The sequence below is a fragment of the Cupressus sempervirens genome, chromosome 3 (assembly GCF_028749045.1).
Source record: "Cupressus sempervirens isolate cs-2001-9-10 chromosome 3, ASM2874904v1, whole genome shotgun sequence".
NCBI lineage: Eukaryota > Viridiplantae > Streptophyta > Pinopsida > Cupressales > Cupressaceae > Cupressus > Cupressus sempervirens.
This window is the reverse complement of record NC_143120.1, coordinates 690,809,130-690,881,218: the sequence shown is the minus strand read 5'-3', so window position 1 is coordinate 690,881,218 and position 72,089 is coordinate 690,809,130.

The window sequence follows — 72,089 nt, the reverse complement described above, 5'->3', positions numbered from 1 at the left end:
CTTGGGTTAGTAGAGAATCTAGCAACTATTCCCACAACTAATGTAATATTAGGTCTTCTATGTACTACATATTGTAATTTTCCAATCACCAATCTATATAATGTTTGATTGACCTCAATCGATTCATCATTCTTTGATAGCTTGAGTGCTATTACCATAGGTGTACTTACTGGTTCTGAGTCCTTAAGTCCAAATGTCTTCAAAATTTCCTTGACATATTTTGACTGAGTAGTGTATACACCATTCTTCATTTGATATACTTGTAGTCCCACAAAGAATTTGATCTCTCCAAACATTGACATCTCAAACTCTTGCTTCATTTGATTTGCAAAATCTTTAAACAAAGCATCTTGTCCTCCAAATATAATGTCATCAACAAAATTTTTAGGTAACATTATACCTTTTTCTTCATATTTCTTCATGTACAAATTGCAATTATCATCTGTTCTTTCAAATCCAATCTTACAAAAATAAGTATGAAGTCTCTCATACCATGCTCTTGGTGCTTGTTTGAATCCATACAAGGCTTTGTGGAGTTTGCATACCATATTTTTTTATTCTTTTTGTCCACAAATCCTTTTGGTTTTTCTATGTAGACCTCTTCTTCTAATATTTCATTTAGAAATGCAAACTTGACATCTATCTAGGAAATTTTGAATCCTTTGTAAGTAGCATAAGCAAGCAAAATTCTTACTCCTTCCATTCTTGCAACAGGGGCAAATGTTTCACCATAGTCAATTCCTTCTTCTTGTGAGTACCCATTACAAACTAGTCTTATTTTATTTCTTATTACTTCACCATTATCATCTAGCTTATTCTTGAATACCCATTTTGTGCCAATCACATTCTTGTCCTCTGGTCTAGTAACTAGGCTCCAAGTATTGTTCTTTTCTATCTACTAAATTTCTTCTTTCATAGCCTTATACCAATCATCATCTTCCAATGCATATTTTACTATCTTAGGTTCCTTCATGCTCAATAAAAATGATTCATCTCTTAATATATTTCTTGTCATTTTTCTTGCATCTTTGTCTCCAATGATTTGATCTATAGGATGGTGTCTTTTGACATATTTGGAAAGTCTAGGCTCAGTTCTTGTGGCTGCATTCTGTCTCTTAGCTTTGGTATCACTATGCGCATCTCCATCAAGTATTTTAGCATCTCTTCCATGTATGCTAATTTTAGAGTTAGATTGTGCATTCTCCTCATTCTACAACTTGGCATTCACAGGATGTGACTCAACATTTGTAGAAACTTCTTGTTGATTTGTTGCATGATTTGTGACATATTCTTCAGTAGGCATTCCTTCATAGTAGTATGCAAATGTCTTGTAATCTTCTGGTTCTTTGGTAGAATCAGCTTCATGTGCTTCTATAACTCATCAAAATTCACATTTGCACTTTCCACAATTTTTTTAGTGTTAGTAATTAAACACATGTAAGATTTACTTCTTGTGGAGTAACTAAGGAATATACCTTCTTCACTTTTTGCATCAAACTTTCCACTCCTAACATCTTTGAGAATATAGCATTTGCTTCCAAATACCTTAAACTATTTCACATTAGGTGGATGACCATACCATAGTTCAAAAGGTGTTGAGTGAGTACCTTTCTTTACTTGCACACGGTTCAAAGTGTATACTGTAGTACTTACAGCTTCTCTACAATATTTTAGGGCAACATTTTTCTCCATCATTACTATTTTGACATAGTCCATTACAGATCTATTTCTTCTTTTAGCAATTTCATTTTGTGGGGGAGTCCTTGGTGCTGATTACTATCTTTTAATTCCTCTATCATTGTAGAACACTTCAAATTCATGTGAGGTGAATTCGCCTCCTTTTTTCTGATCTCAAGCATTTCAAGCTCTTACCTATTTCTTTCTCAACTCTTGCCAAGTACCATTTAAACATTTGAAAAGCATCTAATCTTTATCTTAGAAACATGATATTCATCATTCTAGAGTAATCATCAACAAGAAACATTATATACCTGTCTCCTTTGTAGCTTTGCACTTTAATCGGTCCACACAAGTCAGTATGAACAATTTCAAGTATTCCTTTAGAGGTATAAGCTTTACTTTTAAAGCTTGACTTTGTAATCTTGCCTAGTTGACATTGTTTGCACATTATGTTTTCTGGTTTTTTCAACTTAGGCAAGCCTCTAACTCTTTTCATGTTACTTATATTAATTAGATTATCAAAGTTAACATGACATAATCTCTTATGCCAAAGCCATACATCATCAAATTTTGCAATTAGAAAAGTAACATCCTCTATATCCAAATAAAATAGATTACTCCTAGTTTGATCACCTTTTTCCAATTAGATTTCCATTTGTACCATATATCTTAGTTGATTTATTTTCAAATTCAACTTTGCATCCCAACTTGTTACACTTAATAAGTTATAATCCAATCCTTCAACATAATAAGCATTGTTACATGAAATCTTGTCTGTAAACTTACTAGACCCTTTTCCTTTTATTGAACATGGTGCATCATTACCAAATCTTACAATATTACCATCATAACTAGTTAAGGTAATGAACTTACTTTTGTCTCCAGTCATCTGATGTGAGCATCCACTATCAATGATCCATTTCTCATTCTTGTTCACACAAGTCATAAGTGCAGTAGCCTCATCCTCATCTAGTTCATCCTTCATTGCAACATATATCACTTCATCATCATTTTCATCAAAGTTGTTTTCATCAGCAATATAACATGACTTCTTGCCTTTATCTATGTGGTCTCTTCCATCATCTTCTCTTCTATTTCTATATTTGTACCCTTCTCTGGAGTTCTTCTTCTATGTACATCTTGTTGTAATATGACCAACTTCATTGCAATTAAAACAAATGATAGGTAGCTTGCCTTTGAATTTAATTTTTCCTTTATGGAATCTTCTTGCCAAAAATGCTTCTAATTGTTCAATGTCTTCCTCATATGTACTACTATCACTAGATGCATACTTTATCTTTCTTTTCTTCTTATGGGATTTAATTCCTCAAAATCCTTTAGTAACAATTTGGCTTTGAAATTTGATTCAATACTCTCTGGTCTGTAGTTGTCAAAATTAGATAGTTCAAATGTAGTGAGTCTACCTACTATACCTTCAAGGGTTTAATCATTTCTTGGCATACATCTTAACTCTCGAATTGTAGACACTCTAATTGCATATATAGGCAACAATGTTCTCAAGACTTTACTCATCACAGTTTCATCATCTATTTTACTAATTGCACCTTTTATAGCAGTAACAACTTCTTTTATTCTAGCAATATATTGAGGAATGTTTTCACCTTCTTCCATTATCATGTCATCAAACTTACCTTTGAGGTTCTTTGACTTGGCACTTTGAACATTTTTGTCTCCTCTATAGATGGTGTTAGGGAATCCCATATCTTCTTCACACTGTTGAGGTCTTTGATATGATCAAACTTAGCATACCTCAGGGTAGAGGCAATCTCCAACATTGCTTGATTGTGCTCTTTCTTTTTCTTTAAATCTTCAATAGTTAGGGCTCCTACTAGATCAACATGTTCTGCTATAATGCAAGTTTTTACATAGTATCCAAGTCCTCCAAGGTCAAGCTTCATTATACTTTTCCATGTAGGAAAGTTATCTCTATTCAACTTGGGTAACTCTCTCTTTGACATCTTAATCTTTATGCTTCTAATACCTTGAAACTAAACCTCTTAAGCAATTGCGCTCTGATACCAATTGTTAGAATTCTTTAGAATAACTGAGAGTGGGGGGGGGGGAATGAATTAGTTATTCAAGGTCTAGATGTCCAAATAAAAATTTTATAATTTAGTGAACCCATAAAAATTTCTTAACTATGCATGTAGTCCTTGTGTATAAACCAAAACTGATATGTTACCATTAAACTATCATGCAATAATGTAAAGTATAAAACATTTATCAATACAAATGACACAATGATTTAACATGGAAACCCAATTTGGGAAAAACCACTAGTAACATGCTACTCCTTTCTCACTCTTTTGAAGTGATGCCCTACTAAAGGCCAACCCTATTAAAAGTTACAACACACACTATTAAATGTGACTCGGTTAAGGGATTTCAATCACCCTGTTAAAAGTGAGCCTTGTTAGAGGACTTTAGGTTGTTCACTTAGAATGCCACCCTGTTAAAGTATTTTCCAATGACTTTTAAGTCAACCTTTCTCCAAAGGATTTACCCTAATTTGATACAATTGTTAGAGAATAACAATAGAGTTTGATCTGATACAACTTACAACCTTACTTGCAGATCAAAGATCACTATTTAGTCCTAAAATTTTCTTGGCTTCCAATCTTTTTAGTTCTGACAGCTTGTTCACCCTTCAAGAATTTATCTTCATTAAGCCTTCTTGCTTAGTTCACCATTGCAGACTTCTTCACTTAGGTCACTTGATGAAGCAAATCCTTCTTCCTTCTCCTTGTCAGATTTTTCACATCGAAAAACTTTCTGACCTTTCTCTCAAAACTTTGCTTCATGACCAGACATCCCTAGATATAGGGAATTACACTCTTTTTCCTTCTTTTTGTCCATCTCAACAATTAAGGCTTTCAATGGATTAGGTAGGATACAATGTATCTACCCTATTTCTTGTCTCTTCTAGAAACTTCTCCTAGAATCCATTTGAATACACCTAAAAAATGGTTTACATAAGATTTAGTGCCTCTAGCTCATCAATCTTATCTTCCTCCTAATTCATAAGTTCCAAGAAAACAATCTTGTCAGCTTTTATTTGGCGAATCTCTAATCTTCTTCATAATGTAGTAGCTTGACATTATCAATTTATTGATGCTCTACACATACTATATTACTCAGCATCTACTATAAAATCACTCGACATCAACTAGATTTTATTGGTGCTCAATACATACTGAAAATCACTTGGCATATACTAACTTGCTTAGTACCTATTAGTTTGCTCGACATCCACTAGAAAATGCTTTCATTCAACTCCAACTGACTTTTTGCTCGGCTTGCACTATCTTTACTTGGCACTTTCTATCAACTTGGTCAAGTTTAGTAAATGAACTTTGTTTAAAATTTTTCATTTCAACTTTCTAAGTGTAGCCAAACATTTTGTAACCCCAAGTAGATCATCAATACATTATTTTATCACTGTCTCAACTAATTCTTGCACTTCAATACATAATCATAACTCAACCTTTCATCTAGGTACTTTTGTTATATCTTGTTGATCAAATCCTATTCATCAATCAACTAAGTGATAGTGCTTGAAACATATAAGTAATTGTCTTACCAACATATAGCAAGTTTGACATCAATGACAAAACAATGATTGAAAACACTACTTACAACAATGTTCTAACTAAAATGATCTTTTCAATCATATATCAACAATCAGATGGCCCAATCCAATTCTCATTTTATAGACCTAGAGGGTTTTTATGAAATAATCAGAGAGAGAATGAAAGCTAGATCCTAGAAGCGCATTGTTTATTTTCCTAAATATATGGTTAGAAACATGTTTTCATTACAAGAACATGAAGTTATAAAGGAAAAGTGGAAAGTGTATAACAAAGTTCTTGATTTCATAAATGCTTTTGAGCTAGATTATGATCCTCTTGCTAAAAAAAAAATATTGGGGTGCAAAGATAAATATGCTTATGGATAATTTTGTTGGTTTTATGCAAACCTTAAATGAAAATAAAGAAATCCTAACCCAAACTTATCTAGACCAGGAAATTGAGGCAGAGATTAGATTGGCTAATAGATTAATTATAAACCTAGGCCAATATAGATTACAAAGAAAAGATGGTATGTGGTAGCAGAGAGTATACAACTTGTATCTCTTTATAAGATACAACTTTCTAAGAGCCCATCTTCTGCACCCACTCCCAAGAGACAGAAACTAGAACATGGTTCCTCTTCCAGGGTTGAAGAGTATTCCCCCACACAAAATCCCCTTCACATAGACGATGAAATATCTTTAAGGGAAAAATTGAAAAAAATGGGAGGAGAGAATGACATTATAATAACCACAAAGATGTAGAGGAAAGAGCCCCAAAGGAACTTCATGTGCCTACATTAGCCCTCACTATGGGATATTTTAGAGGAAAAGAGATTGACCCTATAGTGGAGGAGGCATCTAAGAAGTTCTTTGATGATAAAAGTTTAGTTTTGATTAAGTAAAAATAGGTTTTAAAGGACTCAAAACCTTTACATCAATAGATTTCTAGAGATAAGCATAAGAGAAGAACAATAGAGAAACATATCCAAAAACAACATGAAATAGACCTCACAAAAAAAATAAGAGGTCACACAAGAGAAAGTTGGAAAAGATAGCACAAGAATAATAAAGGAACCATAGCCATCTAGCTAAGAAGTTTTTATCAGGTCAACAGCCTGATCCACTAGAGTTTGCATGGTTTCAACAACAACCTTCACCTCGTCTTTCTTACTAGTTTCCTCAATCTTCTTCGAGTGATCCCGTGTATGTTTACTTGGTCCTTGAGTATCAACCCCTGGAGGGGAATCCTAGCCCTTATCAGACTCATTCTTCTTCAAGAAATTACTCACATTGTCCACCAATTGTTTGACCTATTTATCTATATTACCCATCCTAGTTTCAAGTTTGGACACATTCCCCTGAATGTTGCTGATATCCTTATCCATGACCCTTTGTTTTGCTTCCATCATTGGAATCTTATGCATGAGATTTTTCACTTCTTTAGCATTCCCTATGACCTCTTAGAGCTTATCAATGTGATGTCCTAAAGTTCACTCCCCTCTAGATGTTTTGCTAAGTTGTTCCATTTCCTTATTCAGTAGCATCATTTTATGCTTGAGGATACCAATCTCCTTCTAAATAGAACCTAGGTCCCTGTTCACCATCATCTCCATAGTCAAATTCCCTACTCTTCTTAGTATCATACTTATATTTCTATCGCCATAGGGAATTTCTTTTCCTCTCCAACCATTGAGCCAGAGGCTCATCATCAGAAGGAGGAGAGACCCACTCACCTTGATAACCTTTACCCTTTCCTTTGCTTCCACTCCTCTTTTTTTAATGATCTCTGACAATTTCCTCCACAAATTCACTTTCCTAGTCCTGGTTAGAATCTTCCTCCTCAACATTCTTTTTCTTCTTTTTTGAGCTGCCACTCGAGCCTTTTTTCAAGCTAACCAGACCCCCTTTAGCTTCATCTTGTGTCTTAGAGTCACATTCCTTATCTTGAATACTCCCTTCCGTATCCTGATCAACCCCTTTCAAGGTTCTAGGTTTCAAAACTTTTTTGGATTTCAGCAAGTTCATAATCAAAACCATGAGACCATCATGGTAGACATGCTTGCCAGTCGGGTCTTTTTGGATGGCTTGGGTAGATATGGTAAGAGATTGCAAAAGATAGAATGGAAAATTTACCCTAACATCATGTTGGAAATGGTTTGCCAACATAAAGTGGTATCCATACAATTTTTTAAATCTTCCATCCAGAGTCAAGTATTCCATAATCACAAACAGCACAAAATGCCAAGGACAAGAAATAGAGGTCGGGTTATAATATGAGTTACCTATTTTTATCAGATGATTTCTCTCCTATTCTATCTCCACAAAGTCATCAATTTCCTTATCCAAGAGCTTCCTCTCCCTATAAAATTTTATCTCATCCATATCTAGCCCTGTAGCCTTTGTGATGACCTCTTCCATAATCTCCATCCATTGGTTCTCAACCAGCAATGAGCAATCCTTCCAAGATTTAACAAACTGGTGTGTAATTGCAAGGTTATTCCTCTGAGTCACTCCATATAACCAATGAAATTTCCACGCTTAAGAATGTCCCACACCTCTGGCTTATTCTTCCACTCTATGTAGCTAGGTGGCTCCACCCATTTCCTCTTTCCCCCCATAATCTCTATGTTTAATTCATTGGAATGCTTGCTCTAAAAATCGTAGATCACTCTATGAACACCACTACCAAAATGAGGAGAGCAAGAAACAACCCAAAATCTGTGAAAATTACCCACATTCCTAAAAATTATAACCCACCTCACTCCAAAGGAGTTAATCTCATAATTCATTGATAGGATCATAATTAAAGGATTCTTACTAAGATCTTCATTTATCATGCATGATTATGGCCATCTCAAGGTAAAGTATCATATGACTCCCATATGATATTATGGTCATTACAACATGCCACATTTGAAGCCCAATTGGCCAAACCATTGGCTTCCCTATAGTTATGGGATATTATGCAATTTTGGAATGAATTAATAATGTTAAAAGCCTTAGAAATAATATTGTTGATAGTCCATGAAGGTGAATTGATTTTATTTAATCAATTAATGATGTTGAGGGAATCACCTTCAATCCATATATTCTTCAAATTCAAACCTTTGGCATAAATAAAACCATGAAGAGTAGTAGAGGCTTCAACAATGTGATTAGTTTGACTCCCTAATGGTATAGCCATATCACCAACAAAAGTCACTATTAGAATTTCTAATCACAACTCCACATCCTATAGTGCTCGAGTTTCCTTTTGAGGCCCCATTAAAGTTAATCTTAAATCAATTTAGTAGAGGACAATCCCATCTTGCATTATCTCTTGGGTCAAGATCCTTTGTATTTGTATTCAAACTCCTTATATTCCAATTATTAAGCACCCCAACTTCCCACTCATTACAAGGTTGCTGTCCAGTACCACAAATTTTAATGTTCTCAATCAAAAGGACCTTGACTTTATGAAAATCATGAGCAAGATTGGATTCCACCCCTCTAAAGATCCTCTCATTACACTCCTTCCATATGCCCTAGCATAGATAAGGAAGGATAAAATCCCACAATTTGATAATCAAAGAATTCTTGGAAGGAGCCTTCCAACTAGAAAAGAATAGCTGGATGGTAGCATGGGAAACCCAATCCACATTCATTAAACTCCAAATCCACATTCATTAAACTCCATATAACCAACGAAATTGCCACACTTAAGAATGTCCCACACCTCTGGCTTATTCTTCCACTTTGTGTAGCTAGGTGGCTCCACCCATTTCCTCTTTTCCCCCCATAATCTCTGTGTTTAATTCATTGGAATGCTTTCTCTAAAAACCCTAGATCACTATATGAACACCACTACCAAAATGAGGAGAGGAAGAAACAACCCAAAATCTGTGCGAATTTCCCACATTCCTAAAAATTATAACCCACCTCACTCCAAAGGAGTTATTCTCATAATTCATTGATAGGATCATAATTAAAAGATTTGTACTCAAATCTTTGTTTATCATTCATGATTGTGTCCATCTCAAGGTAAAGTATCATATGACTCCCATATGATATTATGATCATTACAACATGCCACATTCGAAGCCCAATTGACCAAACCATTGGCTTTCCTATAGTTATGTGATATTATGAAATTTTGGAATGAATTAATAATGTTAAAAGCCTTAGAAATAATATTTCTGATATTCCATGAAGGTGGATTGATTTTATTTAATCAATTAATGATGTTGAGGGAATAACCTTCAATCCATATATTCTTCAAATTCAAACCTTTGGCATAAATAAGACTGTGAAGAGTAGCAGAGGCTTCAACAACGTGATTAGTTTGACTCCCTAATGGTATAGCCATACCACCAACAAAGTCACCATTAGAATTTCTAATCATAACTCCACATCATGCAGTGCTTGAGTTTCCTTTCGAGGCCCCATTAAAGTTAATCTTAAACCAATTCACTAGAGGACAATCCCATCTTGCATTATCTCTTGGGTTAGGATCCTTTGTATTTGTATTCAAACTCCTTATATTCCAATTATTAAGCACCCCAACTTCCCACTCATTACAAGGTTGCTATCCAGTACCACAAATTTTAATGTTTTCAATCGAAAGGACCTTGACTTTATGGAAATCCTAAGAAAGATTAGATTGCACCCCTCTAAAGATCCTCTCATTACACTCCTTCCATATGCCCCAGCACAGATAAGGAAGGATAAAATCCCACAATTTGATAATCAAAGAATTCTTGGAAGGAGCATTCCAACTAGAAAAGAATAGCTAGATGGTAGCATGGGAAACCCAATCCACATTCATTAAACTCCAAATTTTATCCCAAACCTTCTTTGTAAAGGAAAAATGAAGCATAATATGACCCATTGATTCCCCATCATTCTTTCAAAGAACACATCAATTAACAATGATGAAACCTCTCTTCTTAAGATTGTCAAGAGTTGATATTTTATTTTTCAAAAGAATCCAAAAGAAGATATTAACTTTGGGAGTCATACCTTTCACCCAAGCCGTAGCCCAACAAGGTTCATCATGATCCTCAAAGGAATTAGCGAAGGCTGAAGCAATAGAGTACATACCACTGGGATCAGCTTTCCATATTAGAGCATCCTCTTCTTTTCAAGCATTTAAAAAGCTCCACCAAAGTTAGATCCACCTTGAGAAGATTCACCCACAAATCATCCTTCCAATAATCACTGACCAAAGTACCAAACTGATCCTTGCACTACTCCATAAACCCATTCCACCTTGGGTCATCACAAAAGGGGTAATCTAGGATCCATATATTTTCCCAAAAAATTACTTTCCTTCCATTTCCCACCTTCCATTTTACCCCTCTCATTAAGATATGTTTACATTTTTTAGCATTCTTCCATATCAGAGAACCCCCTTTATCAACAACAAAACAAAGGAAGTGTTGAAAATCAAAAAGATCCCTATTATATTTATCAGCCTAGATATTCCTCCATTCCCCCTCTTCCTTGTGCCATCTCCAAAGTAGTTTAGCTAGTAAGAGTTCATTCATAGTAGAAATCCTTCGTAGACCAAGCCCACCCTTCCCTCTGGGAATACATATATTCTCCCAAGCAATAAGAGGAAGTCTCTTTTTGGTCTCCATACCAGTCCACAAGAAAGTCGTCTATATTTTCACAATAGCAAGTGCAAACTTTCTCAAAATTTTAAAAACACTCAAAGCATAAAGCGGGACACTTTGAAGGATAGATTTCAAAACAATAACCTTCCTAGCTTGACTGAGGAGAGATCCCTTCCAACCAGCAAGTTTCAAGTGTATTTTATCAATCAAAGAATTCCAAAAGCTGTCAAGAGGGGTTAATCCCAATAGTAACCCCAAGTAGGTTCCTGTCAAGGAGCCACTCTCACAACCAATAATCCTTTTAATCTTTAATTGACTTGCCTCACTAACATTGATAAAGTAAATCACACTTTTAGTCCAATTAATGGTTTGACTAGTGGCTTCATCATAATTAGTCAATGCCTTCTTCCTAGCATTTCTCACCGAAGCCTCCCCCATGACAACAGAGTCATCCAAAAATTGTTGGTGTGAACACACAAGAGCAGAGGAAGAGGGGTTGAGGCCCACAAAATCTTCTTTCACCACCATATTATTCACAAATCTTCCTAGACATTCAACCAAGATAACAAAAAGAATAGGAGAAATCGGGTCTCCCTGTCTTAGGCCCCTTGAAGCCTTAAAGAAGGAGGAGGGGGGACCATTAACAAGCATCGAGAAAGAAGTTAAAGAAATTAACATAAAGATAAGATCCCTGAATCTTTTATTAAAGCCAAATGCTTCCAACCCCTTGAGAAGGAAGTTCCAATCCACTCTGTCATAGGCTTTAGAAAGATCAAGCTTGAGAAGAAAACCTTCCTTCTTAGACACCTCAAGAGAATGAATATTTTCATTAATAGATATGATGGAGTCCAAGATCTATTTTCTCAGAAAAACACCAATTTTCTTTTCAGAAATGATAGCCAGAAGAAGGGAAAGAATTCTAAGAGTAAGAACTTTAGATATGATCTTATAAAAAGAATTACACAAACTGAAAGGCCTAAACTAATCATGCTCTTAGCACCTGAATTCCTAGGAATAAGGGCAATAAAGGCCCCATTTAATTCTCTGAGAAGGTTTCTAGAGCCAAACATCGGCCCCAATGATATGCCAATATTTATGAAAGAACAGAAGAGGAAACCCATCAGGACCACGGGCTTTATCACCCTCAAAAGAGAAAAAAGCCTTAGAAATATCATCCAAAGAAGGAATGGAGGTAAGGGGTAAATTTTGGGCCTCAAAGATGCAAGAAGGAATGCTCTCTAGGAACAATTGCTGCTTTTTTAAATTCAAATCTAGGTCACATTGCAGCAAGCTTTCAAAGAACTCCACAGCTTCCCTTTTGATAATCTCTTCATTATCAGTCACACCTTCATCCATTTTGAGTATGGAAATTTGGTTAGCAATCCTATGCTTCAAGGTAGTCAGATGAAAGAACTTGGTGTTCCTGGCTCCTTCCTTTAGAAAGACCTTTCAGGAGCTTTGTCTCCAAAACATTTCCTCTTTATTAATAAGATCGCGAAGTTCAACCAGTTTGTTACTCTCCTTTTCCCTAGAGACCATCTCATAACCATTAGCTTGAATCCTATCTTGAATGTCTTTAAGCTCCTCCACAATATTTTTTTTTGTTCTAAAAAATGTTGCCAAAGGTATTTTTATTCCAAATCTTAATATTCTTCTTGACATTTTTGAGTTTAGCAGCCACTCTAAACATAGTTGTCCCCTCAACATTGATGTTCCACCACTCCTTAATGAGGCTCTCCAAATTTGGATGGAGAGTCCACATTTTTTCAAATTTGAAAGGAAAGTTCTTATGAAAGTTAACTTTTTCAGTAGCAAAGAAGATAGGGTAGTGGTTAGAACCCACCCGAACTTGAGCATTGAGTGAACATTTATAATTCAAAATCCACTCATTACTGATAAGAGCACGGTCCAACCTAAGTTGAATTAGATCCTTACCAGCTCTTCTATGCATCCATGTGTACTCAATCCCATGTAAATCAAGATCATGGAGAAGATGAAGATCAATAAAGTTCATAAGATCTAATTAGCTATCCAGATTGGACTGATTGCCTCCTCATTTTTTAGATTCCTCTAAAGGGGTATTGAAGTCACTTAACACCAACCAATTATCCTCAGCAAAAAGCTTTCTCTAATTAGAAATTTCTTCTCACAAATCCTTCCTCCCCTATTTGGAGTTGGAGGCATAAACATTAGTAAGGACCCAACTGAAATTATCGTTTGAATTAACAAAATAAACATTCATCATATTTCTACTTTGATAAATGAGTTCCCCCTCAATCCATTTATTAATCCAAAAAATTTCCAAACCACTTGAAACTCCTTTAGAATCACTTCCAATAATCTTTCCTCCCTTAAAAATAGAAAGCCATTGCACCTTATCCTTGAGCATCTTAGTTTCTTGAATAACAAAAATGTCAGGCCTATTATCCCTAATCATATTTTTCAAAATGTCATGTTTATGAGGGTTGTTTAACCATCAAATATTCCATGAAATGATCTTCATAATTTAACAAAAAAATTTGATTCAAGGATGGTTCTCTGACTACCATTAGTAATGCTCTTGTTAGCCTTAGTTGTTCTTTTGTGCTAATTGGAGGATCTTCCAGTAGAAGATGGAGAAGACCCAACATCACCATTCTTGAGAGTGGCTCCACCATTCTTAAATGAAGGACCATGTTTACCATTAATAGGTTTTGAGTCCCCATTTTTGGGATCAAATTTGGATCCTTTCTTCTTGTTTTTCATTGGAGCATAGTCCTCATCTTTTTTATTACTTTTCTTCTTGCCTCTAGAATATTTCCCAACTACTATCCAGTTGGCCTCAAAACTATCCTCTTCCCAAATTGCTTCCTCAACATGAAAAATAATAAGAATGTCCTTGACATCTCCACTAACAAAGATACCATGCTTCATCCTAGGATCCTGAGCTTTTAGAGCTATCTCCTTTTGAGATCCATCTTCAATAGAAACCCTATCCTCCTTAGAAAAATTCCCCATATCTTCTTGATTCCTTTGCAGGCTGTCATTCTTAGGAATATCCAATGGTACTTGGGTAGAGGTAATCCTACCAGTCACCTTCATCAAAGGGGAGACTATTTCAAGATCTTGCGGGGGAGAAAATATCATAGAGGGTACCCATGAACCCTCCACAACAACACTACTCACCACATCAGAGCAGCTAGAATGATCCTTTAGGGGAGCAAAAAAGTCTACATCCACCCCCACACCCTTTCAGAGATCTTTCTTCACTATATCAAGATCTTGGTGGGGAGCAACAATCTCAGAAGGAGCACTAGAACCCACCACAAGAATGTTGCTTATCACATCACTATCAGAACACTTAGATTGATCCTTTGGAGGAGAAAACACCTCTACAACTACCTCCACACCTTTATGAAGATCTTTCTTCACCCAATTTTTCTTACTCTTCTTAGCCTTTCCTTTCAGAGAAGGACACTCTTAACCCAATGACCCACTTTCTTGCAATGGAAGCATGCAAAAGGGATAGATTCATACTCAATCATTTGGTCCCAAACACCAAGTTTAGATTTTAGAGAGATAGATTTAGGAAGATCCACACCACGGGATACCCCAACACAAAATCTGGCATAGTTTAGTCTTCTCCTAGAAATAGTCATAGGATCTAAAGAGAGGAGTTCCCCAAAAGTATTGGCAATACCCTTGAACACATCTTCCACCTAGAACTGAAGAGGGAGACCATGCAGTTTCACCCAAATAGGGGCTTGAATAGTAGAATCATCGAAATAGTAAATATTGGGGGCTCATTTCTATAAAAATAGGGTATTCTTCCCCATAACTCAAGGGTTGTTGCAAAGGATATCTCACTTATCCTCCTCACATGAAAAAAAAAAAGGAGAGACAACCTTTAGCCATTGTAGAGATGTCCACTTGGCCCTTCAAACACCATTTTTTCTAAACAAAAGCTCACACATCTTCAATATTGGGTCTCACTCTAATGAAGCACTCAACCAAAGTAAAGTCCATACAAGAGATATTTCTATCAATGATCTAATTAGGGATTTTGATTGAGAACTTACCTTTGTCCTTCAAAGAGATGCCTTTAACTAGTGGGAAAGTAGACTTTCCAGTAGGTCAAACCCCAAACAAATTGAACCATTTTTTATTCTACTTGGGTTCCCCTTGAGTTTGCTAAGAACCTGCCATCATCAACATCCCTAGATTCAACATCCCTAGATTTGATAGGGGAATCCCCAGACTACTCACAAGGTATAGAGGAATTCAAATTTTGATTCCTGCCCAAACTCTCCCCACTCCCGCTTGCCATTCTCCTAAGTTGATAAAAGTTTAGTTAAATCAAGAGATTTCAGTCAATTTTTGTGGAGAAGAAATATTAACAATTTTGAGGCAAAATGCAAAATGATTAAAAAAGAGAAGCCTGATAGGTAGCACTCTAAAATTGAAGAATAGGTCAATGTCAACCTTATAGATGAATTTTCACATATAACCCTTGAAGGGGGTAGGTAGCTACTAAAGGATTTGGGAGTTTTGATATTACTGAGTGGGACATTGCTAATGCAATCATCTTTGACTCGGCGAGGAAGGCAAAAGACACCTAGTTTAAAATTGAGGAAGAAGTCTTACAAGCCCATAAGGGGTTAAAATATAGTGATGAACATAAGCCTTGGTAATATGGTCAATTCAAAAAAGAGATAAAGCTAGAATTTAAGAGGTTTTAGATTCTGAGCATACAAGAAACTTTATGGTCTATAAGGTAGAAGAGGTGGATAGTGATAGATTTTCTAGGATGACCAAAGAAATAGGAAAGTTTGGAGCTGTGATTGTAGCTAAAGATAAAAATAAATTCCTAGAATTAACTGCTAAATTTGAAAAGGTGCTAAAGGCATATGAAGAAAGAGGGAATAAAATACACCACCTTGAAGGAATGATTTCTCAAATGGAGAGACAATTGGGGATAATAAAAGTAGGAGAAGAATCAAGTAACCTAGAATTACTTATCCTTGTCCTCCAGTGGCACCTTTCAACACAAACCCAATTGTAGAACTACCAGCCACCCCACAGGAACCCCAATTGTACATAGTTGAATAGTTTGAGGAAGAAAAGAACAAATTATGGGAAATGCATATGAAATTGGATGTTTAGTATGAAAACAAAGTAAGAGATACAATTATGTATATAGTGGACAGAGTAGGCTTGCCTACATTTAATGAGAAATTGTCAAAACTAATGGATATATGAAATTAGTTGAAAACTAATGAAGCCACTTCAAAGCCAATGATGAATAAATAGAATAGTAGGGATAGTGATGTTACCATTTTATGCTATTCAATCATTAGTCTCTCTTGTGAACATGTAGAAAAAATATTTGACATGAGTAATGACCTTTCTGATTTTGATGATAAGAGAATTGTGCTATAGAGAAGAACCATCAATTATTTTTCAAAATATCCAGATAAGATTTTTGGGCTTTTCCCTCGTGCACTTAAGACTGTAGATAAATTGAAGGATAAAGAAGAATGGGCTAAGGAGTGAATTGAATTAATCTACATTAGATTGAATAAAGTCATAAATGAAAAAGATCATATATGGTTCACCAAGACAACTGAGGAAGTTGTGTAGGTTTAGATATTCTTGATTCTTTCAAAAAGGATTTTAATGAAATTGAGAAATTAGGAGAGGATATCCTAAAGAAACAACAAGAGATATTAAACTTCAACTAGCCAAATGATTCTCAACAAGTTGATGTCAGATCTTGCTCAAGAAAATCAATTGATATCTAAAGAAACTGATGAAGATGGTGTCAACCTAGATGAATTATAGGTAATTGATGCACTGACTCAAATAGAAGAAAGAAAAGAAGAGCAATTAACTACAATAATAGATATGGAGGTTCAAAATCGTGACTTAACAAGAGATCAACCAATGTAACTCTTGATTTTCTAGCTCAATCTGATGATCTAGAGGGATAGCAATGAGTCATAATCAATTTTTAGATATCAGAATATGATTCATCACATTCATATCAAGTGGTTCCATAATTAGAGGAACAATAGATGCATCTACACCAATAATCACATGAAGCCTCTCAATAACAAGAATCTACAACAGAAATGGATCCACAACAAGAAGATTCATGATATAGACATTATGTTACAATAAATCAAGGGAGCACAAATCTTTGTCTCATTATGCCAATGACCTTTTTTTTGTAAAATATTTTTGTCTTAAGGAAAACTTTCATTCTTATCTAGGCTTGAAACTTGTTGCATCTCATACTATATAAATGAGATCCCAAGGCCAGAGAAAGGGTCTGAAACTGATATAATTTTTTGTTTTATGCTAGTCTTGCATTCATTCTAGTGAGTCTTAGTGTTAAGTTTATGATGTTTCTTTCTTTGCAAATATGATAATACATTGGAATTGAAGGATCATGTTGCCTTATCTTGAGTTATTATGAGTTTACATTAGTGTTGTATAATTTTCAAGAAGAATTAATACAAAGGGAATGTTACATCATATCTATTTTCTTTGAATTCTATCTCCATTGTTATGTGCTGGTTATCTTGAGGTTGTGTGAGCAAGGTTTATGCAATTTAATGCAACTAGGATAGGTTGTATATTAGTTTTTTGTTTCTTTTAATTCAATGAATTAAGTAAATGCTTCAATAAAGTGATAGGATTTCCAGTCATATAAGAAGGATATTGATAAGAATGGGGTTTAGCGTTAATTGTTGATATAATTGATTGTAGGACAATTAATTAGGTCAAAATTGCTGCATAGACACTGAATACCAATGGATAAGGAACTGATCATTTATTCAATTGCACATTAAAGAAATTATAGACTTGCATGAAGCAAAATTTAAAAATCAAATCAGTTTTTACTTTCGTGTATGAAGAGTTAAATTGCTGGTCAATACTTATTTGCAATAATCCCTTCTATGCCACTCTTAACTGCTACTGTCAACGATTATTTGTAAAATTTAGAAGAATTTTAACCTTTTTTTTCTATAAGGGATAGAAGTTAAACATATAGATGATATTAATAAGCATATGTTGAAGTCAAGAACCATAAACCAATCAAGAATCCATATATCCATAACATGCACCCACCTTGGTTTTGCAGAACCTAAAGAGTAGAGAATCACTGTGATTCTATTGAAGTTGGATCTAGGTCTAAAGATTTCATAGTTGAATATAGGAGGTAGCTAAACCTTAGGCTAATTTTAATCCTCATAACCCTAGTATTAGGTACTTGTTTTCTTGGTAATTTTGAAACTCCAACAATACATATAATACATCTAGCTCTAGTGGTAATATCAAGGTGGGAACACAAAGGAGATCAATCCAATTAGAGGGATATAGAAAGTTGTGTTTTAATGGGATTTTTGGCTATCCAAATGCTATTGTGCAAGAATTGAGAAATAAATTGACTAGATTTTTTGGGAACAATCTTGTTACTTGTGAAGATCATTTGAGATGTTTCTTAAATTTGCTAAATGATTATGAAGTTGAGCATTAGGATGCAGTTATGAAATTATTTGTGTAGTCACTAACTAAAGATGTAAGGGAATGGTTCAAAAGATTGCCTAAGGGATCCATATCCTCATGGAGAGATCTAGAGCATTTTTTCAAGGAGTAGTATGGTGATAAACAAAATTTTAGTTATATTTTGAATGGGTTCAATAATATAAAGAAACTCCAGAATGAATATGTCCCTAAATTCAATGCTATATTTTAGAATGGGATGTATAAATTATTTTAAATTATGAGACTTGATGATAAGGTGTGTCTTACCACTTCTTTTAATTATTTTGATGGCAATATGGGACACTTGTTAAGAGACAAAGATATAAGACCTCTTAGAGATGTTTTAAGAATTGTAATAAATATTGAGAATAATATGAGAATCTCTAGTAAGTTTAGAAATAGGAGAGATAATCCTAGATTATTTGGGAGTAATGTAAATAAGAAAGAAGAGATCATAAACCTCTAGGAAATAAGAAGGAAGAGGTAGATAAGTTAGATCAAGTTCTTAGTGCCATCAAGGATCTCAAAATCTCCATAAATAGAAATGACAAAGGTCCTCCCACAGATAGATCTCAATTCCAAGGGAATTACAATATAAAAAGTAGGCTTCAAAACTAACCCTACAATACCTAATGGAATGATGGTAAACCTATTCTTCCTCCTCCCAAAAATACAAATGAGAAAGTCACCCTTGATCCTTTGCAAAGAGCCTCTATCAACATGATAGATAATTCCCAATGGTGTATGATATCTCAGTCACCCCATTTATCAAAGCATTGTGTTGTTGCAATAATATTTTCTAATTCTCAGAGTGAAAATGATGAACAACCTGATCAAGAAGATAATACTAATGACATAGGTTGTAACATGGTTGAATCCTTTTATGATGATGTATATGATTGTGATGATGTTGATAATGATGTATATGTTAAGAGGAAGATTCATGATGTTGTACATTAGTAGGTTTTCTCAGATGAAGATGAAGTGAATGATGTAACTTGTAAAAATGAAATCTTCAAAAGATGAAGTAGTTTTGACAAGACATACTAAGGAGGAAATTGATGAGATCACTACTAACATGGTTGCACAAGTGAAAATAAGGGTTATGTTATCTATGAATGATGGGGGAAAAAGCCAATATTTTTGTCAAGAAAAAAATCCTAAAGAGAATAAGAAAAGTAAACCTAAAGAGGGTTATGATATCAAGATAAAAAATGTGAGTAAGAAATGGGAACACTTACAAAATTTCCAATGCCCAAAACAAGGATAGACAAAAGGGAGAAGACAAATAATCTAATGCACTTGTTGAAAATAAGGAGTAGAAAAATCATGGCACTGCTATTATTTCAGAGAAACAAAAGGAGATAAATGGTATGTAAATAGAAATTCCTCACATCCCTCCTATTGTTATATTGTCTATGCTATCACAAATTACAATAAAGATTCCACTCTCAGAATTGTTAGGAATCCCAGAGCATAAAGATAAGGCCTTAACATGGGTTGGGAGTGTTAGGGAAAATATTGAATTGAATTGTATTTCAAATGAATCTTCTAAGGAAAAGAAGGAACCAATAGAGATGGAGGGTGTTGTATCTCAAATTCCACCTATGTACTTGGATGATTCAATAAATTAGTGCTTGGGAAATATTGGTCCATTTTTCTTGAGCATTATTGTAAATGAAAGATATTGAAGAACTGTATAATAGAATCTGGTGCATCAAATTCAATAATACCTTTTGAGGTTATGGACAAGTTACAAGTTAGGATTTAGGTAGACACCACTCAAGGTAGATTTTGTGCTATGGATTAAAGAGAAGTTACTATCATAGGGACAATAAGTGCAATTCCTTACAGACTATCAGCCTACCCTAATAAAGAATTGACAATGCATATTTTAGTTATGGACATTCCACCCCCAATATGGTATTTCATTGTCTAGAAAATAGAGTGCAACAATGAGTGGAAGTTTTCAATGTGATCTATCTCATGCATCATTTCAAATTGATAACAAGTTAGCTAAAATTAGCATAGAGCCAAAGAGTATTTATACAATTGAAAAAAATGTTGATGATGAGATGACATGTTTTGTGGACACTAATATTAAATCATCCAAGGTTGAGATATTAGTTTTGGAGAAAGAGTCTACTAAATCAATAATTGCAGTAGAAGTTGACTAGAAATGAGACAAAGGGGATTTTGTTAGAGTAAACAATTAATTATTAATTATTTATTCTATTACTTAAGTTTACTTAGGTTAATGCATTTAGTTAATTGTTGTAGTTGATGAGTTGTTGACAACATGGGAGTTTGTTCCTATCTAAGTCATACTTATCTCCTCACCTTGATCGAGGATATTCCACCTTTTGTGGATGTATGCTTAGTTGTCAACCTTATCTTCTACCACCTTCTAGCTTGTTCTACAAGCTTCCTTGAGGCCTTTATATTCGGTCTCTCTCTCTCTCATTGTAAATAAATTCGATTTCATTCAATTCATTCACATAGCATTTTCCTATTGTGAAATATTTTCTCTTCCATTGTTTGCTCCAAGCCTTTCCTCCTTTAATTTCTCTTCAGCAAGCTATTTGCATGTACGTAATCTTCATGCACTACAGAGTTGGATTTCATCAACTACTACATGGTATCAAAGCCTCCCTTCTACTTCTTGTTCGAAGGTTTTTTGAAGCTGTGATTCAGAGACAAACCCTAGTTTGGTTGTGCATTTTATTTCAATTCGAGGGTACAACAATTTTTCAGAGCACTTTTAGACCAAACAGACACTATCATTGGATCCAGAAGGCCTTTTACAGTTAGGATTCATATAAAATTTGTCAATTTTGGTGATAGGCACTTTAGGAGGCAAAATTTGTTTGGTTGCAGGTCTGTCGTACAAATTGTATGGATGTACGATTTAAAAAAATAAAAAATATTTGGGCAACGACCACCGTTGTGCCACTGTAGCCCCACCAGTGTGTAGCCTACATGCCACTCACAATGGCAGTGCCACCATGGTGACACCATAGCTTGATCACCACTAGTGGGCCTCCTTCTGGCCACCGTGGTCTGGCAGCTTTGCCTATTCCCGTTGCCTCTACTAGTTCCTACTTCCTTCACTCCACTTCACTGACCAGTGTGTCGCCTCTACATAGTCACCAGCCTGCATGGCATTTATAACTAACTTGGTCATTTTTTTAGCTGACATGTGGCTAAGGGTGCCATGTTGGCACTTGCCACATGGCCTCTGCCATGTCAACCCTCTACCACGTGGCATCCATGTGGCACTGCTACGTAGCATGCCATGTGGCTCTTTTTTGCTGTGATGGCTAGGAAGCTGTCAATTTTAACATATAATTTTGATGATGTTAACATGATGTCACCCTACATTAGTACCTCTGGCAAGCTCTCTAGGGTCATTTTGACCTACTTGCAGTTTTTTGGCCATATCTTGAGCATACAGAAGTATTTTTCTGATCCAAAAGAAGTGTTGGAAAGCTGGTTTTGAGACAGAGACATTGGTGTAGATATTTTTAGGTTTTGATGTATCTTTTTTGTGTTGGTAATGATTGAAAAGATATTTGAATAAAGAATGGAACTGGTAAAGAATGCTTTCAATAATTGTTTTGTCATTGATGTCAAACTTGCTAAAAGGATGACAATTACTTAAGTGATTCAAATACTATCAATTGGCTGATTGACAAGGAGGAGGCAATCAATAAGATGTAACTAGAAGCAACTAGAGAAAGGTTGAAGTTATGATGTTATAATGACTATAAGGATCAGTTAAGCCATTGATGAAATAGTGTATTGATGACATACTCTTAGACATAGAGGATGGACACACTAAGACACATCAAAGATGTAAAATTTAAACTAAGTCATTTGAAAAGCCTAACTAAGTTCATTTGAGAGAGTCGAGCAAGCTAGTTAGTGCCAAGCAAATTCTTAGTTGAAGCTGAGCAAGTTCAGCTTCAGCGTGTGTCGAGCAATCCTTCAGGTGCCAAGTAACTCAAGAAAGTCTTCGAGTGCCAAGAAAAGCAGAAATCCTACAGATGTTGAGCACTAGTAAAACAATAATAGAGGTTGAGTAACACAGAAGGTGTAGAGCATTAGAAAAAGTAGTAGAAGCTAAGTAATCCAATTAGTGTCGAGCATCAGTAATCCAATGATGTTGAGCTACTGCATTATCTATTAAGTCAAATGATTCACCAGATTAGTAATGATAAGTTTGTTACATTGAATTTTGTGAATTAGCTAGATGATAAGAATGATGAGTAGATATTATAGAATTTCATGTAAACCATGCAAACCAATTCAAGATGAATACTGATGGACTTATCATGAAGTTTCTAGAAGAAATAATCTGGAGGGAAAACAATATCATTTTCTTAGATCAATTCAAATTGATGAGGAAGAAGATTTGAGTGGGAAATAAAGAACAAAAATTCTTTATAAGGAGTTATAGGTCAGAGATCAGAGAGAGTGTGATGGTCATAAGTGTGATCATGTGAAGAAGCCAAGAGAAGGCTAAGTGTGAAGTGTTAAGAAGAAGACATAGTGAGGAGTAAGGACAAAGCATCAAGACTCTAAGTTGATCAAGTGACCATAGAGTGCATTGGCATAACGAGTGGAAGAACTCAAGGAGACAGATCTTGAAGGGTGAACAAACTATCAACATTGCAAGGAAGAAAAGCCAAGCAAAGGAAGGAACTGAAGAGTGATCTAAAATCTACAAGGGTAGAGCTGTAATATTTATGATGACAAAACCTTTCTAATAATTTCTTACCATTTTATTAGACATTGAAATCCTACATTGCTAGGTTAGCTTAACAACTAGGTCAATAAGTTTCAGGAAAAGGATAGAAGATCCCTAGGAGAAGGATAATAGATCCTTAGGAGAAGGATAAGAGATCCTTAGAAAAGGATAAAAGATTCTTTTGAGTGGGTGACTGTAAATCCCATGGATTTGGGTGGGCCTAATAGCTCTATGTAAATCATTTAATAGGGTGGCATTCTAAGTTGAATGTTCTTAAGTCCTCTAACAGGGCACACTCCTAATAGGGTGTAGAAATCCTCTAATAGGGTCACATTTAACAGTGTGGTGTAGCCTTTAACAGAGAAAACCATCAGAAGTGGTTGAAATCAATTGCGCAATTATTTTTATGGGTGTCATCCCCACCCCAATTTTACCTTCTTATTCCTAGAGGGTTTCTGGGTCACCAAAATCTCAAGTGTTATGGGGTGATGCATGTTTACTTTTCATGATTATTTAATGTTTAATTACATGCATGATAATTTCAGTTATTTGTCACTGAGAATTTGACATGAAAGTAAAAGGATTTTACTTCTGATTCATCCCTGCTTTATTGAAAATTTTGTGTTGGACATTATTGGACCTTGAATAACTATTTCATCCCCCCTCTCAGTTATTCCAAAAGAATTCTAACAATTGGTATCAAAGCCCACTGCTGATTTGTTTCAAGGTACTAGCAGCAGGAAGATCAAGATGTCCAAGAGAGAAGTTCCCAAGCTAAATAAAGATAACTTTATTGCATGGAAAAGTTTGATGAAGTTGTACCTTGGATCAATAGGTGACTATGCACATACTTCAATCAAAATTGACCATGGAGACCCTGGAGGACCCCTTACCATAGAAGACATGAGCAAGAAGAAGGAGCACAATCAAGTGATGTTAGGGATTGATTCAACACTAAGCTATGCTGAGTATGATGACGTCAGAGGATGTGGTACTGCACATCAGATGTGGGAAACATTATCAAGAATCTATGGAGGAGATGATAATGTTAAGAGAGCCAAAAGAGAGAGCCTAAGAGGAAAGTTTGATGATATGAAAATGGAAGAAGGAGAGAATGCTGCTCAATATGGTGCAAGGATGAAAGAAGTGGCAAGTGCCATAAGATGCCTAGGAGGATAGTTATCAGAAGAAATAGTATGTAGCAAATATTTGAGAAATTTTCTTCTTATCTATGCTATAAGAGTGTCAGCCATCCAAGAGCTAAGGTGTGTACGAGGTAACACATTGTCATTTGAAGGAATAATTGGAAGACTCACTGCCTTTGAGCTATCCAACTTTGACAACTACAAGCCATAAAGCTTTGAATCTGCATTCAAAGCCAAGATGATAATAAAAGACAATGAGGAGGTGCAAACAAAGAAAAAGAGTGGGAAAGGAAAGTATGTATCCAGTGACAGCATTACTGATGAAGATGATGTAGACCAATTGGAGGCATTACTAGCAAGAAGATTTCACAAAGGAAGAGGCAAATTCAAAGGTAAATTGCCAATCATATGTTTCAATTGTAATGAAGTTGGTCACATTCCAGCTAGATGCACACAAAAGAAAAATTACAAGGATGGAGGCAACCTCAAGAACAAGAAAAAGGACAACAAGGACTACAGAGGTAAAGGCAACAGATTCTACATTGTTGAAGAAGAGTCTAACGAGAATGATGATGAAGTAGTCTATGTGGCTATGAAAGATGAATCAGATGAAGATGAAGCAATTGCTCTAGTAACCTGCATGAACAAGAATAACAAATGGATCATAGATAGCGGATGCTCTCATGACATGACTGGAGAAAAAAGTAAGTTCATTACCTTTATTCAATATGAAGGAAATAGTGTTAGATTTGGTAACAATGCACCATGTCATATCAAAGGGAAAAGTAGTATCAAGATTACTAAAAAAATATCATGTGATAATGCATACTATGTCGAAGGCCTGAATTATAACTTGTTAAGTGTCTCACAGTTAGGAAACATAGGGTGCAAGGTTGAATTTGAAAATAGAGTTCAAGTCTAATAGGAAAAGGTGACCAGACTAGGAGTAATTTTTTCTACCTAGACATGGAAGATGCTTCTTGTCTCATTGTTCAAACTGATAATGTATGGTTATGGCACAAGAGGTTATGTCATGTAAATTTTGACAATCTAATAAAAATCAGAAAAATGAAGAAAGTCAGAGGTCTAGCAAAGTTGAAGAAGCTTGATAACACCATGTGCAAACAATGTCAACTAGGGAAGATGACCAAGTCAACCTTCAAAAGCAAGGCTTATACTTCTAATGAAGTATTTGGGCTAGTTCATACTGATTTGTGTGGTCCTATTGAAGTGCAAAGCTACAAAGGTAACATATACATAATGCTATTTGTAGATGACTATTCAAGAATGATGACAGTCATGTTCCTAAAAAAAAAAAAAAATGCATTCCAAATGTTCAAATGGTACTTGGCCAGAGTTGAGAAAGAAACTGGGAAGAGCCTAAAATGTCTCAAATCTGATAGAGGAGGTGAATTCACATCTGGAGAATTTGAAGAATTCTGCAATGAAAGAGGAATCAAAAGGCAAGCATCAACACCTAGGACTTAACCTCAGAATGGTATAGCAGAAAGAAGGAATAGATTAGTTATTGACTATGCTAGGATCTTAATGATGGAGAAAAATGTTGCACTCAATTACTAGAGAGAAGCTGTAAGTACTGCAATCTACACAGTCAACAGAGTTCAAGTCAAGAAAGGTACAAATGCAACACTATTTGAATTATGGTATGGACACTCTCCTAATGTAAAACATTTCAAAATATTTGGATGCAAATGCTATATATATAAAGAGTCTAGAAATGGAAACTTTGATGCAAAGAGTGAGGAAGACACATTTCTTGTTTATTCTACTAGAAGCAAAGCTTATAAGTGCTTGAATGTTAACACTAACAAAGTAGTAGAAAGCACAAATGTGAAATTTGATGAGCTTGCAAATGTTCAAAGTGTTGAAAATACCAAGAAAGAAGAAGAATACAATAGCTTTGTATACCTTTATGAAGGAATGCCTAATAATGGTGAAGTTGCAACCCAGAATGACAATTAGCAACAAAATCCAGTATCTGCCAAGTCACAGATAGTGAATGCCAAGCAACAAACACTTTCAAAAGTCGAGCTGTACGATACAGAGAATGTTCATTCAAATTTTGAGAACAACCAACATGAAGGAAATGAACAAATACCTAATGAAAATATGCATAAGGATTCAGATTTTGAAAACATGCAAACAAGGAAAGAACCAGTATTGGCAAAGTATGTAAGAAGACATCATCCTGCAGACCAGATTATTGGAGACAAAGAGGCCAGACCAATGACAAGGAATAGACTTAGAAATGAAACATGCTTGCTTAGCAGAATGGAACCAAGAATAGTAAGAGAAGCCATACAAGATGATGACTGGTACATTGCTATGAAAGAAGAGATAGAACAAATTAAAAAGAACAAGACATGGACCTTAGTCCCAAGACCAGCTGATAAGAATGTGATTGGAACCAAGTGGGTGTTCAGAAACAAGCTAGATAAAAATGGTGAAATCACAAGGAACAAGGAAAGATTAGTCTACAAAGGATATGCACAAGAAGAAGGACTGGACTATGGAGAAACTTTTGCTCCAGTTGCCAGAATGGAAGGAGTAAGGACCTTACTAGCATATGCAACCTTCAAAGGATTCAAAGTCTATCAAATGGATGTTAAGTCTACATTTTTGAATGGTATACTTGAAGAGGAAGTCTACATAGATAAATCCGAAGGTTTTGTTGATGAAAATAAAAAAAATAAGGTATGCAAATTGCATAAGGCTCTCTATGGATTAAAGCAAGCACCTAGAGCTTGGTATGAGAGACTTCACAAGTATCTAATGCAAATAGGATTTGAAAGAACATATGATAACAATAATATGTATATCAAATTAGAAGAAGGTAAGGATATCCTTGTATCTAAAATCTTTGTGGATGACATAATTTTTGGAGGAAAGGAAGCACTTTGCAAAAGTTTTTCTGACAAAATGAAACATGAGTTTGAGATGTCTATGTTTAGAGAAATCAAGTTCTTTGTTGGATTGCAAGTACATCAACTAAAACATGGTATATTTGTGACACAATCAAAGTACATCAAAGAGATACTCAAGACATTTGGATTGGAAGACTCCAAACTTGTTAGCACACCAATGGCCATAGGACATAAGCTATCCAAAAATGATGAATCAACTGAAGTCAATCAAATAATGTATAGATCCATGATTGGAAAAATATAATATGTTGTACATAGCAAACTAGACCTAGCATTAGCAGTCAGAATAGTGGCTAGATTCTCTGCTAATCCTAGAGAGAATCATCTCATGGTAGTAAAAAGGATAATGAGGTATCTCAAAGGAATTGATGATTTTGGCCTATACTACAAAAAGAATGAGAAGTTTGAGCTAAATTCTTACGAAAATTTAGATTGGGGAGGAAACATTGATGATAGAAAAAGTACAACTAGAGGAGCACTATTCTTAGGAAGAAGGCTAGTATCCTGGACCAGTAAGAAACAAACATGCACATCATAATCCACTGCAGAAGCAGAATCTGTGGCAGCAGCAATCAATTTGATTATTACAAACATTGTGTGGCTTAAACATCTATTGAAGGGAATGAAGGAAGAAGTAACCAAACCTATGATACTGTATTGTGATAATACAATTGCTATAAACATATCCAAAAATTCGGTAATATGTGCAACAACCAAGCATATTGCAATCAAGTATCACTATGTTAGAGAATTGGTGGAAGACAAACAAGTGAAGATGGAGTACATTCACACAAAGGAGAAAATTGCAGACATCTTCACCAAACCATTGCCCAAGGATGCTTATGAATATCTTAGAGGCAAGTTGGGGGTAAAGCCCCTAACCCAAGCAATCTAAAGCAACAAAGAAGTTGCCCTACATCAAAAGGAGCAGATCACTGAGATATCAGAAGCATGATGCAGAGGTTATTAACAAGAGCAGAAATTCTAGATCACTCACAAGCATGGTGATAGAAGGAAAACACATGAGATGCAAAGCTTACATTAAGCATGTTGAAGATGCTACACCTTTGGTATTTATGTCAAAGAGGGAGATTTATGAGAAACTGATCAATAAAAGGTAAGAGGGAGATGTATGAGATGCATGAGACGAAATAAATAGAAATGAAAGAGGGAGGTTCAGAAGAGATTAAGAAATTGATTAGGAAGCAGCTATGGAGGAAGAATTAGGAATACAGAGTAAGGATGTAGCAGTTAAGAGGGAGAAGTAGAACAAAGGATTAAATGATTCAGTTTGTATCAGCAAAAGAGGGAGACTTGATACAAAAAGGAAGATCATGGAAGATATGTAATGGAAACAAGTTTTCTATTTGGTATATAATTTTGGTGGTAACTAAGTTGATTAGCTTAATCAATTGATCAGTTTGGTTTGCCATCAATGCCAAAGAGGGAGATTGTTGGTAATGATAGAAAAGATCTTTGAATAAAGAATGGAACTGGTAAAGAATGCTTTCAATCATTGTTTTGTTATTGATGTCAAACTTGCTAAAGGAATGACAATTACTTAAGTGATTCAAATACTATCAATTGGTTGATTGACAAGGAGGAGGCAATCAATAAGATGTAACTAGAAGAAACTAGAGAAAGGTTGAAGTTATGATGTTGTAATGAAGTATAAGGATTAGTCAAGCCATTGATGAAACAATGTATTGATGACATACTCTAAGACACAAAGGATGGAAAAACTAAGACACATCAAAGATGTAAAGTTTAAACTAAGTCATTTGAAAAGCCTAACTAAGTTCATTTGAGAGAGCCGAGCAAGCTAGTTAGTGTCGAGCAAATTCTTAGTTGAAGCTGAGCAAGTTCAACTTCAGTGTGTGCTGCAATCCTTCAAGTGTTGAGTAACTCAGGAAAGTCTTTGAGTGCTGAGCAAAGTAAAAATGCTATAAATGTCAAGCACCAATAAAACAACAACAGAAGCCAAAGTAATAGAAGCCGAGTAATCTAGTTAGTGTCAAGCATTAGTAATCCAATGATGCTGAGTTGTTGTATTATCTAATAAGTCAAAAGATTTTCCAGATCAGTAATGATAAGTTTATTACATCCAATTTTATGAATTAGCTAGATGATAAGGATGATGAGTAGATATTATAGAATTTAATGTAAACCATGCAAACCAATTCAAGATGAATACTGATGGACTTATCATGAAGTTTCTGGAAGAAACAATCTGGAGGGAAAACAATATTATTTTCTTAGATCAATTCAAATTGATGAGTGGGAAGATTTGAGTGAGAAATGAAGAAGAAAACTTCTTTATAAGGAGTTATAGGTCAGAAATTAGAGAGAGTGTGATGGTCATAAGTGTGATCGTGTGAAGAAGCGAAGAGAAGGCTAAGTGTGAAGTGTTAAGAAGAAGACACAGTGAGGAGGAAGCATAGAGCATCAAGACTCTGAGTTGATCAAGTGACCATAGAGTGCATTGGCATAACAAGTGGAAGAACTCAAGGAGATAGATCTTGAAGGGTGAACAAGTTGTCAGCATTGCAAGGAAGAAAAGACAAGAAAAGGAAGGAACTGAAGAGTGATCTAAAATCTGCAAGGGTAGAGCTGTAATCTTTATCAGGTCAAAACCTTTCTAATACTTTCTTACCATTGTATTAGACATTGAAATCCCACATTGCTAGGTTAGCTTAACAACTAGGTGGATAAGCCTTAGGAAAAGGATAGAAGATCCCTAGGAGAAGGATAAGAGATCCTTAGAAAGGGATAAAAGATTCTTTTGAGTAGGTGACTATAAATCCCATGGATTTGGGTGGGCCTAACAGCTCTATGTAAATCCTTTAATAGGGTGGCATTCTAAGTTGAATGTTCTTAAGTCATCTAACAGGGCACACTCCTAACAAGATGCAGAAATCCTCTAATAGGGTCACATTTAACAGTATGTTGTAGCCTTTAACAGGGCAGCCTTTAATAGAGAAAACCATTAGAAGTGGTTGAAATCAATTGCATAGTTATTTTGTGGGTGTCATCCCCACCCCAATTTTACCTTCTTATTCTTAGAGGGTTTCTAGGTCACCAAAATCTCAATTGTTATGGTGTGACGCATGTTTACTTTTCATGATTGTTTAATGTTTAATTACATGCATGATAATTTTAGTTATATGTCATTGAGGATTTGACATGAAAGTAAAAGGATTGTACTTCTGATTCACCCCTGCTTTATTGAAAATTTTGTGTTGGACATTATTGGACCTTGAATAACTGATTCACCTCCCCCCCCCCAATTCTAACATGTTGCTCATTTTTATAGTTGAAGTTTGATGTTCTATTTTTGACTCTAACATGCATATCTTTTGCATCCCATGTCCATTTTTTGAAAATATTATATTTTTGGAAAGCTGGTTCTATCTACTTTTCAAAAATGCTATCATTTCCTTTAGATTCTACCCCATGCTCTTTCTATCATGTTTTTGGCATTTTTTTCTATATCTTGGGTGTTCCAGGTCCGAGGATTATTTTCAGGGCATGGAATCTTTTGTTTTGGGCTATACTATCTTTTGTATCAGCTTGTTTTATTTTGTGATCATTGTAGCTATCATTTGTAAACATCTTTATGCATATGCACTAAGATAAAGTGCCACTCTTGCATTTTGGGTTCATGAACATTATTTTGAGACAGTTGTACTTGCATTATTTTATAAAGGACCATGGGGGGATAGTTGTTTGCCACTTTTGTGCCCTCTTCCTTTTTTTCCCCATGTAGAGTCGGTGTGACCATGTCTTTATAGGTGTTTGTACCTCTTTCCCATCTCATCATTCTTGGTTCTGTCTGCAAAGAACTTTGGCCCACCTTTTTAGTTTCCTATCATCTCACCCTATATGCATTAAGGGGGGGTTATTTTGTTGTTCTAATGCTTCCTTGGTTCGATGGTTCATTATTGTGAACTATATATTTAGTACCTGATTATATATACTAGGTGATTGCAGTGGCTGGCTATGCATTTCGGTGAGATGGATCATTTACCATATAGACATGCTTGGTTCATGCTTTCTTCTTCCATGAAGGTTTTTCAGATTAGTAGTTTCTTTTTTATGATAGAATTTGCAGCTTCTTCATGCTTTAGTGATGCTCTTCATGATCACTCTTTGTTCCTATTTTATGGGACATTCCTATAGTTGGAGGCTTCTTTAGTTCTTCACTAGGTTACCTCTTTTTGGGGGAGAGTTTTTCCCATGTGGTTTTATCTCTCTCCCCATTTTATGAGGTTGCATTTCTTTTCATTCTATATGGGTACCTAACATGGCCTCGTTGCTAGGACCCATTCTACATTTTATCTTAGTTTTGTGAGCTTAAGGCATTCCCCTAAGTTGCACTTAAGGGGGGGTGTTAGAGCAAACAATTAATTATTAATTATTTATTCTATTACTTAAGTTTACTTAGGTTAATACATTTGGTTAGTTGTTTTAGTTGATAAGTTGTTGACAACATGGGGGTTTGTTCCTATCTAATTCATACTTATCTCTTCACCTTAATTGAGGATATTCTAGCTTATGTGGATGTATTCTTAGTTGTCAACCTTATCTTCGACCACTTCCAACTTGTTCTTGTAAGGAAACTTGGCAATAAAGAATATAACCGTTTCCACATAACCCATAATAGATCTGAAATAAATACGAAATTAAAATCCACATGCAAGAGAATAGACAACATACCCACAAAATGTGACACAAGATATACTCTGGGAAACCCTCATTGAGGGAAAAAAACCCAGCCTCCAAAAGCATCCATCACCATGTATTATTCAGCAAAAAATACCATTGCCATACAACCATGGAAGCCTTGATGGCCATAGCCACAACTGAGCAAACTATGTGAACAAGCATGAATCCACACATCCCATGCCATGCTTTCAACCTTCACAAATGCTCCCTTGGCTAACCTGTCAAGCCTTGTCCCACTCAACTCTTGCCTTTTTTCTTCTCATTGTCACTCTTACTCTCTCTCTACAACAACTACCCTTGTGGCTGTTTATATAGTAGCAAGTCCCACAAAACCACCAAGTGGTATTACATAAACCATGTGCTACCTAACCCACTGACCCCACATTTAATATTGGGCATTTAATTCTTTTCTCCAATATTAAATAATTACATGAAATATTATCACAATGTTGTAATACAACTCATCAAGTATGTTCCATGGGAATCTTTACATGTTGCACGTCCATCTAAGTACAACATTACATAATAAAATAAAATAAAAAAATATAACAATATTATGCAATGTGTGCAACACTCATTATCTCAACAATCTCCCACTTGTTGTATACATTGCATAGGGTCAATCTGTAGCCACACAAAATGAACGAGGGAACAATCCCTCCCAGCACATCCACCATCATGGATCAAAATACACCAAGTGCTCCATCCTGGTACCCGCGACAAAATCAAAGTATCCAACATCTCGAACATGAATGATCTCACCTCCTATTATGCCACTCCCACTAGACATACATAGAAGCCATCCAATGAGAAAGCCACCCAACCTGTCGCATTAGAAGATCATAAAATCTTGTACCAACTAAAAATTCCAAGCACAAAAACTTGATCCAAAGGTAATCACATGTATCCATAGTTGTCAAAATATCCATAGTTGAAATAGCACCCACAGCAAAGTGCCAAACCCATCCAACTATCCATACCTCAAAGGTATAACAAGTGAATCTCATATCACCGACATATCCAATCTATAACCTGCAATCACAAGCCTCAAGAGCAATACCTGCCACATATATACCAAGAAGCTCCCACTGCAAAAGATAATGTCAAATCTATAACCAATCCACTCACAACATCTCAAAGAAGTGAATCCATGTAGTATCAAGGACATCCACAATACATAAACCAATATCCTACAAGAATAACTCTCATAACAAGTCTCCAATGCTCTCTCAAGTTCTCCACAACCAACAGAGGAAAGAGAAAGAAATAACCATGTCATCTCTCACATGACATACATGAGCACAAACCAGTGATCACAATCTCTAACCAATCTCAAATCTAATGTAGGAAAAACTAAACATCTAGGAAGATAACCAAGATCAGAGAAACCATGCAAATCATAACCTGTATCATGTCCTTCTACACACACCTCTAGATGTAAACTGTGCAAGTATGATCTCCTCCATAAAACCCCAACAAGAAGCCTCACCAACACCCAAACCATACCATATAAATAATCATGGATGTAAGCCTCTGACAAAAAGATCAAACTCAATAAACCATTCCTAAATCAAGGAATATGCCCAATATAAAACCATCTCCCGAACTCAACCAACATAATAACATATGCACATGGAGATAACCAATGCTAAACCATCTCTCAAATGAACCCTCCAGAACTAACTCATGTACCATAGCTCAAGATCCATATCTATGAAAGACAAGCATAAATATAATGTAATTGAGAGAAAATAATGGGATATACCTCTCAAGTAGCAAACCGTGGAGTAGACCAAGAGTGGGGAATGAGAATGCTCATCAAGATACCCAAGTCTCCAACCAAGACTCATCTAAGAACAATCTCCACTCAAGTCCATATCAGGTGACTGCCCCTCAGACTTCCTGCTGAAACCATCAACCGTCCCAACAAATACTTCTCTAATCCAAGAGAAATCAGCGTCACCACCATCTTTAAGTATCCATGAGCACCTGTAACCAATCAATCCATGCCAACTCCAAATGCAACATAGCAATATTATGAAGTATCCAGCTTATGATCAGTGTGCTCAATACCAAGAAACTAAACCAAGATCAATGTCAAAGTTCCAACCATGGCTTTAGGAATATAAACATGACAACATGATCTTACCATCTCAACCAAAGAGATAACATGCTCCATATGAACATACTATAACATGTCACAACTCTAAACGCGTATCAAGAGTATACCATGACATAATAATGAAACCATCCTCACACCAAGGATAACATACCAAATGAAAGCATAAACCACACCTTTGCCAAGAACCCTGTGAGTCCTCAAGATGTAACCATCTCCACACACCATGAAGAAAACCATCTCCAGATACCAAGAAGAACCATCTTCACATACCATGAAGAACCATATTCACATACCATGAAGAACCATCTTCACATACCATGAAGATAACCAAGAACTCCATGATTCCTCAAGATCTAACCATCTCCACACACCATGAAGATAACAAGTGCACCATGCACATGTCAAAGACGCTTCTGCAACAACAGGATCTAAGACAAACCTCCAACATCTGCAAACACTCAATAAATATATCAATGCCAACAACTCCCACTCAATCGTGGTACCAAGTCACCTATGGCATCATAAAATCTATCTCCTATTTGAAGATCCAAACCAAACCAGGAACTAATCCTACACTGTCACCCCATCACTGTAACAATCTCCCACTAAATAGTGTATCCAAGCTATCCATGACATAATGATGAAAAACCATCTTCTAACCATGAGAATCAACCAAGGCATCAAACCATCAAAGAACTCAAAATGCACATCATGAGCTCCTCAAAAGAAACCAAATAACCATGATCCTCAACCAAGAAGATATACCACCATAACTGAATCAAAAAATCTAAGCTAATGAACATCAAGGATGTATCTATATATCCAATCATATCATGCCAAAATCTATGGCACCATAATCACATCCATGAACCGAGCATCTGGCTCTCAAAGTGTACAACCTGTCAGCATAGTCAACCACAATCCTCCACCATGACTGTCCCTGGTAACAACATGTCATCCCTTCTACATGAAGAAAATAGTAAATCATGTGACTTGGGGCATAGACAACCCAAATCCAAGCCATCAATCTGAATATGCATCAATAATGAAATATCAATGGGCAAAGATAACCCATAACTAAGCTATAAATGCAACCTGTAAGTATAGACCGCTTACAACACTACACAACTTGTAGATCCAACAAGTCATCATACATATCCAAACCAAACACTGATAACCATATCATCATGAGACCAATCTAAAATATGAACTGAGTATACAATGACATCAAATCTTAAATCTCCAATGCCATAAACTCACAAGTTACCATAGTCAAATATATCTATAAACTGTTTAGATCAATATATCACCAAATAAATCATGCCAAACTTGCACCAAATCTGAACTGATTTGTAGAGCTCTCCAAGAGCTTTTTGTTGATTACTCGAAGTCCCAAATTCGACTCTGTATGCCCAAGTTATGCCCTAATCCGTGCTCAAAATAAACAACATCTGACTTTAGGGCTCTGAAAACCTTAAAAAAATTTAAAATCACAGCACCAAACCTACACCATGTTGTAGTGCTCTGAATTAGCTTTCCAACGCCTATAAGAACTCTGAAATTTGATATTCTGAGAGAAAGTTATGGTTGTTTTACTAAGACAGTCTCTTTACCATTTTCAGTACAATTTTTCATTTTTTATTTTTTCAGTGACGAAAATTCCGATAGGATTAAATTTGACAGCCATCATGGGCTGAAACTAAAAAAACTCTTTCATTTCCTCTAAACATGGTCAAACTAGGGCATATTATATATCAAAATTTTTGAAAATGTCAACCCGGATCCAATGGTGAGGTCTGTTTTTACCCTGGAGGTCATTTTTGCAAGCTACCCCCCAAAACCCTCATTTAAATGAAACATCCGAAAAAAATTCTTTTTGTCCAACAATTTCTCATGCCCAAATCTTTTAACATCCCATCATAACAAAAAATCCAAAGTCCTCAGATCTGCAATAAATCATTCATATATCTTGCCCTTTTCTTTTATCCTCTCATGCATTCCCATGGATTCAATCTAGGGTTACAACAACACAACCATAGCTCTGATACCACTTGTAAGGAAACTTGGCAATAAAGAATATAACCATTTCCACATAACCCATAATAGATCTGAAATAAATACGAAATTAAAATCCACATGCAAGAGAATAGACAACATACCCACAAAATGTGACACAAGATATACTCTGGGAAACCCTCATTGAGGGAAAAAAACCCAGCCTCCAAAAGCATCCATCACCATGTATTATTCAGCAAAAAATACCATTGCCATACAACCATGGAAGCCTTGATGGCCATAGCCACAACCGAGAAAACTATGTGAACAAGCATGAATCCACACATCCCATGCCATGCTTTCAACCTTCACAAATGCTCCCTTGGCTAACCTGTCAAGCCTTGTCCCGCTCAACTCTTGCCTTTTGTCTTCTCCTTGTCACTCTTACTCTCTCTCTACAACAACTACCCTTGTGGCTGCTTATATAGTAGCAAGTCCCACAAAACCACCAAGTGGTATTACATAAACCATGTGCTACCTAACCCACTGACCCCACATTTAATATTGGGCATTTAATTCTTTTCCCCAATATTAAATAATTACATGAAATATTATCACAATGTTGCAATACAACTCATCAAGTATGTTCCATGTGAATCTTTACATGTTGCACGTCCATCTAAGTACAACATTACATAATAAAATAAAATAAAAAAATATAACAATATTATGCAATGTGTGCAACACTCATTATCTCAATAGTTCTATAAGCTTCCTTGAGGTCTTTATATTCTATCTCTATCACATTGTAAATCAATTCAATTTCATTCAATTCATTCACATAGCATTTCCCTATTGTGAAATATTTTCTCTTCCATTGTTTGCTCCAAGCTCTTTCTCCTTCAGTTTCTCTTCAGCAAGCTATTTGCATGCAGGTGATCTTGGCGCACTGCGGAGTTGGATTTCATCAACTACTACATATTTATGGACCATGTATTTTGATGGAGCATGTTGCAAAGATGGATTTGGAGTAGGTATTCTTTTGATCTTCCCTAATGGAGTCACTTATAAGTTTTCTTTCACTTTAAGTTTCCCATGAACCAATAATGTTGTAGAATATGAGGCTTTATTGCTAGGTTTGAGGTTAGCCTATAAGCATGGGATTAAGCACTTGCATGTAATTGGAGATTCTAAGTTGGTTATCTCTCAAGTGAAATTTATTTATGTCTCTAAGAGAAAAATGTGAAGGAAATATAGAAATGTTGTATGGGACATGATAGAAGTTTTTGATGCATTTAGGATAGCTTGGGTAGAAAGAGGTAGTTAAAAAAAGGATGATCTATTAGAAAAAATTGCTCTAAAGCCTGATGATATCATAGTTGCTCATGTGTTGAAGGTCAAAGTACATACCAGACCATCCATCCCTAACAACAACAAAAATCGGCAAGTTTTTGAAGATGAAAAAGATATCTTCAAAATTTTAAATTGTGAAGACCAGTTTTGGGGTCAAGAAATTGACTGCGTTCCAATGGTTGAAAGAATAGAAGGTAAGGATAACATCTTTGCGAAATAGGTGGTTTAGTTAAAAAAAAGGAATATTCCCAAGGGATTAGTGGTATTAGAAACTATTTTTTGATAATCATGATAGATCTAAATTGAATGCTAAGGAGCATGATGCTAAAGACTTAGAGATGATTAATCTTGGGACTAAAGATGCACCAAAAAGGGTGTACATTGGTAAGAGATAATCTCTTGGAGTAAGAATGGCCTTAATCAATCTATTAAGAAAATATAGGCATGCTTTTTCTTCGTCCTATGATGACTTGAAAACCTATAGAGTAGATCTATTTCAACGTGAAATCCCACTCAAGGAAGGTGCTAAACATTTTAGGTAGAAGGAAAGGCCTATTAACCCAACTTTAGCACCAAAAATACAAGAGGAGATGATGAAGCTAAGGGATGCTAGAATTATCAAGCCAATAAAGAATTCTTCTTGGGTATATAATCTTGTCCCTATTAGAAAGAAAAATGGAGATATAAGGTTGCGTGTTGGCTTTAGAAATTCAAATATATATCTTCTTTAAAGGACAACTATGGATTGCCTAATATGAAGGCCATACTGTAGAGGTTTATTGGGTTAGAGTTAATGTCCATGATGGGTGCTTCCACTAGATATAACCATGTAGTTTTCAAGGAATCATAATAGTATAAAACTACATTTACAATACCATGGGGAACATATGTATATAGTAGGATGCCATTTGGTTTAACTAATGCTAGTGCTACTTTCTAGATAGCCATGGATGTGGATTTTATGGATTTTTTTCATAAATTCCTAGTGGTGTATCAAGATGACTTGACATCATATTCAAAAAAAGAAGATGATCATTGCATGCATCTTGAAAAGGTGTTTTCTAGAGCCTTATGTTGGGGGTTCTTTTTGCATGAAGTCAGTGGTAGGAATCCATTGCATAATTCCTCTCTTGAAAAGCTAATCTTTTTAAGGATCAACTCCAAGGTTCCTTATTTGTATTGCGACGTACCAAAATCTGCTCAGTTAAAGATAAATGTGAATGTTCACAAGGAGGCCTTTGCTGGTTCTAATTTTACTTTTGTCCTAGAATGAAGTAAATCTATTTGCTGTCTCAAAATAACACACCAGAAGAACAATTTTTTTTTTCATATTTTCTATTTTTCGATGAATGCAACTAATATGAATTCCTATTCTAACAAGGGGTTAGCAAAGTAAATAATGAAACTGAAAGCAAATAGCATGAAATTGAAATAACGTGAAATTGAAATCCTAAATGGACATAAGCCACAGAACACAAGCAACTATGAGTTAAGCTTTCGAATAAATCGGTAGGAAACTAATGAAAATAGGAGCAATGCTTCCTAGAATCCACTAATGCAATCGTCAATGGAAAAAATTAGTAACTGAATGATGTTTCACTCTTCACCAAATCGCAAGGCCATAGAAAGTGCACTCATGTAAGACAAAAAGCTATGCAGACACAATTTGGGTGATCTCTTCTCAAGCTTGTTATGTCAGTGAAATTCGTATATCTGTAGAAAACACCAAAACTAAAAGATTGCACAACTAGAAACAATGCAATAAACCTTTGGCTCAATCACAATCTCATGAATAAAATCCACAAAACAATGACACATTTAGGAAAGAATCATTGCACTCCAAATGTGAGCACCAAAAGCATAATCTTATTATGTAATAACGGTGGCCCTTGTTACATATTACAATGGGGTATTTATAAGAAATCATCTCCTCAATTTGCATTGAGAGTGAGAGATATTCTTCATGCAATAATATGCTTTTAACCAATAAAACAAACTAAATATATACAAACTAAGACTTAATCTGGTGCTTAGAGAGAATCCATTCATGTTTTATTCTTTAATTGGATGCATGAGCCTTTTACATGTGAAAACAAAGAAAAAATGAGAGAAAAAGTAGTAGGAAGCTATTTGTGGAAGTGAACATGCATAGAAGTTCCAAAAATAGAAGTTTTTCCTTCATTAGGCGTGTGTCAAAGTTAAACTGTCATTAGAATGCATTCCTGATGCATGGAAATTGCTATTTTAGGAACTAGTAGTTAGCTATTAGTGCACCTCTAAATTGAAGAGCTAGGGACCTATAGAGCTATGGACTTGCATGAAAATGTATAGCTTCAGATCTATGAACCTATGGAGCTGTGGACCTCGACTAGGCCAAAAACTTTAAATTTTACTGAGTGTCAAAATTGAAATTCTAGCATCTGGGTTTTGTCCTTCTTCATCCCAAAGCTATGTTTGGATATTTACCCTTGAATTTCTCTATCATCTCAGTAATTTTAGCCACATCTATAAGATCTAAAGCCTCATATTTTTCTTTTACCTTCTATCTATAGTTGTCCACCTCAATTCGAGTCTTTGCAAAATCTCTGAGTTTGGTGTCCAACTCTAATAGTGCTTCTTCTGTCCTGAAGGCTTGTCTAATATCTTCATCACTAGATGCTTGCTCTAAAGTCTTCATGAAATTATCTACTACCACCTCAACTAGCAATAACTTCTCTCATTCTTCATCTTAAAAAATATCCAAGCATGCATCACTGTAAAACTTTTCTGCTTCCAAAATTTTCTCTTGGGCTTGGTCCTTAAGCCTATGGATCTCATCATACAATGTTTCCATCACTTTATTTCCATCTGCTATCTTCTCTATCCAGTCATCTATCATGTCTAGCTCTTCTTCGATATTACATTGATCAGAGTGTGGTATCTTTGACCCTGTATTGCTTGTAGAGTTTGCAAATCTTTGCTCCATACCCATACCTCATCCATGATACTGAAGTCCTGCCTCAAAATTTCCACAACCATGTTCACATTCTCCTACATAGCTTGTAGTAACTTAAAATTCCTTGTGATTGTGGTGACACCTCTACCATCAATACTTTCTCGCTATTCCTAACAAGCTTTCAAAAATGGATTGCGTCGTACACCTTCCCCTTCTCTAAGAATGGTATTTAGAGTCTATTTGGGGCGTTCAAGATTAAGAGGACCAACAACTTCAGCTAGATTTCCCTTTAGGATCTCAACTTTCCTTTGAAGTGTTTTGATTTCAATCTCATCCTATTCTATGTGCTTGAGAATGTCTTTGACTCCCAGTGTCATCATCTGTTAGGCTATGTCCCGTGTAGGCTTTCCCAATATTATATCTTATACTTCATAGTCGTCAAGACTAACAACTTCTGCATTTGTACCTTTAGGAGGATGAGCCACTTGTGCAAATAAGTCTTGGTTTCATATGGTAGTGATGAATATGAATGGCATTGCATCATGCAATGGAGACTTAGGCTTGTTCAAGATCTCTGCAATATCACAAATGTTGTCTTCTAAAGCACAGAACTGATGCTTGGCACTTCTCATTATCTCTTTTCTGAACCATCTTGGGATGTGTTTCTCTATAGCCTTGGCTCTTGATGAAAAAGGGGTGTGTTCAACTATCTCCTTCCCTTTAGCACTCTTGCTCAATGTCTCCTGCTATGAGGACTCTTCTTCTATAGTCTTGGTCATTATAGATCCTATAGCTTGCTCCTCAACATCTTGGGAAGGTTGTTGCAGATATTCTACTATCTATGCCTCTTTTGATGCTTCATCAGTAGCCCTTAGTTTTGGTTGGTCTTGTGATGAATGTTCCTTTTGAACATATTCCTCTTCTGAACTCGGAGGTGGAGGAGTTACTGAATCCTTATCTACCATTGTAACTTGTGGTGGAGATGGAGGAGAGAGATCAGGACCCTGTGTATCTAGTGGCATCTATGTCCAGTCTTCTTGTTGGAGTTCACCTATATGAGTGTCCATGATCTTATCCCCAACTAACTTTATGCCCATGGGCATGAAATCAAAATTTTTCATGGAGAAAACATCCTCACCATGCTCCCAAATTTTCTCATTCACCCACTGTTGCACTTCATCCTCTGAAGAAGAGAGTTCTACAGGCTCTACTTGGGTGGGTGGTAGGGTACTCATGGCACTCTTCCTTCTTTCCAATTCTATGGATTTTGCTAAATGAGTTCTTCCTTGTAAGGGGACTTGTTTTTCCTCCTTCTCATCTAATTCTATTTCTTCCTCATCTATTTATTCCTCCAGAATGGTTTCAAGAATAGATGGATTAGGCACTAATCTTTTACTAAGTCTTTTCCTCTTGTTCATCTTAATTTTGCTCATGTTTTGTCTCTTTGGAATAGTAGGAGAATTGGGCTCTTTGTGTATCAAAGGGATGGAAATTTGCAAAATTTCTCCCTCTTCTAGTTGGCTTGACACAATAGGAGGCAACTGAAGTTCAACCTGGATTTGTGTGACTCCAACATCTTGGGACTCTTGTTGGCTCTATTCCTGCTACTAGGAAGAGAGCTATTCTAAAACACACTCTATCTGAATCCTCTGAGGGGAGGATCTCTTCCTCTTTCCCTTCATGTCTGAAGGGTGATAATATCCCATTGGGTGATTAATCTGGTAGACTCTTTTAGGCCTAATAGGAGATTGGAGCAGGAAGGTAGGAATTGTGACTTTCCTCCCTTTACCCCTTTCTGGGCAAGCATGTGCATGGATGATCATTGTATCTAGAACTAGATCGAGTGGCAAAGGCTTCTTAATCCAATTCTTTGTCATTCAAATGACATGTCTTGCTTGATGATTGATGTCATCTCCTTCCTCTCTATCAACCTTGGCATTTAGAATGGGTCTCTCACCAAATTTATCTACATTGAATAGGGGATCCAATAATTTCTTAGAGTCTTGTAGCCTTATCTCATCAGGGATGGTAAAATGGAAAGCCTTCTCTGCTAGATACAATGTCAGCCTACAATAGTCTCTGATGTGAACATCGAAGTCATTTGTGGCATTCATCCAATGATCTTCAATGGCATCCTCATGATAGAAATCTTTCCCTGCCAGGTTCTTCACTTTACCAACATTGTCAAAATATGGCCAAGGAGATTTGTACTCATTAAGGGGATAGTTCTCCCATTCCCACTTGAAAGTTAGGATATCCTATTTCCTCTTCACTTGATATGCCCCTATGACCAATGGCCAATCCCAACAAGGTCTCCATTGTCTTTTGATCCTCTCATAGGCTGACTCAATCTATCAAGAAATTTCCATTAGGACCAACTTGTCACTTGGTTACCTCGGGAGCTTCTTGGGATTGATGGATGCACCACCTACCCAAATATATGTAAATGTCCTAAATTGGATGAAATATGCTCCAAGAGCTGTGATCTGTTCCTTGGCTTCCTTGGACAATCTCTTCCCATAGTCCCCTTTGATGAATTGAATGATCGTAAAGATAAATGCATCATTCACAATTCTATATTCCTTGCTCTGTGTTGAGAGCTTCTTCTTCACCAATTGAGATAGACTATGTATGGCCAAGCATTGGGGTCCTGCATATTGCCTTTCTTATATAACTCAAGATAGTTCATTGCCCTTGCTGCAAGTAGGTACACTATGCAAGAAGTCATATAGAACTTCTTCTTTTCCTTTACTATCCTCAGCTGCTAACACAAGTTTTCACTAAGTGTGGTGGCCAAATCTAGTGGTATATTTGCATGTCTGATGGTTTCAATGAAGTTGACCATGAATGGAGTCAGATGACCTGCTGCAGGTAAGCCCATGACTCTACTTAGGAGAATAATAGAGTACCCGATGCCATCCTTCATGTATCCTCGAGTCATATCCACTTTGCTAATTGTCTTTCCCCGAGGCGGATTCTCAATGAGGTATAAGGAATATATAATGTTGATGGCATCTTGGTGATGATCTTTATACCATCTTTTAGCTACTTCATAGGAAATTCTGATGAACTAATCAGCTCTAGGAAGATGGAAAACCCTCTCAATTTTTTCAGGTCACAAATCTAAGACCACTTCTCCAGTGATGCTCTTAACTAGCCTCTCATCAGGAACAAAATGCCAAGATAGGGTCATGATCAACTTAGCTGATTGCACAGTCCATGGATGTGATGCTGCATTCACTAATTTGGAATGGATCAGTGTAGATATTATGGTTGATCTTTGTGTCAAATTGTTGCAAACTTTTAGGAATTCTCCCAAGTCTGTGTGTCTGAGATCAGTGTCTTTGATCTCAGCGTACTCATTGAGTAACCTTGATTTTGGAATTATGCCTTGGAACTTTTAAATAATAGGTTTCATTGCTAATCTAGATGTGGATGCCATCTGATTAGGTTACCTACACATCATGAGAAAGAAAATATAATCAGTCACCATATAGCAAAAAACAACACAAGAGAGAAAAAAAAAAATCCCCCATGGGGACTTTTTTTTTTTTGGTTTGAAATTTTTTTTTGTTTTTTTTTTAAATTTTTAAAAAAAATTATTTAAACATTTGGAACCCCTTTAAAACTAAAATTACCAACATTTAAAATAAAATAAAAAAGTGTGTGAAGCGGGCTAGTGCTAGGCGTGGCTAAGGTTTATGAGAGGCGGAGTTAGCGACAGGGCATGGGTTTGATGAAGTGCTGACTGCCAAGCACCATGAGTAGTGCAGCGTGAGTTTGATGGGACACCAAGTGCCAAGCGCCATGAGTGGTGTGATGCATGTTTGATAGGGCACTAAGCGCCTGAGCGACACATGCAGGTTTGATTGGGTGCCAAGTGCCAAGCACCATGAGTGGTGCAACATGGGTTTGATGGGGTACCAAGCACCAAGCACCAAGCACCATGAGCAGTGTGGCTTTATGCATCATAGGCACCAAGCACCATGAGCGACGCAAGTTGTTACCAATGCCAAGTGCCATACACAGAGGCATGGCTTTATGAATGTGTGAGTATTAGTCGAGAGCCATACCTTAGAGTGTCAGTTGCAAAAATGGTAAAGAAAATCTAAGGTTTGGGGTTTTTATAGCTATCGACCGCATGGGGGATACACAGCGTGTCTTAGCACGTGTGCCAATGTGCGTTGTGTATTCCCTGTGCGTGCACGCTCATGGACATATGATTTTTTAATTTTTTTTAACTCTAAGACTAACTTTCAAACAAATTTTCCTTCTCTTGACTCTCAAATTGTGAGTCTGGGAGTCAAAAAAAATTAGGGGGGTCCCCATTCCTTGTTAGGAATGGGGCATGTGTTGTGGACACCACAACACCTTAGAGTATGGTATTTCTTTGAATCCAAGGAAGTTTTCTTTTGGAATTACTGAAGGTAAGCTCTTAGGACATATTATTGGAAAAGAAGTAGTGATGATAGACACTAAAAGGGTAGAAGCCATTGATAAAATTCAGAAGCCTAATAATGTAAAAGGCATCTAATATTTCTTTGGGTAGATTAACTTTTTGAGAATATTTGTTAGTAACTTTGCAGAGGTAATTAGGCCTATCTCTAAGATGCTCAAGAAGGATTTTGAAATCAAATGGGATGGTGAGCCAACTAGTGCTTTTCAAAAAATAAAGAAAGAAATTAAAGATGCCCCTATTTTAAGAGCCCTTGATTATTCAAAGCCCATGTACACATTCTCATTTGCTTCATTTTAGACTATTGAAGTAGTCTTGCTACTTAACAATGAAGATATATTTGAGAAACCCATAGCATTAATTAGAAAACCCCTACAGGCTACAGAACTAAAATATGAGATAAATGAAAAACAAGCATATGCATTAGTTAAAGTTGTGAAAGCATTTAGATGCTATCTCATGAGGGCTACTATAATTTCCTTTATCCTAAGTGTTGGAGTAAAAGACATTTTCTCTTAGCAGGAGGTTTCAAGAAGAAGATGCAAATGGATTAATATTATCCAATAATATAAACATTTCAAATCACCAACCTCTTTAGAGGCAAAGGACTTGCAAAATTAATGGCATACAAATTTGGAAGAAAATTAGATAAATCAACTTCATGATCATTGCAGAAGTAACTTGTGTGATATGGATGATTGTGAATGGTATAAGGGTATAATCCATTATTCATAGTATATGAAGACTTCACTAAAAATGAATTATAATCCAAAAAGGGCATTAGAGTTACAAGCTATTAAGTATGTCATTGTTAAAGGAGAATTATAGTGGATAAATATGGAAGGTGTATTATTGAAATGTGTTGATGAAGAATAGTCAGCCAGGATTTTAGGTGGAATACATAGTGGAGTGTGTGGAGGCCATTTTATGGCTAAAACAACAACTCATAAAGTGATAATGTCTGGATTCTAGTGGCCTACACTGTTTAAAGATGCACATGAACTTGTAAAAATATGTGATGCTTGCCAAAGATTCACAGGTAAGTTGTAATTATTAGGTAACTTACCATTAAGACTAGTAGAAGTACAAACACAATTTCAACAATGGGGAATTGATTTAATAGGAGAAACTGTGAAAAAATCAAGTGGTGGGCATTCATGGATTCTAGTAGCCATAGACTATTTTACAAAATGGGTTGAAGCAATCCCCACCAAAAGAGAAACTAGTAAAGTGGTGATGGATTTTATACTCAATAAAATTATCATTAGATGTGGTTGTCTAGAAAATATTATAACAGATAAAGTTATGTGTTTCAAATCAAAGGAATATGAGAAATTGTGTGAGAAATATAGCATTACAATATCGACATCATCTGCATATCATCCTCAAGGGAATGGGAAGGTAGAATATAGTAAAAAAAGTCTACTAAAAATCATTAAAAGGATTTTGAATAAAAACAAGAAGGCTTGGGATTCCAAATTACCCTTAGCAATATGGGCTAATAGAGTAATAGTGAAAAAAGAAATAGGTTCTGCTCCTTATGACCTAGTTTACGGAATACAAGCTAGATTACCATAGAAAAACCTAAATGAGATGTCTAAATTTAAATAAAAATATTATGATGTTGTAATGGATGAAATACGTATGAGACTTGATGAGATTCTATAACTGGATGAAACTAGAAGGGAGGCTTTTGCAAGAAATGCAAAATCACAACTACAAGTAAAACATCTATATTATAAAAAGACATCAGAAAGGAAATTTAAATAAGAAGAACTAATACTACCCTAGAATGCTAGAATGGAGGACAAGGGTAAAGATGGAAAATTTGATCCTATTTGGCTTAGTCCATATTTCATTTATGAAAAATGGGGACAAGATTAATATTTCATCAAAGAGCTATCAAGAGACATTCTAGAATCACCAATTCATGGACGATTCTTGAAGAAGTACTTTTGTTGAAGGTACTTTTCATTACATGAATAGTAGTTTAGGGTTCTCTATATATCTATGAATACTATATATTTTGTAAATATGTTGTGTTCTACCCCTAATTTGATCAGACATTGCTCTTTGAATAAGTTGTCATCTTGTCAAGTATGGGGTCTATTCTTCCATAAATGCTAAATTCTTATATGGATGCATGCTATCCATCTAAGACACCGGAGTGTAGTATTGTCAAATTTGTAAGTGTGAAGGTGTAATATTTCTATATTAGATATAGGATGTAAACGATAGTTGGATTCATTAGCACAAATGTTACTTATCACACCATTTTATAAAACTCTTAAGTAGATATTACTCACCTAGGCATTGCAATCTCAATATATATATTGAATGATATGGATAATTACTTATTCAGATACATCTATTTGGATACAATTCAAATTGTGAATCTACGTTTCAAAAAGGACTTACATGATACCTTATAGATACTATGCTTACCCACAAGGATAGGATGCCAAAATTAAATAATTAATAAATGATATTTCTATGGCAAGGTTACGTAAGCACGCATTCCCTTCTGAGAACCACTATTAGTAGAGCCCAGTTTCAATACTAGGATGCCTAACCCATTACGTTTCAACATATGTGATACTGCAACCTTGTGTAAGATGTATTAGTGCACATGATTAACCACAATCTAAGGGTGAAGTGCTTAGAGAGATAGGGAATATGAGACTTCTTTCTAGCCATTAGTTCTATAATATGATAATTTCTCCTTTTCTCCATTGGAGAACCTTGGTACGGCCACATCATTCTTGTGAAATTACTTTTCAATGTGAATTTTGTTGGTTCTTGTTGCAAATTTTGCATTTATATGTTTTGTCAATAATGTGATATTCATCATTATTTATTTATTATTTTGCTAGATTTCTTGATTTTGATTCCACCATGCCTCATGGACATGTCTTGCTTTAATTGGGATATACCAATGTGGCCACATTTGTATTGTTTTCCTACAAAATTGCTCCTTTTATTTTTAAGTTACTTATGAGGCATTTTCCTATGAATTATGTTGGTAAGTATATTGTATTGAAATGCATGAAATGGCCATACCGAGGAGAATCCTTGAGAAACCATCTAGAGAATTAGTACACCATTAAACCTTTTTGTTACGCAATGGAAAGCTACTAGAAAAGCTCCCTAGGACACCACTTTATTTTTTTTATGTCACAAATATGAGGAAAGGTCAAAATCCTTAAAAATTTATTAGCACGGATATAGATTGTAACTTATACTTGTTAAGACTATAGACAAACACTATGTTGAGGACCATAAGTAAGAACCTAGGCAATTTATCAATTAGACCCTAGCAAGGTAAAGAGAGATTTATTAGCACAATATTAGAAGACTAAAGTTAGGCCAACCTTGGCAAATGAAGCACATATAAGCTCCTAGTTCCCACACCTTTTGGATGAACTCCAGGAGGAGGTTCATGCCTAGAGGGGGAGGATGTGAGGCCTCAACCAATCCACCCTAGTATAGATAACATATTTGCATTCTATGTTATGATACACTTTTGAGACTATAGAGTTTTTTCATCTTGATATTTGCATTTTGATGATTCACACTTATGTCTACACATTATGACCAAATCAATATATTTAATGATTTAATTTCATTAATTGCATTGCTTTAATAGAAATTGAATTGTAGAAATGCTTGTAATGTAAGAATGCAATGTTTAAGTGGAAACTAGAGTTAAAGGATAGATTGTGTTATGCATTAGGACCTAATCCACATGCCTAGGGACTCAATAGTTGTAGATTCAAAATCTTGTCACAATGATAGAAAATAGATTATGAAACTTTATTTAGAATATTAAATTGATTATGCTATCTAAAGTTTAATGCTGATAAGAAGAGTTTGATATTATAGTATTCTAAACATTTTTTGTGAAAATTATTGGAAAAAAGTAAGATGGAAATGATGAAGTATGGAACCCAAAATGTTAAATGTGACATGCAAATTTTGATGTTTTAATATTTTGAATGATTATAAATGCAAATAAATGTTAATTTGATAATGGTGACTTCTGACATGTAGATTTTGATATTTTAACATATCGAATGGAATAATTAAAATGACTAGGAAAGGAAATTAATTTGAATTCTAGATATCATCATATGCATTTATGTTATATATGTTTATATGACCCCTTGGACTACTAATACTCGAGTTTAGTGTGCAGGAAGTGGAACCATGGAAAATCTTGGGGGAAACAAGTTCCAAACCTTGTGAATATAGTATAGCCAAGGCGAATCTTTGGAAGATTCAAAAAGTCTCGTTGTGAAAGTATTTCTCTTCGTAAGTGTATGATTGATTGTTTGTGAATATGTTAATCATAAGTTAGATGCATTAAGGACATGGCATGGTGAAGTGTAATGTATTTTAATGTGTCACTTGACACTTGTATTTGTCTCTGTGTTGATGACATGTCACCTAGAGTGTTGGTCACAAGGTCACTTGATCTTAGTCCTTTTCTTTTCTTACAATTAATGTTTAAGTACACCCATTTGGGAGAGAATGTTAGGATGGGTCACCATCATGTTGATTTTCGAATTCAAACTTGTTAGGGATTTTAGGGGGCCTTGATGGGATCCTAAAGAGTTATTTTATTGATAAAAAGCCACCCTAATGGTAGTATAACATGCTAGAGGCCTAAATTCAACTATTTTAGTGATTTCCTAACTTAGGTGACCCCTTAAACCAAGCCCTCTTGAACCAATTCGAAATTTTGAGTTTCCCCATGAGAGTACCCTCACAATCCCACTTGGTCAACTTTCTTATTTTGGAGGAGCAACAATGTAAGAAAGGGAAGGCCTGACATTTCTACTAAAAAAGGGTTATTAGAGAGTCTTTTTAGTGGAGGGGTGACAAACTAGTGAGTTGTCCACCCACTCTCTCATTTTAGAGACAACTAAGTTTGGAGGGAGATTAAGGGAGCTCTACTACAACTATTCTTACCTTGGCTTGGACCAAGGTTGGTGTCTCAAAACATGCTCTTTTTTGTTTCTTTCCTTTAGCATGGATAAGTCAATCTGCCAGTGTGAAGAGTTATCAATGGAGTATGCATTGCATTGTAAAACGTGTGTTATGGGCTTTGACATTGTGTTGTGGAGAGATGAATGTGTCATGTGATCTTGGAGATTTTCCCTTGGTTTTTCTCTTGCTTGTTTTCTTTTCTTTTTGTTTTCTTGTTTGAATGTAAGTGTAGAATGTGTTTATGGGTGTGAAGGCTTCACTCACCCTTGGGAGGGAAGAGAAGCCTTGGGTGAAGGGCATAAGTTGGGCTCATCATTGCAGTTGAGAGAATTACCTCATGATGAGGATTTGTATATATCATGGAGTATGGGCTCCATTAAGGCCATGAATCTTGTTGTTTTGGGAGGTACAAGGGGGATTTTGGTGATTGAGGAGGAGATGGTTTGTTTTGAAGGCCTTGAGAGGCAAATGCAATGGCAATATGTTGTTTATGTTGGTTATGGCATCTCCTCTTTGAAGAGCCCACCTTCACCCAACGTTTTATGATTCCAGTGGAGAATCATTGTGCAAGCCATGGGAGGGAGTTGTTTGTGTTTTGTGTAGTGTTTCATGCAATGTTTAGTGATGTATGTGTGTAACCTGTTTAGTTCTTGTTTCCCCTGCTCGGTGGGTGGCTTCATAGAAGCCTAGGTTGGGAGGTGAGCCTCCATGGTTCCTAGTTTTGTGTTGTGTTACATGTTTTGTGAAGATGGATCTCTTGGAGCTATTAGAGTTTATTCTTGACAAAGTTAGAACCCAAGTGTGTGTATGGAGCTACAAATCCTCTATATCATCTCCAAATGAGTAGTGATATCAAGGCTTCATTGTTATGTCAATGTGATGTAAAAGAAACTTGTTCTTCAATGTATGTTGTTGAATATTGTGTAAGGATAGTTTGAGAAACTAAATATGGTTACTTGTATGAAAATATTTATTGTAAGTATTTATATTATGTGATGAGATGTACTTTGGAGTTCCATGCAATGAAACATTCCTTCTTATAGATTATTTGGTGAAGGTATGTCATATGGCTATGCTTCTTATGATATATTTATAGATGATTACATCATTGGTTGAATGTTGTCAAATTTTGATGTTTATTTTATGTGTTACAAATTTCAAAATTATTGTTGCATGAAGATTGGTAGAATAGGACTCATAAAGTTTAAGGTTAAATGTGTAGGTAGACTTCCATGGAATCCACAAGAAGATGTAAAAATTAGTATGTTGAGATTGGTGTTAAAATTAAAACCTAAAACATCGAGTAGAAAGCAAGGTACAAGGCTTCATAAGATAAAAAGGCCTGAAGGTGCATAATTTACTCTGGATTTTGTATGGGAGAGACAAATAAGCCTCCTCCCTAATACAGTCTAATATTTTAATGTAGGGAATATTACATGGATGCTTCCACAAAGCTTCATGTAGGTCAATTCCCTAAAACAAAAGAAGATAATAAGCTTGAGTTAAAACCAATAGACCATAGACTCATAAAAATCATCTGACCCTTAGGTCATCATTGTTTTGAAAAAAAAAAAAACACAAAAAAATATAATTATATATATGAATAGGTAATTTAGGACGTTGCCAAATTTTAAGGACAAACAAAAAAGAAAAGAAAAAAAGACTAGACATCTAGGGAAATGGCTAAACAGCAGAGGATTTGCACCGGAAGTGACAATTTTTAGAATTAATTAATTAATTTATAAATGACATAACAATTGTTATGCGATTTATAAATTAATTAATTAATTTGAAAAGTTGTCACGTCTAGTGCAAATCCTCTGCTGTATAGACACCTCCGACATCTAGAGTTAGAGCTAGGAAGTACTGACAAGGGAACCCCACAAAAAAATAAAAATAAAAAAAATCAATTTCAACTTTAAGAAATATATATATATATATAAACTACCCAACCACTCCCAAGCGCTCACATTCTTCCTTGGGAGCTGGGCGCATGTGACTAGGGTAAGGAACACTCTGAGATGCGGTCTGATAGGTTTGAATGGGAGCTGATTTAGCATAGTCTGTTTTCCAAGGCAAGCTCTTTACCTTGGGTGAGTTGGCGCTTTGGGAGTAGGAGTAAGCATGTTTAAGAATATAATAGTAGTGTCACATCTGTTTAGACGTTGCATAGAAGGAAGTGGCTAGGAAACAGGATTAGTAGATAAAGGTGTGCTAGATACTAATTAAGTTAATATCGATATTATTTGTTAGTAGGTTTCCATTAATAATATGAATAAATAGGTTAAAGTTTGAATAAAGGATATTAGAGAATTAGGCTAGTTCACTATTTGGGTGATGAAATTAGAAGTTTTGGTTAATAGGATATTGTATTTTAAGGAAATAATGGTCATAATAAATTGATAAGTCACTAACAAGTAATAAATAGATTTAAGAAGAGAATATAATTGGATAATAATGGATTTTCAATTTGCAGTAGTTGATATTTTGGAGATTCTAGATTTGTCATGATAGTCGAGAAATGCAAAACAATATGGGTTAGTACTAAATTTCTATAGTAAGTCATTAGGTTTTATTTATGGGTAGTTGTTAATATAGAAATTAAAACTATTGTGTAACTAGATATGAGTAAATTTATACTTGGACCTTATGTTAAGTAAGTGTTAGTTAATGCAAATATAAGTTAGTAACAACATTTTCTTAATGTATATAAATATGCATTAAATACGATATCTGCTTTTGAATTCTATTTGCAAATATGCTTGACAATGAAACATAATCTATATAATTAGAGTATAAAAACATAGTCTTATTTTAAAAATTCAAGCTATTCCCCCCCCCATTAGCAAATTAACAGAAAGTTATAGAACTTACAAGTCAATTAATATAATTATATGTGAATGTAAAGAAAGTGAGTGGTGGTGCTATCCTAATGAAGTCATAAAATTTATTAGGTTCCGAGATATGATTAGGATGATCAAAGGATGTGGATTATTAGGAGAATATGTAATAACAATAAGAATTCGTGATAATTGTTGCTTCATATAATGTACTTTTCCTTGAAATGCACTAATGAGTAAATGGGATAATTAGCAACTCTGGAGTCATATTATTACATAGATTCATGTGTTAGTGTGGTGGAAAGTAATGATAGGGTAAGGTCATCCAACCTTATATTATTGTATGACTTAATGAAATATCATGAATGTTTAAGTGTGGTTCGTTCAGATAGTAAGGTGCTTATGTTATGGTTAGAAAATGATTTAAGTTATGATAGTGTAGATACCTGGGTAGCTAATATAGGGTTATGTTAGAAGATGTACTAAATGTCAAAAGTAAATTTCACCATAAGAGATTAGTGTTATGTTGGAAACTAGATAATGTGCCCCTTAAGCACATATTGGTTCTCTGAGGGATTGCCCTAGAATTATGAAATAAGTGTATGACAATGAAATGAACCTAGTGTGATTCTTGTTACGAGACAAAATCTAATGAGGTAAAAATCAAAGAGATAAATAAAGTTAATATTTCCACCATACAAGATTGAATCTAGAATATATCAACAATGTGAAAGGATTTCGTCCGCATGACAGAGGTTGGAACTTGTGAACCTATGTTGTTAGGAACTTGCACATCATTCTACTAAAACATAATCAATGTAGGAACCAAAATAAAGGTAATCGAAATCACCATTACAAACAATCATGATGTGGCACTAGGAGCCGAAGGAAACATACCATCTAATATCGTGACTAGCTAGAAACAATAATCAATCAACTACACCTTTAGACATTCAAAAGAAATTATTATTTTAGGGTTACTTAAGACCTTGGTACAATGACCCATGTTTGATAAAAGTATTGCTCTATGATCAATAACTGAATTAAGAGTTCCCTTTCAAACAATGATTTTAAGTTAGGATCATGCATACCATCTATTGAATGTAATTCTTATCTGTGTATGTAGAATAGGTATATCCAACTACCTAACTCTATGTTAGTCTAGTCGTAACATGTGTATGTCAATATAAGAAAAAAAAATATATTAATAAAAAAAAAAAAAAAAAATTTGTTGTGTTTTTGGTCTGAAGTTTTGGGCATGACAGCTACCATTAGTAGGCAATACAAGATGAACAATTATCCATTCTAATGACAATTTCTACACTAAAAAAGTCTCAAAACTAAAGTAACTAAAATATTGTTCATTATTATCGGATTTCCACAATCCATATTAATGTATGTATTTTATTTTGAGGTTCAACATCAACATCTCAGATCACACTGCACGATTCATCATTAGGATGCAAGAGAGCCAAGGAAAAGAAACTATTGCTATTGTGATATGCCAATATTCCCCACCTTAGGAAACTATTGCTATAAGATATTGAAAATAACAAAGATAGAATAAGAAACCTAAAGCCAGTAAACTTAGAAGATTAATATACCTTAATATTGATAATCAAATACTTTCTCCTCCTTGGTGGACAAGTGTGATACACAATCTCTTGTGAGAGTAGCTCCATATCTGCATACAACTTATAGAGAAAGCAACATGTTGTAATTCATAGTACTTATGTTAAAACCATTTTAAAGCATTCACTTGGAACTTGCTATGTTTGCCCACTAGAAGTAAGTACCATGTTGGAGACTTCAAAGTTTGAGCATCCCCATGATCTACAATAATGACAATAATGCATGTGAGAGTTAGTAATGACATGATACAAAAATAAGTTGTAACTAAAATGATTTTAAAGAGTTTAGTTTGAGCTTAAATTGATTTTGAGGATCCTTTCATATTCTCTACTTAACAAGGCTAACCATGTGAAGGTGGAAGCTCTTTTGGCCTCGAGACCCCTATAATCACTCTAAATTCCCCATTAACAACTAAGTAAATATTTCATTCATTCATTTTAGAAGTATATCATTGTATCATTATAATCACATAACATACATTAACATGACATATAATTAATTAATACGTATAAACATTCATCAATAATTTGTGAACACATCAATCATTATATTCACATAACATTCATTAACATGACATATAATTCATTACTACCTATAAACATTCATCAATAATTCATGAACAAATCAATCATTATAATCATATAACAATATTCAATAACATGACATAAAATTCATCAACATTCATAAAAATCCATCAAAATTCATCATCAAGAAGAAAAATTCATAAAAATTCATTAATAAGCAACATTCATCATCATAAAAATACATTAATAAGAAATATTCATAAATATCCATCAACACATTCATCATCAAACATAGTTTTTAACATTCATTTCTCCTTTTCTTGTTTTTTTTTTTGAAGATAAAGGCTAATAGGCACATTGTGACTATCTTCAACATCTTGTGGCTCTTGTGGTTCTAATATTATGACATGAGGCTACCTCCTCTTTCGTTGAGGACAAGGCTTATGCATCCCTACAATAAGAAATAAATGGGTTTAATTCTAAACTCTTTTTTTTATGTTATAAATATTTCATTAATCTAAAGAACATAACATGGATTTTTCTATACCTAATAGTGCCACAACATCTACTATCACATTTTATTTGGCCCCAACCTCAACATGCACAACACTAACATCATGCTCTACATACTCAAAAAAATCACATAAAGGTTACATCGATTGCAATTTAAGATGTTAAATTTTATTAATAATTACATGATTAAATTGAAATAAAAATTGAATATGTACTTGTATCATTGTGATGCACATTGAGGTCCTTTTCATGTGTAGGATCCATGCTTTCATCATCATGAGTAAGATCTATGCCAGGAGTAGTCGGCTGTAGTGAAATGTCATGCATGCATTGTTATCATTGTTTGAAATTAACATCAAATAGATTATTTTTCATGAAGTTATCAATTAATGTTATTATTCATTTGGCCTATTTACGCTGCACCATAATATTTTACACCTATTTGGCCACTAGAATCTATATGGTGGCGGGAAACCACTACTTTATAGCCTTGCTTGAAGCCAATTTGTTTGTCCTCTTCTGTGGGTGATAGAATAAATTCAATGCCCTTCACTTTTTGAATAATATTGTCAATAATTAATTTATTTCTTATTTGTAATTTTATATTAAAAAAATTAATATGAAATTTCATTTACTGCTACTTACAAGGCATGAGTGAATTTTCATATATCCACCGGACCCAAGATGGTGTTGACCAACCTTCTCTTTCCTAGATTGTGTTGCCTTCGATGTGTCCTGCAACCTATATATGTAAACTTTGAAAAATGTTAGAAAAATGTTAGATTATATAAATCCACAATCAATATGATTGATCTTCTCTATTAAACTCTTTAGCAAGTTAACATTTTAAATAAAAGCACAAACTCTTGAATGAGATGCATTATGTATCTGGAGTATACCTTACACATTGCTAACATCAACACATGATAGAATTGCTTTTATGTGTTAGATATAATTTAACTTATAAGGATTAACTCATTAAGGAGTGTCTTGTTTTTATTCAGTGAATCAATTTCTATATACTAAAGAGAAAAGTTACAAATATGACTATATACAAACATATGCATTTATATAGACAAGATACAATCATTCCTTGCATTTATTTGCATCTAAATGGTAGCACTTGATGCTGTAGAAAATCCATCTAATTTAATGTGGTGTAATTCTATCATAGCTCCACTAAATGTATCATAAATAATAGTGAATTTTGAGCATAGGTAAAATGAAAGGTGAAATAAAGAAGGGGATATTGGTGAGCTGAGCATCCATTACTGTCATTAATGATAGTAAGAATATAAGAGAGGTAGACATATTAAATACCATCAATAGGAAATGAGCTAGATGTCTAAAAAGGATATATCTTTTAACATCACATGTTGTTTCTCAAGTCTTCAAAAAAAATGTTGTTTGAATATATTCAAGAGAGTTGAAGGAAAAGTGACATTTTTTTGGGTGCTCATCCAAAAATGATGGTTGCCATGAAACCACATTTTTAACATGGATGATCTTATGCTTCTACTAGCTGCATTTGTGTACTGGGGCTTTCATACCCCCAAAACTCCAAAATTCTTGATCTCAACATAGGAAAAAAATGCACCAAGGCATCTGCCTTGCAACTTGGCTTGGAGGTTGTTAAAAAAATTAAATTAGGACATCAACCTACAACTATTTTGTGCATTCATTGTAACACACATGACAACATCTCTAAGGGACACATGTTCATTTTCATTTACTTGGAAAGTTTTAAAATCCTAAAGGAAAAAGGCCTCACTACTCACTGCTCACTATTAGACAATAAAGGAAAAAGGCAAAGGCAATGGCAAAAGGCCTCACTGCTCACTGTTAGAGAGTAAATACTATGCAAATTTAGAATGAAGAATACATTGATTGTATGATTTTCACTATATGAAGAATACAGTAAATCAACATTCTTGAAAAAAAAATTAACTGAAGTTTATGAGACACATAACTATTTTTTTTGGGTGGTGGGTTAATTCCTTTATCCCATACTCTCTTCTCTTTTGCATCTTCAATGATTTCATTCCACTCCAACTGTGGCATCATAGGAGGATGCTCACACTTTGGGCTGAGCTTTAGAGCCCTTCTATACTAGACTCTCATAGTCTTTAGATGTTTGCAAACTTTTTTTAGAAGTTTGGCTCTTTTCAAAATATTTTGACCAAAGAACTCCTCCATAGTTTTTATGAGATGATCTTTTAATTCAGGGGCTTGGTCAGTCTAGCTTTTAACAAAAAAAATAAAATTGTTAGATAAAAAATTAGTTCAAGGATGAACAAAAAAATGTAGAAAACAGTTATATCAAGCTATGTGCCTTTTATGTAATGTGGGCCCAAATATCTCCAATGTTAAATCATTAAAAAATTTCATATAAAAGATCATTTTCTGTAAAATCATCACTATATCATTAGTCAAAAATGAGTTATGAGTAAGTAAACTACAATTACACTCTAAATATTTACAATTTTAAAGTACCTTAAAGCTTAGGCAATTTTAAGAGAATCATATCTTTCTCGGCCATCAACAATGATTCCTCCAACGATCCAGTACAAGTAACATAGGCTGCTCCATGAAAGGCTGATAAATTATCAGCAGTACTGGTATAAGTTCTATCATTAGTATGACAAGGTACACCTGTCACATAACAAAGTAAATTACTGTCATAATATACTCAAATGAACATGGAAGTACAAATATTATCATATTTAGCACATAAAAAAAATGTAGCAAAACAAGGATTTACCATCTCTAGTTATAGTATGTGTGGATGTTTTGCATGCTCCTTGTTGCCAATCCTACAGTCAAAAATCTCAGAGTGTTAGCCAACCACGTGGAAGTAGGTGTATGGAAATTATCAAAACTTGAAAAATAATCATATATATATACATATATAATGTAGTTTTCATGTCCCCTAATTTCCTCTCATAGAATTTAATAATAAGTAATAAATAACAATGGCATCACTATTAGGACAAACTCTTCACCTGTGAGTCATTCTAAATAAATATTATCAAGTTGAGGGTAAGCATTATATCACTATAAGTAGAATGGGTCCTATAGCAATATATCAAGAGAAAAAGATCATCATATCACAATAAGAAATATTTTCAAAATATAATTGCATATGTACAACACCATATGACAAGCTCATATTTCAATTAAACCATATGAAAAATGAACATCATACATAAATTAAAGAGAATAACGATTTACTTGTATAAATAGTATTAAATATATTCCTAAACTTACTTTCAAATTTCTATTTATAAGACTAAAACTTCTAAACAAAGGCCAAACAATCAACCAAACTACCCATCATTAGAAAATAAAGCAATTAATAAAACTTGATCCAAAAATATCCTATTTTTGATATGAAAATTAATATATGCAAATGGAAATAATCACAATGTGATAAGGAAGCTAATGGAAAAATTGTCATTGATGTCAAAAGAATTTGGGTGATTGTTAGAAGTTGTCATTGATGTCAAAAGTATGCTTATTAGGGAAATTTATATCAGGACCAACATATACATTACTTGGCATTTGAGTATTGCAAATAAGTATGAATACACCAATCATAATTGAACTTGAAGGAAAAATTGATTCACTAAAGAGTGCATTGAAAAGTGTGATATGGAGTGATATATTCCTCACACTAACCAAGAAGAAACATCATCTATAGCAGTAGATATAAAAATAAGATCCATTTGTCAAAAAATACAATGCACTACTATTGGAGATAGCAAACGAAGGAGAGACACATAAGATAGGGCAAGACAAGATGGAAACAATAGACATTAATAAAAATCTAGTAGATTGCATAGTCAACATAAAATATCACATAAACTAGGAGTGATATGTATATATACAACAAGATTATATTTAAAGAGTCTCATTATTTATTAACTAAGAAATGTAGAGTTGAAGCAATGAAGAGAAGACACCATTGTGTAGTATGCATTAAATGGGAGAAAGAGAAACTTTATAAATCATATGCTAAGTCACTTTAAAGCCAAAAGATAGTATAAAAGAAAATTTCAGTGATAAATCATATTCATGACCAATGACCGACTGCTATGTACAACATAGATATCAAAATCATATCATCACAAGATCATGGACGTGGAATTGGTCAAGAGGATATACATTTAAGACTATATCATCATAAAGGTTCAACAATTATAATTAGAAAAGATATATGAGTTTTCCACATACAACAATTATCTTAAGTATCAAAGAATGAATACAAGTGGTTAAGTAAAGAAGAAGAGTGAACATGACAACAATAATATAAAACTGCCAATAATAATCATGAAGAAAATAATGTACCTTCTTATGATTCTAAATTGAAGTCACATACTTGTAGGACATACACTGGTACCCTTGTTAGGTGGAAGAACTTAGTGTGGTCTCAAAAAATCCTATATATATATATATATATATATATATATATATATATAGTGGTTCATGATCCATAAATTAGTATAAAATAGAAAGCTTTATTGAACTATTATTCTAGTAAAAGACTCATTGTTGCTTACTTCTAGACAACATGCTCTATGACACAATTCATTTCTTGTGGCTTCTTTTTCTTTTGTTGAATTTGGATCCATTACAAGCCCACTAATTTGTAGATTTATGTTCTTTAGGGTCTTTTTACATAGGCTAACATGGTCATATGTGATGTCATCATTGCATAGTACAATGGTTGCCATATCGACAAGTAATTGTTGTTGTGCAATTTGTTCCTTTCCCTTTCCCTTTCCCTATGAATCAAATTGTGACAATATATATCAGTAAAACAATCAAAACAAGTACAAAACCTTCATGAGAGTAACATAATAATTTGAAATTTTGTAAAATTAAAATTGCATTAATTTTTATTTAGTAGGTCTACCTACGTTGGAGAAGGGGTGGGAGCAACATCCCTACCTGTGTCATCTGATGGCTCAGCCATGTCACCCTATGACAAAGAATATACATAAAAACATCAGCATAATCAAAGGTATAGTCTACTTAGCAAAAAACTTATTAAAATAATATATTTTATATTAGAGTTCTAATTGGAAGTAATTAGTTTAAATTTTACATATAGTACTTACAAGTCCCATGATAGTAACTTTATTTGTCTCTATGTGATTCAAATTGTAATTTATTAGAAAATCTTCCTCTAAACTTATTGATTTTATCACACATACAAGAACATTATTTCCCTCATGTGCCTCAAAAATGCAATTGGGTTGCTTATTAGTTGACCCAGGACATGTACTATTTATAAAACTTGCAGTGTTCCCTATTTCTTTTGGCCTTCCATCAATGTACACAACAAGTCTTTTAATTTGATAATTTTCTTTCCATTATAGATAATATGTTTACAATGCTTACCTACACATTCTTTTTTTATATTGAACTATCTACATCTAGTTTTTATAATTGTAACAAGGTCCTACATACTCCATTAATTCAACAACCTTGTTATAACCAACCTTTATGCCATGCATGAAAAATAGACCTAAACCATGTAATGATGATGGAGCTATGTGATATATCCTCTCATTAACACAAAAATTAGAGTTAATTGGAGGTAATTCCCTGGATACCCATTTTTCTCAAGATGTGTGTACCTCAAGGGAATGTTGATGTCACCCTTTGTCTCATCATCATGAGAACATGACCCCCCTCGAGCAAGGAAAAATTGCATGCATTTATTGAATTTTATTCTAATATTTTTCCCTCTAGTTTGTCTCTCTTTCATAGACCTACTATGTGTCTCAATGTCCTATTTTATTCTCACATTTCCCTCACTTGAGGAAGACAAATCTAATAGATGCCTATTTGGTGGTACCTAGAGCCCATCACATGAGAGATATAGTTGAAGGAACAAAATAGCTAGATATAAAGTTTGCCTAAAGTTAATGTCGAAAGTAAAGAGAAGAAAGCATGTAATAAACTTATACCTCCTAATCCATGTCACTTTGTATGATCCTTGTTAAAGGGGTATAGTTTATTGCATATGCAAATTATTTGTCTTAAGTTAATTACAAATTACATGATACTTATGCTACAAATTATGTATAGAACATAACATGAATAATATGCATACATCACAAAAAACATATCATAAGTAATCGATACCTAATATTTTTCAATTGGTTACCTCTACAAAAACATATTATAAGTAATCAATACCTAATACATTTCCATTAATCATGTAATTAATCATATTCTCATCCATCTCATCATCATGAACATCATCATTATCACCATCATCATCCAAATCATTAGAATCATCACTATGACCATCATTGTCATCATCATCATCACCACCACCATCATCATCTTCATCGCTGCTGCCACCACCACCACCACCACCACCATCATCATCAATGCCATCACCATCATTATGAACATCTTCACTATCATCATCATCATCATCATCTCCTTCTTAATCTTCACCATCATCAACATCATCATCTCCTCCATCTTCACTATCATCATCATCATCTCCTTCTTCATCTTCTTCTTCAATTACATTATACTTTACCAGTCTTCCTCTTGGATCATGTCTAATGGCAAATGACCAACTCAGTTTATGTGGAACACCAAAGTAAAACACTTGCTCACATTGGCTTGGAAGAACATTGGGCTCATTTCTAACTAGCTGAAATGACCTTGTATTAATAATTGTAAATTTGTTATCATGTTCAATAATATTTCTATTAGGACCATTTTAATTTAGTTGTAGCCTATACCATTTGACACTGAATAGAACTTGTTTGAAGGAATTAAAGTCACACTCATTATAGCATCCAAAATGCCATAGTATTTGTTTTCAGATTGTTGAGGATGCATGTCACTTCTAGATGAAATATTGGTGACCTCAAAAATTGTAGTTATCCTAGAATTGCAAATTTTCTTAGTCTCATCCACCTTTTTTATGTGAAATTTATAGTCATTCCAGTACATATCTCTATGGTGTTTGACCTATTATTTTTAAACATGTCAAAATTATGCATCCATTCTTGAGTTGATATTAATCAAATGGGTCATGATAGATTAACATATACATATCTTTCCACCTCTTATACCATTTTTTAGATCAATTGCCATTGGTGTAACATTGGGATCTCTATTACGATGAGCTTCTTTAACCAATGAAGCAACACCTTCCCATGTTAATAATTGACCATTTTGTTGAGATCGTTCGATCCATAGCATCACCTAATCAATATTGTTTGCAATATACAAATGAAGTGCATTCCACTCATGAGAAACTATATAAAATAATTAGATTAGTTAGAAATAACTTATATTGATGATGGGTAAGAATTAATTAACTACAATAACATCTTATAATTACCTCTCACTTTCCTCAATCTACCTTTCTACATCAAGTACTCCCCTTCGAATCTATTAATGGAGTTGGGATCCCAAATTCAATCTACATGGATCTTTGATGAAAACTTGGAAAGATATTCACTAATGTAAACCATGGTCTAGTAGATTGATGCAAGAGCATCCAGTGGTGTAAGGGCAATCCTATATCACCCAAAAAAATGCTCAAAGATAGTTTTTTTTTAATGTATTTTCATTTCTAGATACCCATTTGGGTCAAATAAATGTTCCAACTCTCACAATTCCACTATTAGTTTCCTAGGTTAGAGTTTTTGAGCACCTTGGGATACGTGTCAAAGTAGAAAATGGGTTATTTTGTAATTGAGAAAAAATTATGATGAGTTAGAGGGTGAAAGTTAGAGGGATGATTATACTTGTAATTTAAAGTGCTCCAAAAAAAGAATCAGGTCAAAAGGCTTTACAATTAGAAAGTTATTACAGTTTTAAATTTCTTGGGGACCTCCTAAGAGCGCTTCAAAGTTAGATTTGAGGCACTAAATGGCCTCATATGGGCCCAAAAAATGGGGAACAAGAAAAGATTGTCCATAGGACTATAGAGTGCTTTGAGAGCTTTTCAAAAATGTAAATAGTTCATCAATCAGAGTACCAGTTTGAAAGTTATACCTCTCGAAAGTTGGGCTACCATTTTTGGATTCTTCTAATTTTGCACTGACTTTTAACATGACTTGTGAAACCTTGTATTTTGGCAGTGGATACTAAATAGAATATTTTAGAATGTATTCCTAACCCTAAGCCCTTTTATGTCTATTTAAAAACATTTCTGGCATTGTAAAGGGAAGTTTCAGTGGAGTTTGAGAGAAGGTACTATGAGAAGGATTTTTCTCCAGATTCATACTATTGTAAGTCCATAGGGCATGCCTTTGGATCTATTTTATTTGTATTGAATGTAGTAGAAAATTTTCACTAATAATAATATTTCCCTTTTCTTTTTGTGTTCATTCTGGTCTTGGGTCATGTCCCTATCAAGTGGTATCAGAGCAGGTTTTCCTAAGTGTGTAGACAGAGCACCAACTATGAGGCAGTTTGCACAAGGACTATGTGGTTGTGGGTTTGAGTCAAGAAGATGCCTCCTTGAAGAGAACATGGTGGAAGGGCTATATTTGTTAATCTTGAGGAGGTTAGTGCCCTCCTGAGACAAGTTTAAGCATTGCAGGAGGATATTCACAGAGGATTGAATGTTTTCGCGGGTGATGAAAGTGAGGAAGAAAATGAAGAAGAAGAAAATATTGGACAGGAGGGGAAGGTGAAGGGGAAGTCCTAAATTAGGCAAAGGAGAGGATTTTTAGGGCCATTCATAAGCTTGTAAAAAGTCCTAAAATTGATGTGGGTATATTTTTAGGAAATCTAAAACTGGATGAGTTGATCTACTGGATCAATGATCTAGAAGAGTATTTTGAGTATGAGGATATTAGGGACCTAAAAAGGGTTAAGTTTACAAAGGCCAAAATGAAAGGCCATGCCAAAATTTGGTGGCAAGATATTCAACTGGAAAGAAATAGAAGAGGAAAGGACAAAATCACAAGATGGAATTGCATGGTGGATAAACTAAAGAAGCAGTTCATTCCTGTTGATTATGAGCTGGATTTGTTCAAGAAAATGCAAGGGTTAAAAAAAGTAGGAAAATCTATCAAAGAATATATAGATTAATTTTATTGACTTCTTATTAGGGTAGGGCATGTAGAAGAAAATAAGGAGAAGGTTTCCCATTACCTCAATGGGTTATGACCTAGCATTCAGGAGGAGCTAAGTCTGGTTAGAATGACCAGCATTGAAGAGGCATACTAGTTTGCCTTGTTAGTTGAAGAGAAGCTAAACAAAAGGTCTAAAGGAAGACAAAGAGGGCATGGTCAAGAAGGAAGGGGTAGTGGTAGGTCATTTGGAGGCCAAAATGAGATCCAAAAGAAAAATGAAGATGTGGGTACTAGTAGGAACTAGAGGAATGAGGGTTTCAACCACTCATGTGATCAAAACTTTGGAAATTAGAGAGGAAGAAGCAGAGGATGTGGAAAAGGATCAAGAAGAGGAGGCTTTCATGGTACCTATTTTCAGTGTAATGAAGAAGGTCATCGTGCCTTTGAATGCCCTCACCAACAAGGAAGGATAGATAGGAGAGCTAATGGTCAAGCAAGGGTTTCTCATGTGGATAAGGATACATAGTCTTCACATTCAGAGGATGCAGAAAGAAGAGAGGTTCTTGTAAATGAAAGGGTCTTACTAAGAGGTAAGACTAAACCTGGATAAAGGAGAAGTTTGTTTCATACTAGGTGCAAGTGCAAGGATAAATGTTGTGATGTGATTGTTGATGGTGGCAACACTAACAACTTGGTGTCAGAGGAGATTGTATCTAAGCTAAAGTTCAAGAGGGAGAAACATCCCCAACCCTATCGGATTGTGTGGGTAAATGATGATCATAAGGCCCAAGTCGGTGAACAATGTTTGGTGAAGTTCAAGATTGGGAGTTACTATGATGAAGTTCTTTGTGACATTATTCCAATGGATGTCTACCATTTATTATTAGGAAGATCGTGGTAGTTTGATAGGCATGCTATTCATGATGGTCATGCAAATACATACTCTCTAACAAAGGATGGAGTTCACCATAAACTGAAGCCCATGAAAAGGGAAGGTGAAAAGGCATGTAGTAGTGCTAGGATATGTGTTGTTGATGGATGAAAGTTTTTAGATGGCATGAAACATTAGCATATGTGTTATGCTTTGATTCCTAGAAAAGATAAGTAAGGTAGTAGTGAAATTCCACTTAAAGTTTCAAACCTATTAAGTCATCTTTGATAATGTTCCGGAAGGGTTTCTACTAGTAAGGCAAATTATTCATTAGATAGATTTAATCCCTGGAGCTAGTTTGCCTAACAAGGCTGCTCATAGGATGACCCTTATTGAAACTGAGGAGCTAAACAAACAAGTTCAAGAGCTATTGAGGAAGGGTTTGATTCGAGAGAGCCTAAGTCCATGTGCAGTACCTATAGTACTAGCACCAAAGAAGGATGGAGAGTGGAGAATGTGCATATACTCTCAAGCTATAAACCAAATAACCATCAAGTATAGGTTCCCTTTGCCAAGAATGGATGATCTTATGGACTACCTGAGTGGAGCTCATTACTTCACAAAGATCAATCTCAAGAGTGGCTATCACCAAATATAGATCAATCTCAAGATTGCATTCAAGACCAAGCACCTTCATGTGGCTTGTGAATGAGGTACTAAATAAATTCTAGGAAAATTTGTTATTGTTGATTTGGATGATATTTTAATTTTCAGCAAGACTTTGGATGAACATTTATTGCACATTTGTAGTGTCCTTGAAAGGTTGAGGGAAGAAAAATTGTTGATTAATTTGAAGAAGTGTAGCTTTGTAAAAAAAGAGTTAGTCTACTTGGGGTTTGTTGTATCATCTGAAGGTCTCAAAATGGATCTAGAGAAGGTAAAAGCCATCTTGTAATGGCCTACTCCAAGGTTTTCTACTGAGGTGAGATCATTTCATGGTCTGGTTAGTTTTTACAGGAAGTTCATTAAGAATTTCAATGGCATATGTGCACCCTTGACTGAAACAATAAGGGGGGATAGAAAGGAGATCAAATGGACTACATCAGCTACAAGGAGTTTTGAATTGTTGAAGAAGAAGGTGACAAAACAACTTGTGTTTGCACTTCCTAATTTTAGTAAAGTTTTCCAAGTGGATTGTGATGCTAGCGGCAATGCTATTGGGGTTGCATTGAGCCAAGAAGGTAAGAATATTGCATATTTTAGTGAAAAATTGAATGATGCATGTTGGCATTTTGAAAAAATACTAAGCAACAAAATGCTCAATACCAAAATGACATCACTCACACAATCTAAGGATTAGCCAATTCCTATCAAAAATTATATGTGCAAACCATTTGGACCCAACTTCAACAAAACCAAGGGTGGTTTTCTACTCTTTAGGCTCTACAAAACCAAGGTGGGTATACCTAGGGATGATTCAAGATTGGAAAACATTGTATGAGGATTATTTTAGTTTCATTCTGATTCTCATCTCAAATCTTCAAATACATGCATAATTCTTGACAATTTGATAAACACATCCCATTTAACAGTTCTGGCCAAAATTCTTCTACAGGTCTACACTTGTTCTCAGCAATAGTGGATAATTGAAGCTAAAACATTCCATGCAAACAAGTACTGGCTCACTTTGAAGATCTTCAGGAAATAAATGTAAAATTGATTATAATTCTACATTTGAAAACCATTTATGACACATTTCTCTTCCAGCTAAATCAATTTGACCTATGCCTAATCCATTAGGATTTAGAGTCTACAACAAATCCTTAGATCTAATTTGTTGCCTTACAACAAATATTATCAGCAATTCCTATAAGAATTCATCATTCAAAAATCCTTTCTGCTACTGTACCAACCTTATCAAATTCATCAAAGCTTTTACTTAATCCATTGAATTAATAGTAGTAATGAACAGATATACAACCTAACTGGATTATATTCAGCAGTGAAAAACCCTAAATGTGCACTCCAAGTAATTTGAAATTTGGTCAAAAAACCCTAGGCAAAAAAATTCACCAAATAATCTCGTGCCTTGCCTTGTTTGGCCCTAGCCTTTCAAAGCTTTAGAAAGTATTATTTCAAATAAATTTTGGCAGGACAATTTTTATTCTAAAGGTTTATTTATGAAAGAATGACCTTTTAATCTTTTGATAAACCTTATAAAGTTTTCCTAAACTGCATTATTTTATTTTGAAAAGGTCCTATGTAACACAGACTTTGTGTGACCGTTGATCTTGATTAGATCAACAGCCATCGCATTCCCACAATATGGGGTTACAAGGTATTTAGATATTGTGGGCAAGCACCTTTTCAACACATAGCCCCTGCTGACATTTGAGCCTCAGTGCGCAAAAACATAGGATTGTGGTTGTCAGAACTAGTCAGACCTTTTTGCATAGTTGTCAGTGTTCTCACACATGTTTTGAAATTCCTGCAATATCATTGGCCCATTCTTTAATTAAGATATTATTTTATAACATAGAGTTCCTGATTGTTGATCTTGCAAAGAATAAAGGGCTAGCACATGCCAAAAATAATAAAGTGCACTAATGTTAAATATTGCAAAGAAGGGTCAATGTGACACGTGGCATAGTGTGACATCATGGGCCTGCCTTTCTCAAAAGGTAATAACAACTTGTCTTATGTGGTACTTGTTAGATGAGTTGGAATATAGAGAAAGTGTCTCATTGGTCTGACTAGTTGACTAGATATTTCAGTCATAGAAGATTTTTTTATCACCATTGATCTGAATAAGATCAAAGGCTAGTGCATGCCCACAATATGGACTTGCTTGACATTTAAGTGATGCGGGAAAGTAGGCACAGTGGGACCAAGACTTAAAGGGAATGCTAAGTCATGTCATGCTGGAAAGGTCAGATGAAGTAAAGTGCGCTCATTGGTTGAATATGATAGGTATGCCAAGTTGAAGGCAGTGATCTCATGGGCACTGAATTTTTAAATGCCACAGTCAAATCTATCAGAGCACGTTTGTAAAAGGATGATATTTTATTGGTTAAATTAGCTAAGTGGGCTATCACAGAAAAGGACTTTGGCCCATCGTCGATCTAGGAAAGATTGACGGATAATGCATGCCCGCAATAAGAAGTTGTAGGAATTTTAAGTAATGCAGGCATGCACCCTTTTGACATGTGGATGGGGGCTTGAAAGTTTTAAAGGAATTTTACTTTTGAAATAAAGTTGTCTAATCTTTGAGAGATCGACGGGTCAAATTCAAATTTGAAATATAACATGAAACTAACAATTACAAGAATTAATATGACTCAAAGTTTCCTTCATGCGACCTCAATGCACTGGTATAATATGAAAAATTTCCATTATTGGAGCACACCATTGTAGATTTTCTCAGAGAAAAAAGGATTTCTAGAGCTAGGGCACAAAATTTCTCAAGGGTTTTAGTGAATTTGTAGAGAAAATTACAGAGAAGCAATGACAAATTTAGTAGGTAAGTAATCTGTAACCTGTAAAATCAAGAATTTGCTGTTGTAAGAGTGTGAAATTTTAAAATGCCTCCAAAAAAGGAATTTTCTAGGAAAACTGATTATTTAAAGAGGGTTGTACATGACAATTTCCCTTATCATTAAATGAAATAACTAAAGGAAGGGAACTCATTCCTAAGAGCCCTAGGGTAGTTGTCACTGAGGGTTTCTATGATAGGGCAAAGTGGGTAAGAGATGCCCAAGTATCTATCAGGGGTTTGCAATTGTTCAAAAAATAGTTCTTAGAAAGGAATTTAGATGCCACCATGAGCAATGTCTGGAAATTCAACATTGGAAAATTAATAGTCCCTACAGTTTTCTTTGATAGTGATCTATTGACTGACCTGGCTAAGAAATATGACCCTATTATGGGTTGGGTGAAGAATCATTCTGGAGTAAATTTTTTTAGGGTTTTCCCTGAGCTATTTAGTGAAGTCTTCAACCTTAACCCTAACCACATTGTACATGAAATCATTGATATGGATGATTTGCAAGCAAGATATGATGCACAAAGGATGTACTTGAGGATAGGGCTATTGCAGGAGCATGCTGCAAAAGTTGGAACCTTGTCTATGATCACTACTTGCACACTTGAGCCATTAATGAATTTTTTTTTAACCCCAGGGCTTAGGCATTATATATTTCTCTTTGTAAAATTTTTGGAATGGATGAAGCTGAGCAGATCTCAGGTTCAATTGTCCTCATAATAGCTCAAAATCTTCAATTTGGAATGAGTACTATTTAAGATTTTGCTACTTTTCTTGCAAAGGAAATTCATAATGGTTTGATAGGGATAGCAAGGGGAAGTGGATAAACCTTTCTGTTGGTATTCATTGCTTATGCATATATGCTTGTACAAAGGATTCACCTTTTTCTCCAAGGGTATTGAGCTAGAAACAACGAGAGGAATCTGGTATAGTTGTGGAGTGTGGATATGACCTCAAAAGCCATAGATGCCAGTTATGTGAGGTTTGATAGATATTTTGCATCACAACTTAGATTCCTTTTGAGAGGAGACAACCCTAGAATTCCACAAGCACTGTTAGAATTGGTCAGATCCAAGGACCATGTAAAAGGGCCATTGATTAGTCACAACTGGGGGGATATCATTCCCTATAATGTTTCAACAGTGATAAGAGTATATGGCTTCCTCGGAAAGCCTCATGTGCTACCATTTCATGTGCCTTTGAAGATAGGAATAAATGAGGTATTATGGCAAATAGGCACTATAGATGAGAGGGAGTTGCAAAAAGACTAATTTTTTGTTTTTCCAAGTATATTGCAGAAAAGTTTGATTTATTCCCTTGTGCATTAAAGACTATTGATAAAGTGAAGGAAAAAGAGGAATGGAAAAGGGAGTTAGATGAGATTTTTTGTGAAAGGATAAATAAAGTTATAAATGAAACTGGACACTTGTTATGAGCTATGACAAATGAGGAGTTGGTTAAAGTGCATATATTCTATAACTCCATCAAAAAAGAATTGGTTGATATGAAGGCAATTGCAAATTCCTTGATAACTATACAAAGAGAAGTCTTGAATTTTGATTGGCCAGATGAGACTGCTTATAATGAGTGGAAAGATAAATTCATGTCTATAGAGTAGATGTTAGAAGATGACGAGGCAAAAGATGATGTAAGTGTAACTGTTACTTTAACAGTTGATGATGAAGATAGAGAAAATCCCCAAGTTAAAGTAAACTTGCAAGTAATTGAAGAGGACACATCACTTTCAAGCCTCATGGTCACTTATTCTAAGGAATCAGATTGATAAAAGAATCAAATCATTGTACTCTTCCGATTCCAAAGGATGTAACAGAAAGTTCCCACAAAAGGAATGTTTGATGTAAAATTCTTTCTATTACTCACATTTTGTCATTTTGTGATAGGTGTATGTAAATATTTCTTGTAAGGGACACATGTCATTTTCTCTTATCTTGAAGCTTGTTGCATCTCACACTATATAAGTGAGATTCTAGGGCTAGCAAAAGGGGTCTGATTTCTATTGTTTCTAGGTGATAAACCTAGTTTTTTCTTGGTCCAATATTTGAACAAGTTTGTGATGTATTTTCTCTATTAGTTCTTGAGAATACATAAATATAGAATGATCTATGTGTTTCTTCTTAAGGTCATTCTAAGTTTACTGCAAATGTATACAATTTTCAAAGAAAATGAAAACAAATTATGAGTTGTCCCCATATCAGTTCTTTCTGAATTTTGTCTCCTTTTGATTACTTGGTTACTTTGATATTGTATGAGTAAAAGGCTTGTGAAATTGAATGCAATCCAGTTAGGTTGTATATCTGTTCATCACTGCTATTAGTTCAATGGATTAAGTAAAAGCTTTGATGAATTTGATGAGGTTGCTAAAGTAGTAGAAAGGATTTTTGAATGATGAATTCTGATAAGAATTGCTAATAATATTTATTGTAAGGCAACAAATTAGATCTAAGGATTTGTTGTAGACTTTGAACCCTAATGGATTAGACATTGGTCAAATTGATTTAGTTGGAAGAGAAATGTGTCATAAATGGTTTTCAAATGCAAAATTATAATCAATTTTACTTTTATTTCCTAAAGATCTTCAAAGTTGGCTAGTACTTGTCTGCACGTAATGTTTTACCTTCAGTTAGCCACTATTGCTAAGAACACGTGTAGACCTATAGAAGAATTTTTGCCAGATCTATTATATGGGATGTGTTTATCAAATTGTCATGAATTATGCAAGTATTTGAGGGTTTGAGATGAGAATCAGAATGAAACTAAAATAATCCTCATACAGTGTTTCCCAGTCTTGAATTATGCCTAAGTATACCCACCCTAGTTTTGCAGAGCCTAAAGAGTAGAAAACCACCCTTGATTTTGTTGAAGTTGGGTCCAAATGGTTTGCACATATAATTGTTGATAGGAATTGACTAATCCTTAGATTGTGTGAGTGATGTCATTTTGGTATTGAGCATTTTGTTGCTTAGTAGTTTTTCAAAACACCAACAAAATGTTCTTTAAATGTGTGTGATTATTGTAATTAAAAGGAAAAGCATAGCCTTTTGTGAATTAGAAGTGAGGTAACAAGAGAAAAAATAGATATTTTATTGAGTTGCTATCGCTCCTAATCTAACATTGATAAAGATCAGAATTCTATACATTATTGTGGGAGGATTTTTGGTTTGCATGGCGTAGAAAGAGATGGGTGCACTTTTGATATAAAAAGTAGGCTAGATATTGGTCATCAATATGTGCATCTCTAGTAAATGAATATGTTACACTAGGTTTGTTGGAC